The following is a 64,237-nucleotide window of genomic DNA, read 5'->3' as shown; positions in this document are numbered from 1 at the left end:
GAAGAAAGAGAAGGAGGAGAAGAAGGAGAAGGAGGAGGAGGAGAAGGAGGAGAAGAAGGAGAAGGAGGAAGAAGAAGGAGGAGGAGGAGGAGATGAGGAAGGAGAAGAGGCAGGAGGAGAAGAAGGAAGAAGAGGAAGAAGAGGAAGGTGGGAGATGGGGAGGAGGAGGAAGAAGAAAAGGGATAAGACTGTGGGAAGAGCAAGCCAAGCCCAGTAACCAGCCACCTTGAACATGTCCCATTGTCCCTTATTCTGAAGGGACATATACTTCCTGTCCATTTAAGTGAATTCCTGCCTAAGGGTTGTGTTCACAAATGATGTTGTGTCATCATTTGTGCTAACACTATCCCCAAACTTCAGAAACACTCATGAGAGCAGAGCACATCTGGATGGAGAATCAATCTAAACAGCTACTGCAGCCATCTTGGTTGGTTGTAAATGCAACAGCTTTTTCCCCCTGGTTCATAAAACTGTGTTGGTTGAGTACAGACCTAGCCCTCTGGGTATAAATTATGAGACACTCTATTTATTTTTACCTTTGATGGGATAAACACATGACTTATTTGTAACCAGTGAAATAGAATCATAGGTAAGTTGGTTGGGGAATTCTGGAAGCAATTTTTCCTCCAGTCTAGAGTGTAAGACATTCATTTTCCTTTCTTTCTTATCACTTATGCTGGTGTTAGGGAGGGGTGCCAAGGAAGTGACAAGGCCTAGGATGGAGGCTCAATGGAAGACAGCAGAGTGGACAGAATGACAGAAATTCATGGGAGACGACTCTGGTTGGATGGCAGTCCCGTTTACATCTACAGAGACTCACTTGTTTTCAATTATTGCTCAGGCATTCCTGATTGCTCACCTTTTTCTAGGAAACTGCTGGGGCTGAACTTCAGCAGGCCTGCCAGCCCCTTTTAGCCCAGGCATCCAGACTTGTCAGGCTCATTTGGAAACCAGACACCCATTCAGCTTCGTTACTCTCCTCATCTGACCTCCTCTGTTCCTGAATTCCTCTTTATACTCCGGAATCTAACTGCTGTGGACTGGAGACTCCCCTATAACCAACGCCTCTTCATTTCATGGCTGAATTGAACTCCTAGATCTATCTCAAAGTCTCTGGTGCCCCTCCCAGGCAGGTTGGTTGCAGTGCCTGAGAAGTAGGTAGTCGCTTTCCTTGTGCAGTCTCTCTTATTTGTACTAGTTTCTTTTGATTTTTGAGAGTCACAGTTTTCTTTAAGCATGATATAGCCGCCTTAGACTTTACCCCCTATTTCTTTTCCAATCATTCTATTCTATTTTTGTTGTGAATGTTTAAAAATTAATTATTGTGTTAACTAGCAACTCCAATGGCATGCTCCCAGTGAAAGGGCAAACTAGTTAGACAAAGCTACTTGAGCATTCGATTAAGTACATGTGAGAGGGCAAAAGGGCACTTCAAGCTAGAGTGTCTGCTGGATTGTGTGATTAAATCCCCACATAATCCAAGGATGTGGGATCTTTGAGTACATGTAAGTCTCCATTTTCTGTTACACTTCAGAAATTTTCTCCACATTCTTTGATAATGTCAGTCCCTGGCTCATGCTTTCTTCCCTTTGTTCTTTGTTGTGTGATGACCTCAACAAACACATGGATGTTCGTACAACACTTGTGCCGATTTTTCCATCTTCCTAAAATCCAGTCCCCTCGCCTTCCTTCCTATCCAGCTGTAACTGGAGAGGAGATTCCATGGGATCTCCCCATGTGTCTGTTTTGACACCTAAGCCCAGATTTCTTTTGAATTCTACCATGGTATCCCAGTACTCAGTCAGATGTTATTTATGGAGAATTGACTCCAACGTGTCTACATGCAATAGCGGTTGACTAGCAATGGTAACTGGGTAGAAGGTGCTTTTGTTATTGGGTGAAGGGCAAGACATCCTGTGGAAATGCACATTGAAGAAAGATCAATAACAGCCTTTATAAATGTCATTTAAAATGCCATTCAAAACAACCATAAAGGTTAATGGCATTTTGTTTTGATTGTTTCAAAATATATTATCAGATTAAATAGAAGCTACGATGACATGCTTTCCATGAAAGGACAGAATAATTAGCCACAGTTATTTAAGCACCGGTAAATATATGAAAAGCCAAAACAACACACCCTATTAATCAAACCACAATGCCTGTCAGGTTGTGTGCTAAAACTTCCATCTACACAACACAAGGAAGCAGGCCTTTTCACACAGGGAAGCACTCAGTAAAGCCAAGAGTTAACATTGAACAGTTACCAGGGGTCAGGAAAGGCAGAGAGTAGCAGGTAAGAAATGTCTACCAAGCGATACAGTTAGGGACAGTCTTAAGTGTTCTAAAGAGTTACAGACAAACTCAGAAGACAAGTTCAGATATGCCAGGTCATTTTCAGACAAGGACTTAAAACTGTTCTTGGGTGGTTGGTGTCTCTTTGGTTACCATAGCAAAGTTGGAAGAGCTTAAACACTACGTGTTACAAATTGCTTAAGAATGACTCAACCCTGAATCTCTTGCCTTTGGTGAAACTCGTGTGAAACACTTGAGTCAATGTGGAAATCTATGCTTAAAGACCAGACACTGCAGTATGGTCAGGACTTACTAAAAAGAGACAATCTGTAATATCGTGTTTAAAATAAGCAGGAAGCCCCCGCGCCTCACCTGGGCAGCACAGTAGACCTAGCCTGGTGGCTCAGGTACAGGAAAGCTGATGGGTTCAGCAACTCCAACCCAGGCCCAGATCCAGGGCTTTGAGTATGCCCACCCCAACATCTGCTCCATCTATGAACTGCTGGAGCATTAAAGGAGCCAGTCCTGCAGATCCAAAGCTGCAGAGTTTCCATGACACAGGCGACAACAGGATATCTGAGAGAAACCCCAGTGAGATTCCAGTATTGATGGTGTAGCAGAAGCCAGAGGCCTCGAACCAGATTCATTGCAATGAACATTTGGAAGTAAAGAGGTTTGGCCAAAGGGATACCTGTGTGACACATTGTGACACACTGCAGCTTCCACAGTAAGATTTTTGTTGTTGTTTGTTTTTGTTTGTTTTGTTTTAATATTTTTTTTATTTTTTATTTTTATTTTATTTCTATTTTTTGAGGGGAGGTTGCAAGGATGGAGAAGACACCCCAGGACTTGAGGTACAGATGCTGTAAAGGGGTGAAGAGATGAGTGGGATTGGGGGTGCATGGTATGAAATTCATAAACAATAAAAAGTTAAAAACAAAAACAAATTGTTAAAAATGTCCCAAATGTGAAGGCCAACAGGACACCTGAGCAACTGGGATTCCATCAGTGGATATTATATATATATATATATATATGCAAAACATCACTTTCTCAAAATCCTATTTGTATCCAAGATTGTTCTATTTAGAGATAAACAGTGTATGTGCAGCCTCCCTGAAGTAGTTCACAATCAATGAGCATCCAGGGAGGGTATTAAGCATCTCTCATGGACCACTGTGTAGAAGCTGATGCTGAGTCTGCATCTTCCTTTGAATTTCCTGGACCCCAAGTCATTTCCCCCTTCTCCTTCCTCACTGAACCCCCTGCTCTTGAGTTCCCACTGCTGTTTGGGGGACAGGAAAAGCAGAGATCACTGTCATGTCTTTTAATATCCAAGATGGTGGCTTTTGTGGAGAAAGAGGACACCTCTGGTATTGCCTAAGTACCAGCAATTGTTCTACGCTCTCTCTTAGTGAGCCTTTTGCTACTGTGAACTGTAATGATGTGGTTGTCAAATTCATGCCATACCAGACATAAAACACAAACAAAAAAACAAAAAACAAAAAAACCTGTAAGACCTGCCTCTGAGAACTGATCTAGAATGAGGCTCTAATGAGAAAAAGAATATTATTAATCTATCAATACCAGGTAATTAGAATTTAAGAAAATGTTCTACATGGTTCACATTTGGTAAAAGAAACACACAAATCTAGATTTAAAACTTCCATTTTCAACTTCCAGGGAAGGGCTTAGTGTTGGATTTTGTGGTAAGAGAGCTCAGTCAGGGTTCTATTGCCCCCACAGCCTGGGAAGGTCTCTCTGTTGCTTTACTGGTCAGTTTTCTCGTCTAGCATTTGCCTCCTGCTTCTTCAGTAGTGGTCCTCAGCCTTCCTAAGCCTGTGACCTCTTAGTACAGTTCCTCAGGTTGTGGGTAAGCCCCAACCATAGGAGTATTTTCATTGCTACTACAATGAAAACGTAATGTAATTACCTGTTTTCAGATGGCCTTAAGAGACCCCAGTGAAAGGGCTGCAACACACAGGTTGAGAACCAGTGTTGTAGACTCTTGAAAAGAGGTGTGTGTATGAGGCATTTTCTTAATTGCTAATTGATGTAGGCGGGCCCAGCCCACTGTGGGCGGTATCATTCCTAGGCAAATGTGCCTGAGCTGTGTAAGAAAGGCAAAAGGAACAAGTTGGTAGAAACATTTCTCCAAAGCCTGTTTCAGTCTCAGGCTCTAGGATCCTGCCTGAGTTTCCCTGAATAAGGGATTCTAATCTATAAGCCGAATGCCCTCTGAAACTGTTTATGGTAATGGTGTTTATCATAGCAACAGAGGCAAACAAGGGCATCAACTAACAATATGTCCAGGTATCTTGAGCACCTCTTAGACAAGGAGGCCACAATCTTATACTGCAAGGGCGAACTAACTACTGAGGGGAGATCCAGGCCTGGTGGATCTACACCATACCCCCTTTTCATTTGTTCCATGATAGATACATGTAATTATTCTTAGTGAATGACACTTAATGTCACCCTCATTCTGTCTCAGTCAGAGGTATAGGGACAGCCAGGCGGAGGACTTGGGAAGAGTCTATTCGGCTTTAGCCTCACTTTGCCAATGTCTGGGGGTGGGGGGAGCCTTAAACAGTATAGTCAAAAATGGACTGGAAAATATCTCTACTATTTAAGGCAAACCAAGGCAAAGATAAGAGTAAAGTGGTGTGTATTTCACCAGGGCATTGTATGCTGAATTGGATGACAACTTTCAACACCGTTCTGTGTGTTCAAACTCCAAACGGTACTTTTCACCATCAGAGGAGCCAGAATGCAGATGGGATTCAGTGTGCTTGTTAAGTAAGTACTTACAGATCTATTCCATGAGTGTGCTTCTCACACACAGAGCAGCAGTACTCAACAGTAACTGAAAACAAACAAACAAAACACCAAACCAAACACCCTGATCATGGGTCAGAAAAACTAAGATTACTAAGACACAAACATTCAGACTGGGGGCAAGGACAATGTGCAGGCTGTGTGCTCAGCGAGCACAAAACTCTGAATTTGACCAAGAAACAACATAAAACAGGTCCAGGGTACAGTGGTGAAATCACTTGGAGAAAGAGACAAAGATGATCAGAAGTGCAAGGTCATCTTTGTCTATGTAGTGATTCTGAGGCCATCCTAAGATACATGGGACCCTATCTCAAAACAAAACAACCAACCCAGTTTCAAACTGAAGAAAAAACCCACACATACAAAGTCTGCTAGTAATCTAGAATCCAGACCCAAAAGTACTTAGGAAATTTTATAAGATTCTATTTATAGCTAGGCATAATGGGGCACACCACTTGAAATCTTAACATTTGGAAGGCTGACACAGAACTGAGAGTTTGAGGTAGGCTAGTCTGGCTACCTAGTGAGACACCATCTCAAAAAAAAAAAAAAAAAATATCTTCCCAAAACAACTAAAAATGCAACACTTGACTCCTTTTAAAGTTTAACTAAAAGAGTAACAGACTCCTGCATGACTTAAGAATTACCAAAAAGTCCTGGTTTCAGTCTTTATGAAACCCATTCTTTATCTGCAAAGACAAATCCAATCTGCTAGCCCTAGCTGCAGCTGCCTTTACTTTTGTCGGGAATATTTTTACTCTTGGAGACAGTGCCCCCTGCTGTACATGACACTCAACTGCAGAAGGATTTTCCCACTCACAAAAAGGACATAGAAAGACAATTATTAAAGTGAAAGAGACTTTATTTTCAATAACATAAGTCATTCCATTTAATATTTATAGTGCATAGTTATGTATGAAAGCATACAAGGGAAAACATTAAAAACACCCAAGGATGGGAGTGCACAGGCAAAGAAAACAGCCTTTGTGTTTACAGCAAGCTCAGAGGTAGCACAAGAGAGGATCCATCTGGTAACACCGTAAATCATGCAAAATTGAGTCAAGGCATGGCAGAAAGGTGATGTCAGCACAAGTTATACTTCCCTGGGTACCAAAACCTATACATATTCTTTGGGTTTCAGAAAAATTAACTAAATGAATGGCCTACTTTTATGTTCTGGGCAAAAAACAATAACCTCTCAGAGCAAAGTGTACATATTGTTCCAGCCACATACATATAAAATATTCAAGGCCACAGATGGAGGTCACTGATGCAAAAGCGAGCATGGGGAGGTAAGGTAAACAGAGAGAGAGAGATGCAGTGAGAGGCGCCCCTCTGCCTTGCCAGGGGATGCAAAGGCTTAGGCCCATCGTGCACCACGCTGTCTGCCAGAAGGAATTCACCGAGCTGATGCCACCTCATCATCAAACCCATCAACGAGGCAGGCTATGTGCACAGCGTCATGTCAGGCAACATGCAATTTCCTTTACATTTCCCATGTGAAATAAGCATAGAAGTTAAAATGGTCATCTCTCCCAGGAGACTAATTTTAAGTGATTTCATATCTATCACTTTATATAAATTTGGCACTAGGAGTATGCAGTTATAAGGATTGATTAAATTCAAGCTTCCAATTCAAAGATTTAATTAATGTATAGAAATAAAAGCAACAATTCTTTACTGTTTTTTTTTTAAAAACATGAAAAGTCATTTAAAATGAAGACAGACAAAATTCATAAGGTTAAAAAGAAAAAAATATTGGACAAAATATTCTGGTTTGTTATGTAGGGTTTTTTCCTTTTATTTTTTTCAAACTGCAGTTTATCATGAAATGCAGGCCACTGTGGACAGCTATGGCTCCATACGGCTTGGTACACTCCTCTTAGGACATCATCCTCTTACACTCCACGGAACAGAAAACCATCCCTTCTACGGGAATGAACTTCTGCCTGATAAGACACTTGCTGCAGCAAGAGCACAGGAAGCACTCTGTGGACGCGTGCCAGCTGAAGTTGTTGTACGTTACTCGCTGCACTTCCGGGTCGATGGCATTGTGGCATCCTTGACACACCTGCTCAGGAATAAAGCAGAGAGAAGAGGGTTAGAGACGGGCCATGCCAGCTGCACCTGCACCTGAGGGCAGGCTGAACCTGAGTCTGTAGATGGTTAAGTTTTAAGAGGCTATAAAAGATGTACAGGTGACAGTGACATCTTTGTGAAACATTGTAGCCATCAGGGACCTATAGACTGAGTGTGTTGAGAAATAGCAGGTAGGATGTCCCTGGGGTGTTGTAAATAGTAAATTCTGATGGCAAATTCCAAAGCAGTGCATTTTTTTTCCAGTCTAATTGTAGTAGATTTCACCAAAATAATTAGCAGGAAAGTCTATAAGATTATTTTCCCTCACTCATTAATGCTTTGGAGTGGTAACATCCTATCCACGACATGGACGCATCATGCTTACGACACTGATGCACATGGTTATTAACGCCCACTAAACTAAAATCCTGCGCAAAATAATTACGGATTCGATGAAAACTACAAACAGTACTTAAGAAAGAATGACACGTTCACGTCATAGATATGACTTGCAGTTAATGAGCTTCTGCTCTGCCATCAGTTTAGTCATTGCTTATCTCTGATCTCTGCCATGAACTTTCCCTCCCTGCAGCACTCTTTGTCTTGTTTTGTCTTGGAAAAGATATTAGGCTGGACCTCATACTCTTCCCCGCACCTCCCACGTGCTGTGGTGCTGGGTGGTTTGGGTAGCGCTGGGGATCAAATCCAGGGCATCATGGATACTAGGCGAGTACTGTTCTAACGGAGATATATTCCCAGCCCACCAGTCAATCCTGTGTATATTATACTCCAATATACAAGTGAGGTAAACATATGCATAATACCCTTCTTAACTGAACATACACATAGAGAGAACAAGAAACAAGCGTTTGTGTTCTAGCAGAAAACAACCTCGTGGAAAGCTCCAAAGCACTAGAGTCATTTGCATTGCTTATATGTGATCTGAATAAAACTGTGAACCATCTAAACTCTTTGTTTTCTAAGAACTGAGGGCAGACCATATGGCACTGATCTTGTCTCTTGGTTGGGAGTTACTGCAATGAGGACGGCCACTGTTGGGCATTGAGATGATACATAGTACACAGCCCCTCCAGACCTGAAGTATACTTTTTGAATACTTTACAGCTACATAGCTTCTTACTACAGAGACTGTATCTACAGGTCAAACAACTGCCTCCTGGCTGGGAAGTGGACACACTTTCTTTGCATGCTGCAGATAGGAGTCCTGAATGCAGATGATATCCAATGTTAAAGCAGTACGTTCCCCCTGAATCTACAGCCGCACCAGGCAAAACAGTTGCTCTTCGTGGAATTTCTGTAGCGTAACAGCGCATGTAGAGTGTTCTGGTTTTCTGTGCTTCATATTCGTCTTTTAACACTTTAAAACTGTGTGACAGAGGACCCAGCTCACATGGAATATTCTATTTCCTTATGATTTACTTCCTTTTTTCCTTTCTGTTTGGTCACATTAATTGTGGATCATTTCATTATTAGATAAGACATAGCTTTTTCATTTTCAGTATACAAAGGAAGACAAAACTATTCAATTATATGTGAAGTTAAGGGGATTCAAAGAGCATCAAATGGATATACAAACGGCATGCTGAATTTAGGCTTATGGTTCCATACAGCTTAGCTTCTCAAATGCAGTCGATCACCATGCACCTTAGAATCTTAGATACGACTCCAGGTAATACCAGCAGATCCTTGCTTCTCCCAAAAGCTCAAAGCTCTATGTGCATGGAGACCCTGCATGGGGCCTATACCCATTCACCAGGGTGCCTGGCGTGCATTTCCTGTGATGCAATTCTCACGCAGTTCAAAGAGCTATGTCCTTCCATCCCACCTAATGATGTGTCACCATGGGTTCTCTGGCTGGAGAACCCTGGAAGCCCTGCAGATGTGAATCCTGGGTGGCCAGTGAAGTGTGGTGAGCACACGGAGACAAACCAGCTATCTTCCCATCTCACCCCTCCTTCCGGGTAATTATTACCTCAGAAATGCCCTGTTTAGACTGAGGACATTTCTTCAGGTCTAAAAATGTTTTCTCTTCCACTTCTTTTATAAATATCAAAATCTCTGCACAGATTAATACAGTGAGATAAGTAATCTCCAAAGATGTGCAGCTCACTGTTCCTGCCCGGGTGAGAGAAAGACAGCTCGCTTTAATATCAGGCAAAGCCAATGGTTTCCTTTACTGATTACATGATTGAAATGATCACATATTCTTTTTCAAAACTGTTTCTTTTAAAAATAGATTTACTTCTGTCCACTGATTTGACACCACAATATGGCGAGGAGGTTACAAACACTGAATAAAACAGTTTCATTTGTTTATACCTTGACTAAGGAAATATTTATGGGTACCTGGGATTCTGTTTTATGTTGGGAGGAGAGGAAAAAAAATATCTTGGTCCTCATGGATTTATATTTCCTTCTTAAAACTAAGATCATACCTGCTACAAAAACTGTAACTTCTGTAGGTAAGTTACCAGCATTTAGGGTTATACAATATTACTACATATAGCTACTTACTATCATGTTCCTCAGAGGAGGGAAGTCTAAAGTGAACCACAAACAAATGAGAAATAAGAGCAAAACAAGTGAGTTGTTCACGAATTTCCCAAGTGTAGATCCTGAAGATAGAGGGAAAGGCTGCTGCCACACACATACACACACACACACACACACACACACACACACACACACCAAGGAGAGGCCAGCCAGAGAGAACAGGATGCAGTTGAGGGAGTCAGCAAAGCCTTTGTGAAAAGCGAGTCTGGAGCGACAGCACATGGGTCCTTCTATAAAACAAGGCCTAGGTGACAGTGAGTAAAAGGAAAATAAGGCAGGAGCTAGGCCCAGATGGTAACACGCCTGGGAGATGTGCCATCTCAGTTAGGGAGCTGCAGCGGGTGACAGGCAAGTCAGCAAAGGCTTAGGATCATGGCCACATTTTGGGAGGCTCCTCTGCCATGGTCAACAAAGGTGGCTTTTAAAAGCAAGATGACTGTTGGAGCATCTTTGTGCAGGTTTGTGTGGACAGTAACAAAAGTCACAGACATGGAAGTCTGCAGCAGAGCAGTGGTCAGAATCTGAGGTGAACTGATAATGTGAGGCAGTGAGTTAAGACAGCAGACGGGCAGGCATCTAAGCTTGCTTTTTCGTCGAAGCACTGGACTTTCAGAACTACACACAGGTACTTCTTTCCCCTCCCCTAGGAGTTTCCCCTATGTAATAGCTTAGAGGGACTTTAAACTAAGAAAGTGTTGGAGCCTATCCTGCTATTGCTGGCTTATAAGCTGACTAGATATGGTCATCTCTTCATTACCATCTCTTGACCAGCTTGCAGCAGCAGCAGTAGCTGTGTAACACAATGGATGCCATAAACACATGCTCCCACATTAAGCACCTGAATGTCCCCCACAATAACCTAAATACACGGGCCAATTTCTGCTGTACTAGATCAGTTCCACAAACGTCTAGGAAACAGTCGCTGAATAATCTCCCGGTGGCAAGTCAAGGTCCTGGTGGGTGGATTAGGAACATGTACTGAAAGCATTTCTTTCTAGATTTATTTATTTGAGTATCTATGTGTATGGGTGTTTGGCCTGCATATATGTCCATGTAACATGTGTGTACCTGGTGCCTGAAGAGGCCACAGGATCCCGTAGGGCTGGAGGTTCAGGTGATTGTGAGATGCCATGTGGGGGCTTAGAATAACACCCAGGTCCTCAGGAAGTGCAATAAGCTCTCTTAACTGCTGAGCCGACTGTAAGGCTCCCAGATACCATTTTAAATGGAATCTGATCTGTGATCATAAGAATAAATCCAATCCTCCTAAGGACATTTTTTTAAGTTAGGAAATTATTACCAAGCATCATAGATCATCTGTATGGCAAATGCACAGGCAGAATGAGCCATCTTGAAGTAGTCAGGTGGCTTCTGAACTGCCTGGATTCAAATAGCCTATGAAGCAAGCACAGGCTGGCTCTTGGCTTCCCACTCTTAGGTGATGCAAGGAGAGGCCAAGACGGAAGTCAGTGCAGGGGCTGAGGTGAGGATGGCCCCGTGGTCCTTACCACAGCATGGTTCTTCACATAGCAGGGCTTGCACACAGGCTTGTCAGTGACCATCACGTAGATTTTCCCTGCTAGGATGTGGTCACAGTCAAAGCAGCAGAAGTGTTTCAGATGCCAGTTCTGGTTTTCTGCCTGGGTGTATTCATTGCTGAATATCAGCTGGCAAGAGGAGACAAACAAAACAAAACCCATCAGGGTTTTTTTTTTCCTTTTTTTTTTTTTTCTCTTTACACCACAGTGACAAACCCAGGTCCTTTAGATGGACATTTAAATCTACAAGAGCAGATGCCTTCTTGGGGGGGGGCACTTAAGATTTGAAAATGGTAACATTTTGGGTTTGTTATCAAAATCAAGCTCTTGTTTCCGGTCATTTTTCATTGGTTTAATCAGGGCACCCTGAATGAGAAATAACCAAGTTGCTCAACACGATGCTTGTTGTCTCCGGGACAGCGGAGACCTGTGGGGCGCAAGGGAGGGGCTAGAAGTGGGGAGTCCCTGGAGAACAGACCTCATCACAGCCAGCACAGCGGGGCTTCTCACTGTCACAGTAATGTCTGCCACAGTACAGCTTCCCATTCTTCCAGAAGTAAATCATGTCGACCAGGAGTTCACCACAGGTGCTGCAGATAAAACACGCCGGGTGCCAGAGCTTATCGTAGCCAGCCCTTTCAGCATAGATGGCTGGCTCGCCTTCGTTCATGGTGTGTTTGCAGCAGTAACAGGACTACGGGAAAGAAGCCAGACAACAGCTGTCAGAGCACTGGCGTCCTCAGGCCCCGAACTGCGGGACACCAAGCAACCGTTCCTACAGACATGACATTGCACTGTTTCACAAATGGAAGTCGTTCATTGGGAAGAGGTTCATAGTAGCTTTTACCTCAATTTTCAGGTCAGTTCTCTCAAAAACGATTATGGAAGATCTGTGAGTGAGTGTCTGGAGAATCACACCTCGGTAACTGATGTGCTAATTGCCCCTATGAGAAATGTTATAGTCAGCTCAGGCCTGACGCTTTATCTGCATCATGATTCTCCTTTACCTTTAAGGCATGCAACAAAACACTCTCTGAAGGAGACTTTTAAATACCCTTGCCGATACAGCTGTCCAGACAGAAGTCTGGATGGTAGCCATGATCTCTCAAGCAAAACTAGATTACCTTCAGCATATATTATTCCTATGTATATGGAAAAATAAGCTCTCTGATTGAATTTGAAACCTGCTTCCTAAGAGGGAATTCATGCTTACTACTATAAACGCAGTCAGAACCCATGGCTGCGGAGGTCTCGGGTCCTAGGGGGAACTTACTCTTGTTGTTCCGCTGTATTGATAGAGCAACAAACCGCCTTCTAAATGTTCCTGTTTATGCTCATAAACAAAGGCTACCTTCAGCCTTAATCATGCTGAATGCAGACACTCAGACTGCTCAGGGAGTGCCGAGGATAAACGATGGGTGAGCGGTCAGCTCTAAAGAGGACATGTGTACCACTCGGGGGACAGACATCATGGAAGAGAGGGTAGGAAGACTGTAAGAACTGGCAGATAGGGAGTGAAGGACTGTGAGCTGTGGTCTTCTGGTCTTGACTCCACCATTGTAACCAGGATCCCGCAGTGCAAAAGACTGCACTGGGCCTGCACAGACTGGGTCAATCAACAGTTCATCAGGAATTGGGGAGGGCCTCACAGGGCCGTGTCCCTCCTTGCTTAGCTATTGGTTACTGACAGATTCTGGGGGCGGGGCAGTCGTTTTTATCTGTGTGCTCATTGGTGAGCCCAATAAGTTCCAATGCCGAGCTCCAATCTCTTGGCCACAGTCTTAGTTAAACAAAGCAGATCACAATACAACGCTACATGAACCCAAGAAAGGGACCCGGGGAGAGCGGGCGGGTGGGGGTGGGGAGGGGTTAGTGGGAATGAGGGTAAGATAACAGAGTGATGGAGTAATCCGAAGGTACTATATACATGTGTGAAACTGTCAAAGCTCATATTGAACCAAACCTGAAAAACCTAAATCAGCTTCATTAATGTGGAGAGGTTATAAAACGTTCAACAGAAACCGACAGAGGCTTCCTTGTTTCGAGAACAGCTACCACAGTAAGGTGCACAGACTCGGTGCAGTCCTTGCTACAGTGAGTGAAAGGAGATGTTTACTGATGTCATCGCTACTCAGATATTACATCGTGGTATGAGCCAATGATAGTCAATGTAGTTAAAACTAGAGAGGTATTCGATGCATAAAAAAAATAACCAACTAACACAAGGATTATGATTCGAAAAAGATGCTGGGACCAGAGATGTGGCTCAGCAGTTAAGAGGACCTGGCAGCTCTTCCAGAGGACCTGTGTTTGATTCCCAGAACTCCTATGGTAGCTCAAAACTGCGTGTCTCCAATCCTAGGGAATCCAGCGCCCTCTTCTGGCCTCCATGAGCACTGCATGCATAAGGTGCACAGACACAAATGCCAGCAAAAATAAAATCCGTACACAGAAAAATAACAAAGTGTTCAAAAAGCTTTTCAAATAAACAGATGCCAGATTGGTGTGTTATATTCAAGTGAGAAGCTAAAATTCTCAGGCTAACTACTGTGAATACATAAAACTCAAAACTAATCTTTGTAATAATCAGAAAGTTTGGCTGCAGATAGATGCCCCAAACGTTCAAACACAGTAACTCTCTAAGGTAAATCAAACTGAACTCTCATTAAAATTTTTTTTTCTCCTTACCTAATCCTTTTAGAAATAGAGAGATGGCTCCCCTCCAACACACACACACAAAAAGCTCTAAGAAAGGAAAAGATCCACAGAAGACAAAGCAAGTCAACACGGTGACTACTCACATATTGGGTCTTCTTGGATTCTGCGGACTTGTCCTTGGAACCCACTGCTGCTGGGGCGTGTCTGTCCCCGGCAGGATTGTGCACCTTGTCACCCTGAGCATTCATCTCAGAGGGAAACTTCACGTCACCCACTCCCAGGGCCTCACTCTTGTATTTCTTCACAAACTGCTCCATCTCCTTCACCTCTTTGGGGGACAACTCATGGCACTTCGAAGGGTCCTGGTCATGCGCAGGGAGCTGTTTCGCCAGCTGCTTCTTCCGGTACTGTGCCCCCTCTGAACCTGCCACTGGCTGCTTCTCCTTAGGCAGCATCTGCATGTACTGCCTGGCCTGGAGGGCAGGAGGACCAGTGTTGAATGGGATTATTCCATCTTTTACAACACACACAAGAAACAAGTTTACTTAGGAAGAAGGGACTTTCATCCTTTTGCTATAAACATCTAAAGATATTAACACATAACAAAACAGGTTTTAATGAGTATAATGTACACATTTTATTTTTTTGGCCAGGAAATTAGCTCCCTGCATCCAGTTTTAAAGAGTCTTTAGATTACTACAGTTCATGTGCGCTAAGTCAGCAGATCTGTGGCTATATGAAACAGTTTGGGTGCATCACTATGAGTTCAGTGTGGATCAGGGGCTTGTTCATCACATGCGAACATCATTGTCAAGATTTATTGAAATGCCATACATAACTGACCTTCCAATGCTTTGGCTAGTCATAATAATGGAAAGAGCTTGATGCAAATCACACTTTTTGCCTTTTATAGTAAAAGAAATATAATGCTGGAATTTTTTTTTTGTTCAGTTCTAAATGCAGACAAGAAATTCATTATTTATCCTTTGTCATTGTAAGAAAAATCTTAAGAGTCTACAAGAAAACCAGCTAGATGGATATAAAACACCTGATTGGGTTTTTTTTTTCTGATTTTTCACATAACTACTAAAATTTTTAGAACATTCTCTAAAAGATAGGATAAATTAGATACTTAGAAAAAAGTCTGTGGGGCAATGTAGTAGACTCATGCTTTAAAAAGTAGAAATAGGTACCGAAATTCAAAAAAATGAGGATTCAAGAAAATCAACTGATGTGTGGCGGCGGGTGGCCATGTCACAAAAGGAGCTGCCCTAAATAATCTAGTAGCATTAAATAATAATAATAATAATAATAATAATAATAATAATTTAAAAAATAATAATAGGCTCTCTCTCTTCATCCCTCCCAGCACTTACCAGAGCCTGGTTTTGAACCGGGGGAGCCCACTCATAGGTAACTGTGTTGATGGAGACGTTCTTCTTGGCAGCCACTGGATTGGTCAAGATCATAACGTTGCGTTTGTACATGGGAATGCCATCTGACTTCAGCTTGGCGATCAGGGTGGTGTACTTAGTGTCCTCAAAGAGTCTCCCCACTTTCCGGTCCTCCTCATTGCTCAGGAGGACGTCATGCTCTTCTTGACCACATTTGCAGTTACGACAGATTTTCCTATAATTTGGGGGGTGAGCGGGGAGCAGAAAATGACCAAGTGCACCTAACCAGTGATGCATGTACAGTCCTTGGTGGTTCCTGAAACACTTTTAAAGTGTATTACAGAGAACACACATACACACACAAAACCAAGTTGTTTCTTTCCTAGGGAAGGGATGAGAATTCATAAACTTAAGCAAGAGATACACAGGAGAACAACACCCTTACTTTATATGACTTTGAAAAATTAGGTTATAGGTAAGAAGTACATGTCCAAAAGGCCCAGCCAGTGTGACTATAACCCATGTGGTCTTTGTCCCGGACTCCTCAATCTCACACCTAAGTAAATACCACCTCATAGCAGGAAATTTCATGTTTTATTCATCACCCGCTTCATTGTCCTTCCCCAAGTTATTCTTTTAAGTGAGTGGGACATTCATATACATTCCCCCATAAAACATCACAATCCTACATTTTGTCCTATAGCCTGTTTCAATTTCCTTTCCTTTCCCATTTTCATATTTCCTTTCTTGGTTCCTTCCTTCTTTCCTTTCCCTTATTTTTTCAAACTCTTATGCACCTACTATCATATCTTCCATTATGTATCAAAGAAAAATGGGCTGATGTTAGTCTCAGGCCAGTTAGGGCTACATATTGACATCCCGACTCCAAAATAAGACAAATGAATTAATGACCCTCTCATGGTGTTTATTCAAGTTGAACAACACAACCCATTTCCACTAATCTCTCTAGCATCCAACGTTCTCACAAGCAAGCTACACGTATGCCCATGTGTCAAACAGTATGCTCAAGACCGGACCCAATGAAAAGCACTGGTCCAGCCTTTGATCTTCTCAAATCTACTTCCTGGTAAGAAGATGACACAGATACACACAGACATTTTAGTTGCATTTGTGTTAGGAATGTCAAATAGGGCTACCTCCACAGTAGAATTTTAACTTCAACCTGGTAAGGAAAGGATTCCAAAAGAAAGTGATATTTAAGTTGAGAGCTGAAAAGGTGTGTTAAACCATAAGTGTGGGGGTATGCAAGTGTGTGTCTGTGGCTAAGGAAAGGCCCCAAGGCTTGAATAGAAAGAGTATTGCAGTGGCCCTAAATTAGGAAAGAGCTATTTGATAGGTTTCATACCAGAGAAGGCTGGTAGCAAGTGAGTGTGAAGTTGATGAAGCTGGAGAGCGAGGCAGGCATAAGACACCCTCGGGCACATCACGCAGAGTGTGACCTTCATTATAATAGCAATTATGAGGCACTGAATCATTGATAATTAGTAACACGAACAGACCTATTATCTCAAATATTACAGAAACTCCCGTGCAGAGACTGCATTACAGATAAAACATATTTTGAAGCCTACATAGCATGAAATTGTGCATGTTGCCAAGAAGCGCTTGCTGGCAGGAACCGCAATGGCTGATCCCTGAGAGGCTCTACCAGCACCTGACCAATACGGATGCAGATACTCAGAGCCAACCATCGGACTGAGCTCAGGGATCCCAACAGAAGAGCTAGAGGAAGGACTGACGGAGCTGAAGGGGTTTGTGACCCCATAGAAAGAACAACAATGACAACCAACCAGAGCCCCCAGAGCTCCCAGGGACCAAACCACCCACCAAAGAGTACACAAGGAGGGACCCATGGCTCCAGATACATGCGTAGCAGAGGACGGCCTTGTCTGACATCAATGGGAGGGGAAGCCCTTGGTCCTGTGGAGGTTTGATGTTCCAGCATAGGAGGATGCTAGAGTGGTGAGGTGGAAGTGGGTGAGTGGGTGAAGGAGCACCCTCATAGGGGCAAGGGCGGGGGAGAAGATGGGATGGGAAGGGTTGTGGAGGGGTAACCGGGAAAGAGGATATCATTTGAAATGTAAATGAATAAAATGATTAATAAAAATAAAAATAAGAAATGTGCATAGAGTCAGCTGTGCTGTGGTTTTCAACAACAGCAGCACTGTGGCTGCTTCATAATGTAACTTATAGATTACATAATGTAATATGTAAGATTCCCAAAAAGACAACAAGGATCTGGGTGACAAAAAAGATGGTAAAAGGAACGTTTAATTTATCAAGATTAAAAAACCCCAAAGAGAAACAGATGTGAGGTAAGGGATGGGGAAGGCTGAGGGGCTGGATATCTTCAGCACTAAACTACTGTGAGATTCAGACTGCCTGGGATGTGGAGTAATGATATCAAGTAGACTGCAAGACGAAACAGTCTAGTGTATTCTGGTAAAACACAGCAAAACAAAACCAACCCCTCCACTCTGGATATTCAGGAAGCAGTACAAAACACAAATGGTGTCAACACCTTTGTCTCCTGGGAAAAGCACAGCAGGAAAGGCTGAGGAGGACACAGACTGATGTCTGGCAAAAGACCAAATTGCAAAAGATGACAGACAGCGGAGGAAGAACGGCAGGGGAACTCTGAAGCATTAAAGTTTTAAGCTTGGAAGGGAAATACAGGGCCATGGAGCTGAGCAGTTCACCAAGCATTGTATAACTTCAGATTGCTCAGGAGGTCACTACAGATGCAGATTACTGTGAGACACTGTTAAGTGTGTGTGCCAAATTACATAGATCACTAACAAAAGGACGTGAGAGTGTACATGCGCCTACCAGAAAGGACGAAAGGACAATTACTATGGAGTATCAACGCAACTATGAAAAGGGGTCATAGAGCTCTATACCACGAGGGATAAAATTAATAATATTAGGGGACACTAATCATGTGAAAGGTTACTAAAAGCATTTAACATCTCTCAAGATCACAATAGGTTTTTGGATCTCATGATACGAATCGGGAAGCTCACAAAAAAGCCTCTCTGGGAAAAAAAATTAAACACCCATCCCCACACTGAGTAGCCCACCCAACACTGAGCATATATTTACAGTTAGTATATTAATAATAAAATTTGAGACAAGAGACTAATCTGACCTTTAATTTTATTATATGGTCCAGTGTGTACTATTCAGAGCAGTGAGGAAAAAAAAAATCAATGAAATACAAGTGATAAGGATTCATCAGAAAGAAGACAGCAAGAGAGGCAGAAGAAAACGAGAAGGGGCAGGAGAAAGCGGGAAGGGGCGTGAGGTAGAGGGGCAGACACGGGGGATGAACGACCTCATCGCTTTTCTTGTACACCTATTGGTCAGGAAACTTTATTTGGTAAAAATCTGTGGAGAATTAATGCATTTTATTATAGCTATAAAAGATCCTTTCTTGCGTCTGGTTATCGCATACACCCATCTAGCGGAAAGGATCACATCACCCTCTACAGTGTGGTCTTTATTTGCCTGCAGTTACCCAAAACAATGGAATTATCTATAAAACCATCCCAGGGTCGTTAGATCAAGATTGAAACTACACCAGAAGGTATTCTGGAAAGGGAATGAGGGGGGCGAGGAATTCAATTCTCAGAGCAGGAGAACAGAGCTTTAGGAGGCTGTGGACTCTGGTGTGCATTCTACTAATCAGCAAACCGACTGTTTATAGGGATATGAGGTGACTGGGCTTGGATCTGGTGACCCACGTTTCATCAGTAAATATGTGTACCATGAAATAAGGAGCTTGGGGCTTTTTAATGAGCAATAAAAGACAAATGAAACTTGCTGGTGGGTAAACATGCGTTTTAGCAAACTGGAGGTACAGTTGCATTTACTGTGAAGGTACTAAGTAAAAAGGGGGCAACAATCAGTGATACCAGACCCCTCTATTGTTCTATCACATGGCTTGCTTATCCTTCGGAGGCTTCATTTTTGGATGAAGCCTCTTTTTCCTATCTACCCCTTTACCTACTTAACCACACTTTACCAGGCAAATCATCTCAAGTTAAAGAACACGCTAACCGTGAACAATAAACAAACAAACAAACATAAATATATATATATATATATATATATATATATAGTGCCACATTATCCCGGTGCTCAGTTTTCTAAGTAGAGAAAACCCATTATCGATTAATGAACAGTTTTAAAATTGGGACTGCTGTCTAGCTCTTCTGTATTCCCACTCTCACAGCGATAAATGTGGGACTGAACACATGATGACCCAGAAAGGGCAGGCTGTCGCCTTTCTCAGCCAGGCTGCCACCACTGCTACAGCTGGAGTGAGCACATTCTCCCAGCTACCCCGCCGCAGCTCCGCGCCTACAGAGAACCTGCACAAGCCAGCACACCATCAAGACACCTATAAAACCTGGGGCAGGTGCTTCAATCCGGACAGCGTGGAAATCTGTGTTATCTGAGTCAGAAACTGCTCTTAAATCATTTCCTAACAATTCTTCTTAGCCTTCATCATCAGGTACATGGGGGAAGAGCCAACTGAATTCAGAATTAAGCTAGGTTAAAATCATCCTTTTTTTTTTTAACTTTAAAAAGGACAGAAGTAGATTTTGAAGGTCTAAGGTAGGTATGTGAGGGAAGAGGGACTCTTGTTTGAAATAATTTTTTTTTAATTTAGCACCAAGCAATCACACACACACACACACACACACAAACAGAGAGAGAGAGAGAGAGAGAGAGAGAGAGAGAGAGAGAACAAATCCAGATTCTAGCTCTAGACTGTGACAACTTAAGAGTCCTTGAGTTCAATCCAAGGAAGAGAATGGAATTTCTGAAGTCTTTAACAGGAAAACACTGAAATTTACAGTTTCAAGCTGAAGGCAGTCAAGAAACTCCAATTCACCTTAGAGAGACATGATTTTTTTTTTTTTTTTGCAGCAAAGATACATAAAAATTATTATGTTTTCCATTGCAAGTAGCAGGACCTGGAGAGCTCCCACACATTGCCAGCTGTCCCAGTGATCTAAGAACAAGGCTAGGGGCACTGCTACAAACCATAATTTAAAAGGCTGGAAGCTGCCCTTTTGTAACAGGGACATACATATATGGGCAGGAACATGGGCCTCTGTTACAGAATTCAACACAGAGGTTACTCCATGTACGGTCAGGAGTCTTCAGTTTTCTGCCAGGCTAAAATCAATTAGGAATTCTGCAGTAGGTACACTGCAATCGGAGTAATTTTGTCTTTTGTAAAATGCAACTATTTTAACATACAGCAGACAAAATAATAATTTTGTTCCTCATATGATGAACGACCTATGGTTGTAAAGATCTTACTACATAATCAGTATAAAAAACCAAGTTGGCTATAAATGCCTTAAAATCTTGAGACTGTGCTAGACATTTCCTAAGTACCTACATCTGCGTATTGCCTGAAGTCTGTCCCGTAGATAGTTCCTGCTGGATCGATGGCAGCTTCCCTAATCTCTAGTTTTCTTCTAGTGTTGGAATCTCAAGCACAGCGAACGGAAGCCCTCACAGATAAAGGATGCCACTGATCACAAGGATGTCTGTGCCACCAAAATCACACATCAGAGCAGACAGCTGGTGAAGCTCAGAGCTGCCTGGTTATGAGTGAAAATGTGTTCCCCTTTCAAACGTGGCAGGAAGAAGGACACTTAGGAAGGCTTTGCCAAGCTTTGGTTGGGTTCTGGTCCCGCTCTGTCTCCATACAGTACTTATTTACTTTCCTAAGCCTGCTTCCTCACATAAAACAATGCGTGTGAGGAAAGTTAGGAAGAATCGGGAACAGAAAATGCTGTGATAAGCATAATCTAAGTCCCACGCTAAGACTTTCAACTCTGATGTTATTCCCATAAATATGGTTTTTGTTTGATAAATAGGAGGAGGGGTGTCCAGGCAAACCTACTCTAATCTCTGAAGCCCTTAAAAAGGAATAAAAAAAAAAATCAGAGAGATTGAAGACACAGAAAGGGTTCTAACTAGCGTTGACTTAAAGCTGGAAGGGTTCGTGTGTCAAGGTATGTGTGTGGCTTCCAAAGATGACAGCAACTTCATCCGAAAAGCATCTCGGAACCAGGGATCTCAGCTGCCCAACAACAACAAAAATCAGATTCTACAAACAGCAGGAAGGAGCAATTAGGTAAAACACACAGCAACACTGTGATAGTGGCCTTTGGAGATGCCAAGAAGAGAATTGGTCATACTGTCCTTCTCCCTCCCCACCTTGTAAAGTGAAAGAATGGAGGCTCAGGTCATGAACATGTGGTCTTTTCACCCACTGAGTTTGTTGTAAGTGGTTACCCAGAAACAGAAACCCCACCACATGTGCGGCCGATGGAAGTGGTTCATAAATTATACTTAATAGAAATCCACTGGCACAAACAAGTCATTATAACATTTTTCAAGTTTTGCTATTTGAATGAGGTTTGCTGAGCAGAGCTGGGAGTTTCGCTCCAAACCTCGACAAGTGCAAAGATTTATTTTTAGTTTCCCAGAGCTGTTGTGACAAGGTCTGAGCCTCCACATTCACCTCTCTGCATCCATACTCCTCTACCCACAGCAGTCTGGCTGACCATATCTCTCCAAGCATGCACATACTCGGCAAAGCATTCACAGGATTTGGGAGAATTAACATGGAACATGTAGTTGGGAGTAAATGATGCTCAGGGGAGTGAGAAAGGCTGGATAAACAGGCAGAGGCCACATAGTGAGGTCTGCCAACAGAGGCTAAAGAATGTCATGAAAGGAATAGGTCCACGGTGCACACAACAGCACCTATCAAACCACTTCAAAACACCCTCTGTGACTGTGAGGATGGTATGGACTGGGTCCTTAAATGTCCAGGTTCACTGTGAAGATGGAGTGGGGACCCCATGGCTCTGGTTTGCAGATGACATCTGTTTGCACTCGGGGACCACTGATCTAGAATTTGTTTCTATGACTACTACAAAAGGAGGCTAGAGAGACAGTTCAGTGGCTACGCGGTTAAGCGCAGTTGCTGCTCTTCCAAAGGATGAAGGTTCAGTTCCCGGCATCCACATGGATGTTAGCAATTGTTGTAACCTCCGTTCCACGGGACCCTACTCCTCTTCTGACTTCTGAGGGTGCCAGCGACACATGTGGTCTGCAGGCATCCATGCGGGCAACACACACATAAAATAAAAATGAATAAATAAATACTTTTAACGTGTTTTTAAAAAGATTTATTTATTGCACGTACACTGAGGCTGTCTTCAGACACCCCAGAGAAGGGCATCAGATCTCATTACAGATAGTTGTGAGCCATTATATGGTTGCTGGGATTTGAACTCACAACCTTCAGAAGAGCAATCGGTGCTCTTAACCACTGAGCCATCTCTCCAGCCCTAATGTGTTTTAAAAACTCCTGAAAAACTAACTGTATTCAGAGGTCAAAGACACCTGCCTCTGGTCTTCCAGTTATGGAAGTTGGAGAATGACAAGAAACTGTACTGGAGAAATGTGTTTGGACCCCTGCCAGGAAGATTACAACATTTCTAAAAAATATATGGAGAGACCATACAAACCCCAGCTAGGCTGGATGCCAACCTCTAGTATTTATAACTCTTGGACCCTAAGACTATGACCAGTTTATCAAAACAGCCTGTTTGATAAAACTAAGAAAGGGTTTTCAAGCCTTGACAACCGTTCAAAAATTTGAGACGATCAGACGATAGCGGAACAATCTGCAGACCAACAAGTCACTCTAAACTCACCTGGTTCACAGCGAAAGCACCTCTCTTAGGAGTGAGTTTTTAAAAAAATCTCCTGAGCAGTTTGGGAAATTACATAGCTGTAAGGATTATTTTAAGCTTGAAAACACTATGCCCAGCAGGGGGCGGTGTGGCCCTCTGAAAAGTCATCTGGTAGCCACAAAGGAAAAGTGGTGAAGGGAAGAGGTGAAATGGTCACCCTGGTATCTTTGGGTTCCTCATTCATGCACTCAATAAACAGAGAATGTAAAGCAAACCTCTGTCCTCCTTCCCCAAACAATGCAACATACCAACGGGTCACAGAATTTATCATGTATTAGACACTATATACAGTCTGGAGGAGGAGGAGGAGGAGGGAGAGGAGGAGGAAGAGGAAGAAGAGGAGGAAGAAGAGGAGAGGAGGAAGAGGAGGAGAAGAGGAGGAGGAGGAGACAGGGTTTCTCTGTGCAGCCCTGGCTGTCCTGAAACTCACGTTGTAGACCAGGCTGGCCTCGAACTCAGAAATCCACCTGCTTCTGCTTTCCGAGTGCTGGGATTAAAGGCGTGCGCCACCACGCCCGGCCTATTTTTTATTTTAACAATACTATCCTGACTATACCTTCCAGTAGACATGTGGAAGAACGTTTATGTTATTTGAAAGAGTTGGTTTGCTTTTTTAGATTTTTAGGGTTCATTATCTTCTGTCTTTCAGATACATGCATTTCATTCAAAGATTAGCAACAAAGGTCCTCAAAGCTTCTCAGTGATAAAAATCCTTCTGAGATTTTTTTTTAATAATTAAACATCGTATCGTTTCTTGGCACCGAGGATATGGACGCGCAACGGAGCGTGCGTGCTGACTGCACTGCAATACTAGGTGTGAGCCACGAGGAGTGCATTGTTAATAACAAGCTAATTGACAGTGCGGAAGGGTTACCATAAACTCCTCTGCCATTCAGAAAGGCATATTCTGTATTTGGGGCATCCCAGGAAATCTGGAAGACAGCAAAGAAGTCAACCAACTCTGCATATGGTTATCAGTAAACCCACTTCATGATGTGAACACAGAACAGCTCGCTTTTCATTCCCTGGCTAAGGAGCTGTGCCCAAGAACTTGTCAGAGAGGGCGAGGACACTGCCCAGGGGCCCTGCCCGAGCGGGGAAGGCCTCATTAGGTTTCAAGAGCTCACCTCCAGAAGTGTAGTTCAAATCCTTCACAGTTCTCTTTGCATTTTAGACAGGGGGCTCCAAATCCTTGCTCATGACCTAAGCCCATCTGTTAATGGGAAGAACAAAGGGAATCTATTATAAATTTTTTAAATTTTTAAAAATTCAATAAATCACACCTTGAATTCCACTTAACGCTCTTGTTGATGTAACTCTCAAACAAATCTTTTATGAGTTTCACATTGTTTAGCCAACTCTGACCCAGGCATGTAAACAGAAGCTTTGAGAACAAATATAGCATTCTTTATATTCTCATTGCTTTTATCATGAAAGGAAGAGAAGCAAAATACAACTTTATAGAAGACTACAAATACTGAAAGTCACAAAATTCATGGATTCATGGCTTTGCCCCTTATGTGCTGTTAATGCAAGTACAGGGGAGACACAGAGGGCAGAGACTGAGACGCAAACAAATGTATGACAGAGTTTAGGAATGACAGTATTTGTTGAATACCAGGAAAAGTATCATACCATTTAAATCGTACAAAACCTCAGAAAACACTAAGGAAGCGGCGCTCTTTCCCTCTGTTCTTTACGACTTAATGAAACCCAGACAGTTTTCAGAATTTGCTCAGTATAAAAATGTCAGTACATTCTGGAACTTAGCTGGAAGCTTCCTTCCTGAGGGCTAGCTTCATGGTACCCAGATGGGTTATGAGGGCTGACAAGGGAGAAAAGCAATCGGCGGGCTTCTTCAGCTGTAAATCTAGATGTTACACTGACTACCCTGGCAAGATACTCACGATGGTGCAAGATTGGTACTTTTATTTGAGGGGTAACCAACCTCAGTCTACTTGGACTTTAGACCCACCCCATAGAGATTTCAGCCTAGTACTGAAAACCAAACAATTATCTACAGCTAAGAGGTCATAGACACTAAAGGAGAACTTAACTGCTGCCATGTTCCTAAAGCAGTAGACTAAATACATGCAGTCTAAATACATGTTCTTACACCCATCTATAAGAAGAGTGTCTCTTACTCCTCAGCTGAGAAGTGTCTCTTTGCAGTAGATGGAAACTATTATTGGAACCCACATCTGGACAAAATGCATAGAACAGCTGGCTATGGTATACTCAAGCCCAATGACACACCTACAATATGGCAGGGGTGGAATTGTAAAAGCCAGAGGACCAGATGCCTGCTGCTAGATAGTACCTTCTAGATGTAACAGGGAAGCTGCACGCATGAACTCACAACAATGTGGTCACCAACACAAGACAGATCTTCAGACAAACGTGAACATTAAGATACGTGTGCTCACATATCTGGGTTTGTCTGGGTTTGTCCAAACACACATAATTTCATCTTTTCTGGGTGCCCAGACTTAGAGAAGGCAGCAACAATGTCCCTAATGGGAGAGGGAGGTATAAGGGAGAGAGAGGTCACAGCAGTATACACTATGCCCTGAAGAAGTCTTAATCAAAAACAATACCCAGAAAAACAACACCTAGTTTTCAGAATCATTGCTAGCAACCGAAGCCATGAGGCAGATTCCGGCTGGCAATGAATTAGTCTGACTATGACAGAAATGATTTTTATCTACATGTTGGTCTACGATTCTTAAGCATCACTGACACCCAAGTAAGGATTTCTTATCTTATGCCCCATGATTGGGTAAGAATTTGCAACCTCAATTACTACAAACACAAATCTCTAAGAGCTTTGTGATCCACACTCTCATTCCTTGTTCTGCAGATGTACCTGCATCCAGACTGAGTTACAATCTGGAATGCAATTCTAAACTTGATATAATAACATTGTCTAGAAAGGACATAGCTCTACAAGAATAAATCAACTTTCTTCTGATTTGTTCCTCCTGAGGCTTCTGGGAGTGTCAGCCTCCCTCTCAGAAGTTGAATGAAGGATAATTTACCAATTCTATTTTGTAGAGCCCAAACCACCCACCCCTGAGCTGTTTAAGGTCCATTCCAGACTTTTAAAGGCTCAGTGCCAGAGGACGTGGGCTGCCCCAAGTCTTTTGAATTTCAATTCATGAGCCCCATTTGTTCTAATAGTTGCAGCAATGTCTCTCTCCAGTTTATGCCACGTTCAGGAGTCCCTGGAATATATGAGACCCAGAATCCTCTCCACATGTCTTCCCTTTCTTTGCCCTCAGCACAGACAACTGCCAATTGAGCACAGTCTTCTTTTTAACAAAAGAGATGAGTCCTATGTTTGGTCACCCAGGTCTCACAGGCTAGTTTGTGCCCAGCTCTCTGTGAGGAGAACTAGAGATGATGTTAGATAGTGATACTCAGGATGCCTTCCAGGCTATGTAGGATGGGGTGGAAGAGTGAAGAGGGATGCCTAGCTGTTAGGTCCTTGACAGCTAAGGCAACCTGGCTGGTTAGACAATGAAATCCAGACCCTTGGATTCATGACCACTTCCATTTGTGTGCTTATGTGTAATAGCAATGTAAGAAAATGATGAGAATTGTATTGTTATTAAAGAAATAACAAAACTGAGAACTGTGCAAACAAAGAAAGACCATTGAAGAAGAGTCAAGAAAACTGTGGTCTGGACCCACAGTGTCACCAGCCACATCCAATGATTATTGAAGTCATTTTTGTCCTCTGAGTTTTGTCTAGATAAGGAAAGAATTGAATCGGATTGACTCCAACTTTTTTGAAATTCTAAAATTATGATTGCAAATCATATGCTGGGTAACTTTATCTTCAGTTAGCCACTTAGCAACATGTCCAAGCTAAACTGCTAGGCATGAAATGATCATCTGAGAAAGGCAGTGTATGCTCAGCTCCTGCAAGCCACCATCACCTCAGTCTGAAAAGTATGTATAGGACATGAGCAAGTCCAGCTGTGACTGGCACAGCTCAGTTCTGTCATGCATCTCTATCTCACCAGCACTGTGTGATCATATTCTCTGCAGAATCAACAGTGGAGCCTTAAAAACACATGGTTTTCATAAGCTCACAAGCTCTGAAGCTGCCTCCTTTATATAATTTTAGCAACACATTCTGGCCAGTGTCAATAGAAGGATAGGACAGATTGATTTTTTTCTCCTTTATTGTCCAAGAAAACAACAGGTCTCGGGATTGACTATATTCGGAGAAATCATAGCTAGGCTTTGAATACCTATCAAGGTTCTCTGAAAGAATAAAAGCTCCTCCACAATAGTTATCTTGAAATACTAGACACACACAAGACATTAAATAACCATAACTATAGGCTCCAGAAACTTAGCTTACATTTCCATGACCCGAGTCTCCAACCCCCTGCTTCTCTCTATTTATTTTAGAGTTAGAAATGAAAGTGGCACCAATTTCTCCATAATCACGTCAAGAAACCAGATATGTTGGCAACATTTCAGGTGACCCTCTTGATCCAGAGCAGAGAGATTGCGTGTTATACACTTGAAAGAGAAAAGGGGGGAAAGAGGAAGGGGTATAAAACATCTGGTATTTCAAACATGCTCTGGGTTGATCTGGAGACAATTTGGATCTGGAAGATATTATAAAATGTTCAGGGTGAGATCATGCGAGCCTTATAACCAAGTTTCCCTGTGGAGCAAGACTGGTACTCGGTTTCTAAATAAGCAAGTGTTATTCAGACTGTTAATCACCATGGAATGAAGCGTCCTGGGATAGGAGATACAAAATATGCTGTATTCTCTCCTGTATGTGCATATATTTACACACATATTGGATATAAAGGTACATATACAAACAAATATATTGTAGTATATACAGATGTTATATATATGTATGTGTGTATATATACATATACATATTCATATACATATACATATACAAATGAATCACATTCCTAAACAATGCTTCTCAGGGATTAGATCTTGGAGAAACTGAGTACTTTCTGTGAAGCCCCACCCCCTTCCAATCACTAAATCTTGACCCGTCTCGGACACAAGGTCTTAAGGTGCTGCAATCGTTTGGAACACTGCCTGCTTCCAGATCTCTACCAAAATACATATGCTTCCCCCAAACAGGGAGAGGGTAAGTTAAGGCAGATACTGACCTAAAACAGGAAGAGAGACATCCTTCACCTTTTATATACCTTGCCACCTTTCTCAGGTGAGGGAACGAAATAACTAATTGTTATTAGGATTTATGATTAATAAAATCTCTAGTTTGACTTTTTCAGAATATCAAATTTTCCTTTCTCACGCATCAAAATACATGAGAGAAAGACTAACAAGATGGATGGGCCTATTTGCCTAGTTACCTCACTGAGGGCCTGAAGTCTTCTCGATTTGGGTGGTAGTATGCTTACCGTGTGCCAAGTTCTAAACACTCCAGGTTGCTCGCTCATCGGCATCCAGTGTCTTTGCTAAATCTCTCCTCATGGTAACGTAGTAACATTCTGATAGCTCCCTCCATATGTGACCTTGCTATTTCAAAAATTAATTCACCCTCCAGGCAATTGCAGTGTTCCTTGCATCGGATGTTTTCAGTGAGAAAATGAAGTCCTCTTTTCTCCAATGTCAGAGAAGTTACTTTAAAACCTGCCACTGCCTCATTTCTCCCTTTCCTCCTCCTGGAGCTGTGTCCTCCAAGAGCTCTGCCCTTGCCTGAGTCTGCATTCCTTTTCCCCATCTGTCCAAATCTCTCTCTCTCTCCCCAGTCTACAGCCCCAATCCTACTGTCTAATACTTTGATAAGCTTTCTTTATTCCCTAGTTTTTCCATGATTCCCACAAGTCTTGGTAGAAATCTCATTATTTTGTGCTTAACTGCACTGTTGACAGTGACTGTGAGCTGCTGACCTGAAATCCTAGCGGTACTACAAGGATTAACACATTTAACATAAAGATCGAATGATCTTTACCATAGTATCCTGTCCCCCAAAACGTCCACTACTTTCACAGGAATGGGCCTACAAGGGATTGTAGTGGGAACAGCAGCAAGCATCTGTACTGCCAGGCACAGCTCGAAAGGTTTCCCATAAATCACCTCGTTTGGTGTCCATAGTTCCACTGAAATGACAAAATGATTTGTGACGCAGGAGATGTGCTGTAAATATGGGCACAAGCAGGGATTACTGGCACCTTGCTTTCATTTTTCATGTTTTTCTTTTCTATCAAATCTCTTCCCTCAAATCCCACACTTAAGCAGACCTTTGTTCCTTCCCTGTAAATAATTTCCTTCTCAATATGTTGGTTGTTCACTCTCTCAGGACCAGGAAAGTCTTCCCAAACTCAGGATAGAGAATGCCTTCTTTTAAATCCCCCAAACCCCATTCTCTTTCTCAAGAAATAATCGAGCATACCGAATTATACATACATGTACATATACAGTTACAAACCAGTTTACAAAATAGTATATACAATGCCAGGCCTGATTGGCAGAAAATTTCCAGAGATATATTTATCAGAATATCTCTAGAAGTCTATAACAAACCAGGTTTTCATTTACGAAAACACACACAAAGTAGGAAAGGTTTTGTATAAGGGTCCATATAAGCTTTCTTACAGAAATCTACCTGGAGCTGGGATCAAGAATGAAGAAATAGACACAGGACCTCATGTTACTACATGGCTAAAATTAGGGCGTACTAATGACCAAGCACTCTTTGTTTATATTCACATTATATAATATTGTGTGTGTATACACACACTCACACACACACACACACACACACACACACACACACACACACACAGAGTATTAATCCAGGATTCAAAAGCCAATTTAATCACAGATAGTATTAGGGACATAATTGTTGCTGAAATCACGTCTTAGTTAAGGCTAGTTCCACGGAAGGACTCTGCAATGACATGCTTTTAGGCAACACGCCCTGCAAACCCCTCTTTATTAGCTATAAAAGGGATTTTCAGAACCGGAGTCCAAAAGGTATCTGTGGGAGTGCCTGGAAAGAATGTGGATTGCAGCGAACACTCCTAACTTGGTCTTGTGTCTGTCACTTCCTCCACGGCTGGCTACAAGAGGGGTCACTTGGACAGAAGCACACTGAAGAGCTTATGAAGATGCTGTACCCCAGGATTTGAATAGTGCTATTGTTCTTGACATCTGCGAGGTCTGGAGCACCCTTTCCTCAGGAGTGCCCTCGTTATATTGTGTTAGTGAGAGCAGGGGAAGGTTACTGCACAGTGATTGACTGACCCTTGTTGCCCACCTGTCTAATTGGAGCGTGTGTAGGAAGCAGCAAAGTATAGGCATGTTTTCACCAAAAAGAAAAATGAGAGGCTTGCAGTAATGGCTGAGATAGCTGTAGAGGAAACTGAGAAAGAAGCGGGGAAATTTAAGATAACCTGGGGGTAAGGCCCAAAGGAGAAGGTGGGGGAGGGGGACATGCAAAATAAAAATCAGTTCCCAAGGCACAGTCAGAGAACTTAACCAGGAGTGCAGAGTACTGCCAGCTGGGTCCCTGTTTTTGCAAATTTACTAATACCCCGACTTCCCACATCACCCCGAGATCTGGACAACAAAACAAATCAAAACCAAATGCATTTATATGGTGTGCCTTAACGGATTTAGATCTAACTTGCTGGGTTAGAGAAGTCCTTAGGAGCATGGCTCGGTGGTGGGGAGGGAGCCAAGCTGGAGAGGAAAAGGAAGGAGAGGAGGGTTTGGTTCACTGTATTCTGTATTTACAGACTTCCTATTACAGGAGAAGTTCTCCATGAAAGAAGACACAGGGCCAGCATTCACATTTGCTTAATGGTTCAGGAACATCCGGTCACTTTCCAAGCATGCATATACACTCTACTTATAGCTACTATCAAATTTCAGTTGCATGCTAATTCCATCTCTCTTTACCTTGCTGGAACAAAAAAGAAATTAAAGTTAAGTGATTAGAGGGGCCATTTCCACGCCCGGAAGCTATGCTCCACTCTTTTTGACTCTTCCCTGTTCACAGAATATTAGACTGTATACGTAATTCAGAGTTGAAGAAAGTCACCACCATGACTCCTTCCATACCTCTGACTACAGGAGGGAGATAAGACTATCCCAGCCATTATTTGGTGCTTAAAAACCTACAAGTCCACCGGTAAAGACAGTTGTTTATTCTGTCCTTTCATACTTCAACAATGGTATGAACTGGGGTCAGCTAGCTGGACCAGCAGCCAGCCATGCTTCTGTTCACTTCAGGGTGAATGGTTCAGGGGAGCTCCTGCTGAGATCTCTCATCTGTTTCTGTGGCCTCTCTTTCCCTCCAGGCTGGCCTGGCTACTTCCCAAAATAGGATCAGAGCTCCAAGGAAGCAGAGAGAGACAAGCAAGGTCTGTTGAAGCCCAAGCCTGGAGCTGACACTAGCCCATTCAATACCTCAAATTGGACCAAGGAAATAACAGCAGTACAGACAAAGGGGAGGAAAATGGACTGCATTTTTCTTGGGAAGGACTGCAAAGAGTTATGGAATTCTTGTAATTAACCAGTAAAGAGACGTACACCAATCCCCGACCCTGATCCATGACACTCTCTAATCAGTAGTTCATGATGAGAACCTAGCCCAGCTTTGAAAAGGAAAATAATTAAATCCAGGAATGTAGCACATTCTGGGTTACTAGGCTGTAAAGAAGTATTTCTTTGTGTCCAGCAAAGCACCAGCTAGCAATAATTTGCTGAAGTATGTCGTTGCGAAATTCTTGATGATGCCATCAGGTGCTTAGTAAATGGTGTGATGATCTCTGCATCGTTTACTTCCCTGTACACTGATTTTTTGATGATGGTGGTATCGATGATAATTATTTGTTTTCTATGTGGAGGCTACAGACATGGTGCGTTAAAACGTTAGTTTCAATTATACTCTTACTCTCTGTCTACTGGCAGTCTCGGTTGAGGATGGGGATATGGTAACGTTTAGACTCTAAACTTTAAAGGGTTCAGTAACTTTATCAGTTATGCACCTAGAGGAAGTGAGCACCAAGAACAAACTTCAAGATACATTAAAAATCCTGATACAATTCTGGGTCTCTGGACATGTATTTATTAGTGCTAAGAGTCACCTAAGCATCCTTAACAGAGAATTAAAAAAAAAAAAAGTCAGCAATTACAAGAGCACTATCGGCATCTCACAGATTAGTTTATCAAAACCAAAGGGGGGGGGGGGAAACCTGTCCAAATCAACAAGCAAGTATCAAAGCTGGAATTGAAATGTGCATGTGGAAACACTAAGCTCTGTATTGCTTCCCTTAAACCTCTGTGTTACAGAAGAGTATGGCAGTGGTCAATGCCCTCTCACTGAATTCATCTGGTTCTTAGAATCACACGAAATAACAATTCTATTGCCTTGTTTTTGGCATCTAAAGAATGTGGAGTTGGAGTAAATATGTTTTGTCTCCCCTTCCCTTACATTTGAGTTTATTTCTTTTTGGACACTTGTATCCTATTAACACTGACATATTTTAACACTTGCACTATGGCCTGAACACTTCTGTAACAAACTCTGAATTTGTTGTAATATTTAATAGGACACACTTTGTAGCCTACCTTCAAAAAATCTCATGCAGTTCTACATTTCTTCACGCAACATGGAAGGAACATAGACTGGCTGAGAGGAATTTGGAAAGATCTATGTCTCAAAATTAGCAGAACACTGACTGGATTAAAAACGGGACCTCTGAAAAATCAAGAAAGACAGACTGCAAAGGTCACAGCCTTCTAGAAGACCCAAAGACTATCTGATTTGAAGCAGTGCTCAGTACTTGCCTGGGATACTACTGCAGTGTAGATTCTCAACACAGGAAACATTTTCAGAAATGAACTCTCAAGTCTGTACTCCCACTACGGTACACATTAGAATGCCATTCCAATGTTGAATTAAAGATGCGTCACTGCCACCACCTACCACTGCTTGCCTACACCTCTTTCTCCCTTCATTTGGAGCATGAACATGCAGCTGCCTTCGCATAAGGAAGGCTTAACGGTGTTCTTGCTTGGCCTTTATTGTTCCAACCATTTGCTACAGGTACCGGCTGATCTGGGTGGCAGATCAGAAGGTGCCAGCCCTCTTTAAGGAAATTTAGCCAAAAGTTAGAGATTGTTAGATAAAGTTCACTGAAAAAGAAGATTTAATTTTATGTAAGATCTTTGTTAAGTATGCCATGATATTCTTCCTCATTATGAGTAAGGCTGTTGGACTCAGGCAGTTCAGTTGCTTAATGGGCACTTGACTGACAGCTGTCAGACTATTTTCATACCTCTGATCACAGTGATGCTGGGTACAGAAAGGAGGTAACCCAGGAGGGATAGAGGTGAAGGCCACCTTGGGAGGTAGCACTGTGCTTTCCATTGTTCCAGAGCCTGCCTGTACTGTGAGTAAGCTTACTGATGCTGAAGGAAGCCTACAGAGCTATGTAGGGCAACCACAATGGTAGCCCCACCATGTTCAGGCAATAGTTTAGCTACTCAACTCTCATTCAGACCCATGGGAGTTTCCCTGAACTAGTGTCATAACAGGTGTAACTTCTTTAAAAGTTAAACATGGCATGGTAGAGGTAATCTGTGATCCTGATATATGCAAGGAAAAGGCAAGAGAATCATAGGTGTTCAGGGTCATCATTGGTGACATAGAAAAGTCAAGGCCAGCATGGGCTACATAATATCCTATCTTAAAAATATTAAGCAAAGTGGTTCATATGTGAAATCCTAGAACTTAGAAGGCTAAATGTGGACTGCCCTGAATTCAAGGCCAGTTTGTGGTGTGTAGTGAGTTTTAGCCTAGTAGAGGGACACCCTGACTCAAAACACAAACCAAACCAAACCAAACCAAACCAAACAAACCTAGACACATATACAAACACACACTCTCATGGCTTCTCTTTAAGACTGATCTGATGGCACAGAGAAATTAAACCCAGCAATGCAAAGATACCTGTTGTTTCAATTACATGGACTATGGCAACTGTCACGCCTGCTTCTCCAACTGCACCTTCACTTCAGGAGTCTTTGATTCTGTTGTGAAAGCTTCAGATGACCCTGCTCAGAACACATCTTCCATCCATTCTACTGGGAGAAGCAACTAGACCACCCATGACAGTGTGTGTGCAGAATTTGCCCGCCCTTCTTCCTTCCCTTGCAGTGGTCCATGAATGATCCAGGAGAACTCTTGACATTATACACTAATGCTGCAGCCCAGTCCTTAGTAAAACCTCATTGAGAGTGCTTGGTAGTCTACTATGGTCTTCACTACAGGTATAAAGCACTACATGGACAACTGGACAAGCTTTTGGCCCTAGGCATATCCAAGAATTTGAGATCGGCTCGGCTCAAGAGTTAACAATAAGCAGGGGGCAAAAACTGAGAAGAACTTAGCCTAAGAAGAGCTGCAGAGAGCTTTGGCTACAAAGATGAAGGGTTGTGAAAAGCCAAATAGAAGGGCTTCAGGTCTTAGCCACTAGGAAAGTTCTAGAAAGCCACTGGTATGCTCTTTACTGGCTTACTAGCTGTTTGGTGTGTGGCATAGCATGACCCCTGACAGAGCTCTTACAATGAAGATTAAGATTGTAGGTTGTAGATCCTAACAACCCAGCTCAGAGCTGCTGAAATCTAAGTCTACGTTGCCTATCAGCCTTTAAAGAGCAAACGGACCCTTAGTTGACTGGAGATATAATGAAGACAAAAGTTTAGTGGCAGGGTGACCCCAAGCCACAGCTGTAAGCCAAGTCCAGCCAAGACCCATGTGGAGTGCCCTCTTTTTTTTAACCAGCAGATGGAAACAACTTACCAAATGTGAATCAATGTTAGAGCAAAGAGACAAAGAGACCCACAGCAGTGGGCTAGGATGCTGCAGCTCATCCTCACATACCCTCAATTAAAACCTGACCCTGGGAAAATCACAAATTGCTGCAGCTTCCACGCCCTCGAGGTGATGTTTGAAGGGTCAGTGTGCACTCCAAGCAAGGGCGCACTTACTGACTTTTCCTGCCCGGCACCTTTGCTCCATGCTACTTAGTCTTTCCATGAAATGCCTTCTTTACCTAATGAAATTCTGTTTGTCGTCTAGGACTTGTTTCCTCAATAGAATACTCCCAGCCTACCCAGTGGAAGCTAATTACTTTTGTCCAGGGACTCAATTAAGGTTGTTTGCAGTCCCATGATTGCAGGGCTCTTCAAAATGAGGCAGTTGGCACACCATGGCTCACCAGTCCATTCTGACACAAACTACAGGAGCCATTAAGCACGTAAACAATCTTATATCTTTGCCTTTAACAACTTTTTCCCATTAATTAATTTATTTACTTTACATCCTAACCACAGCTGCCCTCCTTCCTCTCCCTCTTACCTCCTGTCCTCCCCCAACCCCTTCTCCCTTTCTCTTCCAGAGCAGGGGAGGCCTCCCATGGATCAATCCACCTTGGCATGTCTTTTGGTAGGACTAGGCAGATCTTCTCCTATTGAGGTTAGACAGTCTTTAACAATGTTGTTTTTAAAACAGCTAAGTGTGTTTTTATTTTAGTAACTCAGTTTTGTTGTTTTTAGAAAGTCAGACCATGATAGACTTTTCTTAAAATATTGTTCCTTACCAGATCAAAGAAATATTATTATATTCATTCCAGCCTAGCCAGCACTGTGGTAAATTTACATGTTTGTCTTGCTTCCCCCCATTCCAGATCCCCTTTTTTTTTTCTTTCCCAGTGCTTACACCTTAGTATTCTAGACTATATAAACTCAACAGGGATGTGGATGAAAACCCAGTCTAGAGTCTATCATCTTAAATGTAAACCACTTTAAATATCCTCTATGTAAAACAGAGCATAACTTTATGAGGAGTCCCAGTTACTTTTACTAGAGGCCAGAACGATATAAAAGAAAAACACACACCCTCTACCACCGTGACTCATTCGAGCAGGCTATCATGATGATGTGTCCATATAAAACCAAAAGTCTACCTTAACATCTGCCTGACCGTTCTGCAATGGAACACACAGTCTCTTTATTCTCAGGGAAATACAATATCACTTTATCATCAGACAAAGAAAAGAGAAAAAACAAAAAAAGTTCCTGTGGCTTTGCCTTATTACTGACTCTCCACCCAAGAAAGCACGTGGGGCTTCCAGCCCAGTATTCCCGGCTCAGCTTGCCACTGTCCAGATAAGAAGCTATGCAATAAACTCCTGGAAACTCCTTTTTATAGTTTTTAAGATAAACACAAAGCTGAATCACTCCTGGCTTGAGGATGAGTCAAGTGCTTCATCCATCCTTTCTGTCACTGAGCAGCCAGGATCCCTCCAGTCCCCCCCTGGGCTGGCTTCCCAGCAAACCCTCCCCACCCTGAAGCCTTGCCCAAGCCTGGTCAAACCTCACTCAGACTGGGGTAGGATCAGAGAAACTTAAGATGGTGAAGTATCTCTTTTACCTTGGGAGCCACATAAAAGCAGCAAGCATTATGATTTCATGTGCCCTTTATTATTCTAGGCAGTTATTTAAACAGGAACTTAAGTGGATTGCACACTCAGAAAATAAAAATTAGAGGTAGCTGTTTTATACGTGAGCCAAAGGCTGTAGTTGGGTTGCTGACAAACTTAATCTTTACATTTCAGTCTCTAGCATACGGTTGGTTTCACTGTTTACTTACACCAAGAACAGTGGCATGGCTTTTCTTTAAAATCTTGGAAAGGCTGATTTGCAACTGGTTTTTCATTTGATTAGTCTTGTTTAGTATTTCTATGGGGTTTTTTTTTTTTAAGTTTCCTTAATCACAATTCATATAATTTCTCTGACTGTTTCACCATCTTATAAAAAAGAAATTGTTTCCTATATGCCTTGCGCATTAATAATCTAATAGACTTTTTAAAAATCGTATTAGCTACCGTGGCAGTAGTTTACAAACAAAACTTCCTGAGCACACCAAACAGGATTCCAAGATTGACTCTCCTCACAGGGCATTTGCCATCAAGAAGACTGAATGTGGCTACTTCAGAAGTGAAAGGATGTAAGGACTACTGCTTCACTTCACTACGGGTATTTCCACACTCCAGGCTAGAAAACTGCTTTACCAAGTTCTCCCCCAGTGGCCAATCGTTAAGATAAAGAAAACAAGAAGTCCAAAGTTGGCAAGATTAGTAGTGATGCCCAAGACTCAACACCCAAACTTCCCACTGTGTTAGAGATCCAGGACACTGCTAACTTTTAAAGGCTGCATAGGAGGTTGTAACCCTAGCCCTACTGGTTGTCATCTGTCATTTAATTTTATTTATTCTTGTTCTATTACATTTCATGAGTATAAAATCTGTGTCTTATTTGTTCAGTCCTATAGTACCACAGTCTGCACCAACCCTTCATATGTATTTAAAAAAAAAACATTTTAAGAGAGAAATCTTATTTGAGACATGATGCTTAAAACAGTGAGTGTTCTTGTTTCTCATTTCTCCATATACCAAATAAAGTAAGGCTTCCCATGTACGCTCATTTGTCCCATGTCAGTTTCCTTGAGGAATTCACTGATATATAGGACAGTTACACACCATACCACTTCCTGTGTGCACGTGCATATGTGATTTTTAACTACCATGGAGTACTCTACTTGGTAGACTGTTGGCAATGACTTTTCATAGCCAGGCCGTGGGCTTTTGAACCTTAGAAATAATAATCTCTTTTACCTATTGAGTTTTTCTGAACTTATCAAATTGAGATCCAAGCATCAAAATTGAGATCCAAGGTGGTCAACATAATTTTAAAAAATAGTAGATTGATTTAGATATACTAATGCCTAGTATGATGTAAAAGATATGCTAATTAAAAATAAAGGAGAAAGTCCCATACATAGTTAATCTTTCCAGACATAGACATGTCCAGCATGTTTATTGACTTTTCCTGCTTTCTAAGCACAGTGTATACTTTGGTTTGTACAAAGAACTTGAATTCAAATTGCATCAGGGAGCCAAGCACTATTCTAATTTTCAGAGAAAGAACATACAGTGTAGCCCCAAGAAAACCCTACTAAGTAACCCTTTTCCATACAGTGGTGGCCCCTAATATTAAATCTACTCTGAGTATTTCCATAACAAACTCAAGAGACAGCTATCATTTTGGTGTTTCTCACTGCTTCTGAACCAAAGCTGTTGTAAGCAGGAGGGAAATGAACTGTAATAGCTTCCTCAACAGAAGGGTCTCTCGTGTTTTCCTTTGTTTTGTTTTCTTCTCTGCGTTAGCTGTCTGGTCTACTATGCCAGTAACACTTGGAGCATCTGCCATTGGAAAATGCTTTTCCTACTCACAAAATGGGAAGACTTCTAGTAAATATGAAGCTCAGAAGGTAGAGAACTTCCCAAGCTCATGGGGACCTCTGCAGATGCTATGGCTGACATCCTAGAGGAGAAAGCCCAACCGTATTGTCCGTATTCACTATTGCTCAGGACCACATTGAATACGGACAAGAGAGAATTATTCTTCGGCTTCCAACACAAACTGAGAAGTTGAAGGAATCCTAGAAGATATGGTGAGGGATGATGCTATTGGAGTTTCTTTGCCTGTAAAAGTCTCCCAGGAATGTCTTGTCATGAGCCTTTTGCTTTTGTAGACTTCTACCTGGCAACTTTAAATGTAGACATACAAAAAGCATACCAAACCCAGCAGGGTAAGATGGGAAATTTACTGGTAGAGAAACCACTTCTTCAAATATAATTTCTTTAAATAATCAAGTACAAATGTGTCATACTTTATTTGCATGACATAGTTACTTCAGCATAATAAATAAGCTGGGTGATAAAAGACTCCAAAGGTAGACTGTGTGATAATAGGAAGATGAATTCTAAGGATGATGGTTCAAGTTCATCGTAAGGCTCTTCAATTTCAGATTAAGTAATCTGAACTGGGGTTTCTTCCTCATCAAAAAACGACACTATGGCCCTCAGAGGACAGTTCTGAACAAGAACCAAAATTATCAAGTATTATAAAATATGAATTTATCTCTCAAGCTTAATATCTGGGTAAAATGGTAAAGCTATAAATGTATCTGTTATCTACAAATTGACTATCTTAAGAGGTAAAGAAACATGCTTTGAGAATTTAGAATCAGTTGTTTTTCTTGTAGGCAGGAACATGGGAGATTTCCTAGAAGAGGGTACATAAGTTACAATAGGACAGACCTTGAAGAATGGGTTTATAAGATTAGTAGTGTAGAGAGTTGTAGGTGATATGATTTAGTAGTGAACTTGAAACACGAACACAACACAATGTTATTTAGGATGGAGTGCATAGTTGTGACTATCCCTGTTCACTGTCAGCTTGACGGGATCTTAAAATCACCTAGGAGATAGGCCTCTGAGCATCTTTATCTGGTTTAATTAAGAAGGGAAGGTAGCACCATCTCCCTATGCTTGTATCCTAGACTGTAGAAATGGAAAAAAGGAGCTGAAGAGCAGTGTATACTCATGGCTGTGCATCATCATCATAGATTTGCCATGAGCAGTTCCACCAAGCTCTGAACATCTCGTCTTCCCCACCATGGTGCACTTTATTCTGGAGCTAGGAGCTTTCTTCTTCAGTTATTTCTGTCAGGGTAGTTTACCACAGCAGCAGGAAAAGAAACTGGGAGTTAGCTATGAGCTACTTTCCTTTCTTCTGAATCAAAGCATCTACCTCAAAAACTAAGCCCCCCTTCCCTCCAGTGTGTATCAGTGACTCTTGAAGAAAATGTGTTTCCAGTGTGTTGTGAACCAAAACTCCTGGAAACAAGCTGTGTTTGCAGAGTGACTGACTGATTGGAATTTTAGTACTATGGGAAGATTGGAAGAGGCAGAATGAAGGCCCAGGAGTTAATTACCTTATATTGGGCTAGTCCTAGCCCTCTGCAACAGCCATTCCCTGCCCATCTGAGTGTGATCTGACACCTTATAGACTGAAGCCTTTTGGAATCTATCAACTTAGAAGACCATTATCTCACAGAGCCTCAAAAGCTAAGAATGTCATCAGATAGCATCTTGCATCTGGGGCCTACAGAAAACTTCCCCCCATCTTGATGCAACTGCATCTCTGATGTATTTTAAGTTTGCCTTGAGTTATGACTTGTTTGTTCTATAAAATTAGAAGATGTCATGAAATTGCCTCCACGTTAGAACGTGGAATGCAAGGTAACTTAAATCTGTGTTCCTGGGTCCTGGTCACTCAAAATGGCTTCAGAATACACCAGCCCTCCCTCCCTCCCTCCCTCCCTCCCTTCCTTCTTCCTTTCTTTTTCTTTTTTTCCAAGATGAGAGTTGTAGTTTTTTTGCATCAACAATTTCTACATCAAGGAAGGATTCATGCCGAGATCCTAACTAGATTTGAGGATCCAGATTTTCATCTACTTGCTTTGTTTTTTTGTTTTGTTTTTTTTTTTTTTTTTTTTTTTTTTTTTTTTTTTTTTTTTNCCAGGCTGGCCTCGAACTCAGAAATCCGCCTGCCTCTGCCTCCCGAGTGCTGGGATTAAAGGCGTGCGCCACCACGCCCGGCTTTGTTTTGTTTTTGTTTCCCCACTTAATTAAGGGACTACCTATAAGAAAAGGCTCTTTCTCTATCTAATGCAATAATCTCTGTAGTTTTGAAGCTTTTCCAAGGCCACTCACTTGGACTTCCTATCCATTCTGGGGTAATAATTTAGGGTTTTTAAACAAATCTGAATGGCAGAGAGGGACCTGTTTAAGATGCATCTCATTCTTCCTAAGTAAAGTTAAAGAAACCAAGAAGTTCAAGAAAAATACGTAAGATGTTAGCATAGATTCTTAAACTAATACATTAAAACGAAAGCCCTGCAGCAATTCGCAGCAGTACAATGGAAGTCACTGGAGTCTTTCTCCCGGTATATTTTGAAGAATAAATTTGATTTTCTCAGAGAGAGCAGCTCTGAGGGAAAACAGCTGTTGATGGGCCATGATTTCCCACTCACCACAAAAATGAGGCTGCTTCTACCTCTCAGTCATTGTTTATTTCTGCAATCAGATGCAGATTTTTTACTTACACAAAGTAAAAGGGGTGCAAGATACAGGGACAGGGTCCATCTGAGTGCTTCAAAGGATCCGGTAGGAACATAAAAGTCAAATTCTTCTCTAAAATATGGTTGAAACAAAACTCTGTGTAGGCAAACTAGCTTCCACATCCTAGCAACAGCTCACTTACCTCAAACAAAACAAAATACAGAAAAACAGCAATTCTGAAACCCAGTGTGCCTGTGATAATGGCGATAATGGCGTGTAACTGCAAATCAACCCAAGGGCAAGTTCATGGAGAAATCTCTCCCTTTATCAACCAAAAACTCTTACAATAGTAAAGCCCACCTAGGCCACTGGAAGGTAAAGACTGCCCTCTTTAATTCTTTTCACAGGACATGTTAATGAAAAATAAATAATATTTTCCATCTGCCTGGGAAAAAGTTCTTCTGAAATCAACAATACAATGTAAGGGCTTTGGAAGGGGGAAATACCACATATCCCAAGCTACAAGTCAAACTGATTTTTATTTAAATGCATCTATATTTCCATCTCCACACTGCCTTTGCTTTCAACTGTACATTCAAATCATGGCTTTGTCCTTAAGAAGATCTGAAACTATTTAGATTCGAAATCCAGGGGAAAAAGCCTTGGAGGTGAGTCAGAAAGTCTTGGAATATTTCTTTAAGTGTGTTAGAAAGCAACTTATAAGTAAAACAATCCCTAAATACGTATTTCTTTTGAGACTATGGTTTAATGTGCTCCCAGAGTCTTCACACTACCTTGTACTAGGGAACTTTGTATACAACTCACTGAAAAAATAGCTTAGGAAGGTAAATGAAGAACATGACTGGTGTCAGATGTGTCGCTGTTGGGTTTCTTAACCATTTACTGATAAAGGACCCTTCTGAGAATCACCAGAAGTGACAGTGTCATAAAATAAGGATTTATTAACAGTATTGCATGTTCTTTAAATTTCTGAAATCTTTTTCTTGAGGTGGGATGGAAAGCTATAAGCTTACAGATACGGTAAAGGCACTTGGTTAAAAAAGATATCCTTTTAAAATAAAGGTGTAATGGAGGAGAATTGCTATGCCACATTTGAAAGGATTTATTCATTATAAACAAGACTTCAGAAAACTGCTTGTAAATATCTGCACATTTTTTAACCCTTGAAAACCACTTAATTCTTTGTTGTTGTTGTTTGTTTTTTTCCGAGACAGGGTTTCTCTGTATAGCCCTGGCTGTCCTGGAACTCACTTTGTAGACCAGGCTGGCCTCGAACTCAGAAATCCGACTGCCTCTGCACCCCCTATCCCCCCCACCCCCGAGTGCCCAATTCTTAAGTTTGGACTTTTCTCTGGAAATTATTGTCTCAAAGATTGTGTTTTATTTTGATTAGAGAACTTTTAAAAAAAAATGGTTCACAGCAAAACTGAGCAGAGGCATGAAGCTCCCCCCATGGTCTTTGACAACACATGCCCAGCCTGCCCCCTCAGGATCTACAACACCATGGTTCGGAGGCGGTCATTTAGGAGACACACCGGCTTATCCCTGTTTCCCAAGTTCAGATTCCACATTACAGTTCACTTTTGTTATCCTACATTCCGTGCCGTTAGACAACCGTACGAGTAAGATACATCCACCAAGATAGTATCCTGCATAATAGCGTCATTATCTTAACAATCCTCTCATTTGCTTATTCATCCCTCCCTCCCTTCAAGGACAGCATTTCCAAGCAAAGACAACCTATCATTTGGGACAAATGCCTAAAAAAGTTCTTATATAAAAACTCAGTAAGTTCAGTGTGTGTTCATCAACAGAAGACTACACAGCACATCAGCTGTTTTCTAAGTGGCAAGCACAGGTAACCAAAAAACATGTTAAAGGAATAAATATCAAACAGGAAGAGACTAGAAAGAATCTTCTATTTCCTGTTCTTCCTTTCCCTTCTGAGTGTTGATTTCAATAAGAAGAGACCAAGGAACTGTTTCCTAGGTTCAAATTTTTATTTGTCAACAGCTTCCTAAACCTCATACCATATATTTGCATACGATTTGAAACCTTCAATTCTGGCACAAAATAGAAATTCCCTTTTAGAAGATGAACGTGCAAGTGCAAAGCCGAGAAGAAAGTTTCCTCAACTTGTCTTTCTGGTTGTGCACAACTTCCTTCCTTATTTGATAAATGACCAACTAACTTAAATTCACTTGAAAGAAAACAGGCGCAATTCCCGAGAACAAGACCTTTAAGGTCGAAAGTTACAATAGAATGTGACGTCAGCATTCTTTTGAGTCATAGTCTGGTCCCCACCTCTTTCTCCCAGGCGACCTGAGAGACCTAATCTCGGAGCTCCTCAGGTAGGGCCTTTATAGCCTGGACACCAGGAGCAGCCATGAGGGTGCTCCGCAGGCGGGGCGGCTGAGCACCTGCAATGACCGCTGTTTGCGGCTGGCTGCCAAATGGCATTTTCTTTCGAGAACTAACTCCGCAAGGAGGAGACAGTGTTTTGGCACTCAAGCCATAAGTGAAACACACACACTCCCCGAAAAGTCATCACTTCAGAAGTTATCAGCAGGCGCGGGTGTGAAGGAAGTGTCACCAGTCAGCAGCCACTTTAGAGCGCCTGGGGCAGCCAGACTGCAGGGGAGGAGGATGTCAAAACCACATCACTGAATCACACAGGCTCCCCAGAGCGCTGCTTCCCCAGGCAGGAAGCAGTGTCAGTCACCACCTCGCCTAAGACTTCACCCGGGGCTTGGGGGAAAGCGTGGCCGAAAGGTTTTCCTAAAAGTTTTAGGCGCGGAGACAGCGAGTCGCAGGGTCCCGCTCCGCAGCGACAGTCACCCAAGGGATCGGGGTCCGGGGAGTCATCCTCCAGCCGCACCCACCGGGCGTGGTCCCAGAACCGGGACCAGCTCCGGCACTCAGGTGAGGCGACCACGCCCGTCGCCCGCCCCACTCACCTTCTTCATTTTGGTTTCCAGGTCCATACTGGGCGTCGGAGGGGCTCAGTCCCGCGTCCGCGATCTCCGCTGCGGGAAGTCCGGCGCCGCTGCCGCTGCTACTCAGCCTGCGCCCTCGAACTTCCGCAGCCCGGTTCGCCAGCGGCTGGGACCTGGAACAAAGAGGCCCTGGCAGCCAATGGCAGCGGGGCAGCGCCGGGTAGCGGCCAATCAGCGCGCGCCGCACGCACCTTCGCAGCCAGAGCGTGCGGCTAGCAAGGTGAGGGGCGGGGCCGCGAGGGGCGGGGCCCTGCGGAGTTCCCTGGGCGCACCGACTTAGTTTCTTCAAAGCCTTGCACCCACTGGACCACTGTGGGGCCAGCCTTTCCTCCAGCTGAAGAGCAGACCCATACCTTTACATTTCGGTGGTTGTCCATGTGTGTCTGAGGACTTTTCAAGCAGGCCAAGAGGAGTGAGTGATCCTCCCAGTACCAACTTCTTGGCTGATTTCGGAGACAAAAAGAAGTCATGGAGCTCCTTGGGCATCCCAGAGATAAGCACGGGCCCTGGTTTTACTACTGAATGGTGGAGATGTCCATTTCTCCCATGCTTTCTCCAGAGTCCTGTGCACTGCCAAGGAAGCTTCTCTCACATCGTTGATGCCCATCAAGACTACCACTACTTTGTTGTGTGAGCACTCAACACTAAAAAACAACGTGAGGCTCACAGCAACTACTGCAGAAGTAAGTGGTGTCCTTGTTTGGTAAACAGGGTTCCCTTTTTGGACCTACTAAGTGGAGAAAAGGCGAGCTGCTCTTGCTTCTCATGAAGTCTAGTTTCAAACTGCGGTCTTACAGAAGCCTGGGCCACCGAGAACCCAATCTATCTTTTCTTTCAATAGCTATTGCAGTAAAGTACCTCATCTTGGATTGTCGGGGCGTGGAGGACCCTAGGGATTAATTTACTTCACACATCTTGCAAGGATCTCTAGGCCCCGAAGTACAGGCACCTCTCAGATACAACATATTGGGAACAGAGCTTGAGTCCCAGTAAATTTTCCGGGATGTGGAACTGAGCATTTTGACTTAGGCACGTAAGCGTGGGGGGGGGGGGGTAATTATGCATCTATGTGTGAGCATGCCTACTTTTGAGAGGAGGTTCACAATCTTCTGAGGTTGGAGTTCCAGGCAGCTGTGAGGCTCCTGCCTTGGGGGATGGGAACTGAAATCAAGTCCTCTGCAAGAGCAGCACGAGCTTTTAACAACGGAACCATCTCTCTAGCCCGAAGTAATTTTCTTCAGTTCCTACTACACAGAAAATGTTAATGGCTAGGTATCTGGTGACCTCCTAGTCCAGCATCTACATATGTATATGTATATATGTTTTTCTCTATATACATGTGATATTAAAAATAAAATCTCCATATAATGCAGATACTTGGGTTGAGATGTTGTTTCATTTTACGCCTGGAAATTTGGTAACTAAATCACTTCAAAATACACTTTAGCCAACACTTTATATACTGTTGTACTTGATAACTTGTTAATACTGCTTAACAGAGCATTGGTTTAACATATGTATGTTTTCAGTATCCAGTTAACAATGATCAAAATAGCTTGTTATAATTTTTGCTTTACATTAAATTGGAATAAAGTATTCTAAGGCATTTTCCCAAATCACCCAACAGACTTGCGTCTACAGAGTCTGCCTGGTGTAGGTGTTAATGCACTCTGATGAGATCTGGTAACATTTCTGCTTTTCCAGAAAGCTTAACAGAAAGATGTCCAGGAAATCTGTCTAAAATAGCCACAAAGCAAATGTTGTGACATGGCCCTTTGTTTGTGAAAGAGAAAAGATGACACCAAGAAAAATGATATGGAAGTGTTAGTGTTTGAGTTTTTGTGTGTTTTGTTTTGTTTTTCCATCAAATTTTGTCTTCCTCCTTTTCTTCCTTGCAAGCCTTCCCAATATTGGAATTCAGTGGTTTCTAACTGGAGTTTCCATCTTGCCAATTATAGATTATTGCCAACCATTTGTGGATAATTTATAGAAATTGAAACAGGGTAGATCAATGTTAGGAGAACTGGACCGAAATCTTTTATCAAGTGGTTAAGTGTTAGACAGCAGAGGTGTCAGGAGCTAGAACGTGCCCGGTTTGATGACTGGAGTCAATGGTAGATGAGTAGACAGATGCAGGCATTTCTGGCGTGATCATCTCTGGTAGATTTAGGGGGAAAAGGAATCTATGGGACAGGGCAGAGTTTTATATAGCTGTGCATTTGTCACTGCAGACATGGACAGGTAAAAGGTATGGTTTTGAATATATTGGACTTGAAACTGGGATGTTGAAACACATTTAGAGGTTAGGCCTATGTTGGAATGGTGACATGGGGAAGTTAGCTTCCCACCTGGAGTAATCAAAAGTCATGAGTGGCATCAAGAACAGCTTAGATGTTAAACTAGAAGATCTGAATGACAACCAGTAAGCCAGGCTGAACAGGACCAGCACAGAAGGGAACTGAAAAGCCAGTCAAAGGAGGAGAGAAGACCAGGGTGAAAGAATCAAAGCCATGTATCAAAGAAAGGAACTTTGGGGAGGAACGGTTAGCCACAGCCTGAAATAAGAGAGAAGGATCGGGTGTGAGGTGCACTTAGCAGAAGTCATTGATACTTTTGGAGAGTGCATGGTTGGTGAATTGTGGGGCACATACTACCTAAGAATTGGAGCTTCTTTTGTGCCTACTGGAGTTCTGTGGTTAATGTTTAACTTGGCTCCACCCCAAAACTCGTGGAAAATCAGCCAAACACATGACCTTCTCTGGCAGAGGAGAAATCAATCAAAGAGAGACGTGTTTTGTTTTGAGTGTCTTTATTCTTAGAAAAATAAGCAAATATACTAGATTTTACACAAACACACTAAAAAGGTCTTTATGTAGACCGATATGTATTACAATAATAATATGTAATTTTTTGCACTTAAAAATAGGCAGTGGGTAATCTAATTACAATCTATGATCAGTGAAGTGATTGAGCCCTCCCTGGACCTCTGGGCTGTCACGGACACTGAGCAATGTAGACAGGCCTAGGGAGTTTTGTTTGCTCTTAAGTTGTGTATAGATGCTGTTTACACAGAGAGAGGTAGACCTGCAGGAACAATGACATTCTAAAGAGAGAGGGAGTAGAAGCAAGGTCAGGGAAGGGGGTAGTATAAGTGTTTCCCAAAACTTCTCAGAAGAATATTCCCTGGGCTGGAGAGATGGCTTAGCGGGTAAGAGCACTGACTGCTCTCCCAAAGGTCCTGAGTTCAAATCCTAGCAACCACATGGTGGCTCACAACCATCCATAATGAGATCTGGCGCCCTCTTCTGGTGTGTCTGAAGACAGCTACAGTGTACTTATATATAATAAATAATTTTTTTTAAAGAAAAAAAAGAATATTCCCTGGCTGAAGATTAATAAGTGCTGTTTAACAATATTTTTGTTAATAGTTCAAAACGCTCATGTAATGTATTAAAAATATTAAATATCCATGCTTCTTTCTTCGACCCTTCCTATTACTGTCACTGCCAGCCCTCTCCATAGAGTCTGATTTGGGCTTTCCAGCTAGTCTCCGGAATCGAGCTCTGGCCTGTGGTAAACCGACCAAGGATCAACATCCTTAAAGAAAATTGAATGCCCCTCTCCCAGAAGCTGTTGGATGCCAGCAGCTCCTCAGCTAGTGGTGGGATGTATACCCACCTACCACCCTCCCATGCTGGGGTTTCGTCTAACTAAACCTGGTGTTGTAATTAAGCCCCTTTTGATTGCAAGTAACAGAAACCTAGGTGGGCTAGTTTGATAAATTAATAACAAGATGTCAATATATGATCAGGAGACAAGTGTTCTGCAAAACTCAACAGCTAAAATGTATCTGGGAGAAGACACAGGCACTACATAACCCCAGAAATCAAAAGCGCTGCTCCTCTCTGGGGACACAGAGACCCTCATTTCACTGCTTTCCCTACACCAGACTTGGTGCTTTTCCTCCTACAACTGCCTTCTACGCCTCCTGACATCTCAGAAGGCACTCCCAGTCCGTATGTTGATATTTTCTCTGTTCAAACAAAAGACCCAGAAATGGGCTTTCAAACCAGGTAATAGAAAGATTCAACTTGGGGGAGTTTGGACCTCTGATCCAATCCACTTGGGCTGATGCCAGCACAAAGGCCTCTGCAGGACACACAAACTGAAGCTCAGAGGGAGTGATAGAGCAGATATCACAAAAAGGAAGGACCGAGAAGCTTCCAAACACCTCCCAAGGCAAACCAGTGGAAGGGAAGGTTGAATAAGTCACCTGAGCTGAATCCACATGAACTATATTGAGGGCCAAATGAGGCAGGGATGGGGTTGGAGTGTTAGAAGGACCTGCCAGTGATGCTAAAGGGAAGGTGATTTGGACTGAGGATCAAAGAAATCTGTTAGAATCTGTTAGGACTCCTACTCGCATTGTTGGACTGTGCTGTACTGCAGCTGTATAGATCTTCTACCTTCCTTCTGTACTAAATGAAAGAGGGTAAGGCAGAGCTTGACATAGGCAGTCGGTTCAGTTTTATTTGTAGTGAATTTGCAAGGCAAATAGAATCTGGGTCTATTAACCAATGGGAAGGGCTGGGGCTGGAGATACAAAAGATATGTACACAGGCCTACATGCACATGAATACATACATATAGGGCTGGAGAGACAGAACAGTGATTCAGAGCCCTTGCTGCTTTTGACCTGGATTTGGATCCAACAGCTGTGCACAACTACTCCGTTCATGTATACATATAATAAACTATGTGTCAAACACACCATAAATATTAAAAGGTATCATTGGAAAGTTTTCTGTATTAGATGAGGTGAGATTTCAAGGTAAATATGACTACATCTTTGTCTTCAATTGTTAATGTGGACTCTGTAAGTCTCCTCAGAGAAGATAATCATTTCTTAACACTTGTCACAGGAATGCTTACGGGGCTATTATGACTCATTAGAAGCCTGGATAACACTACAGACTGTCCTATAGGAGACATTCTCCAATAGAAAACCGGCACCAGTGTATGCATCATGTAGACTGCTTTTTAAACTGCCCAAACACTTGACCTTGACTAGTGAGGGATGAACGAGCCACATCTAGAGTTTAGCACAACTGCAAAACTATGATATTCAGCAATTTTTGTAACAGTTACATCATAGTTAAAGAGAGAACATGGAGCTGTACATCCAGTATTGTCACAATCATGAAAAATAAATCACCCTGCATTGAGAGGGTCCTGAGAGAGCTATGGGAGGTGCCAGCGTGATTTGTCTTTGGCTGGAGCCTCTAAGATGATTCTTTCTTCATTTAAAAACATGGTCCGGGATGTTCATGATATACTCCTTAATGTAAAACCTTGCCTTAATAATATATGATCTAAAGCATTTGAGTAAGACAAGCCAGTAGTGGGGGAAGTGTTAATCCATTTGAAACCTAGTGTCAAAACAGATGAACTAGCTGACAAAAGTCCAGGGCAATCTACAGGAAAAACAGGGAAGAGATTAGTTCATAAACAACAAAACTCCAGAGATGAGGCCAAAGAACCAGGAAGCACAGAACACATGTGAGCATGTCTGCTGTAGGGAAGGGAGGGGCATGGTGGAGCAGTGCTGGTAGCCAGGCTAACCGGAAGGTTCTCTGCTTAATTACTATGAAGAATTTCAAGCCAGTTTGTTTTGGTTTGTTTGTTTTCCAGGCAAATGAAGATTTGAAGGATTGGAGGCATCTAGCCCATACACTGTCTCAAAGCAGATGGCCAGGACCCAGAACTCCTTTTCTTTACTTATTTTTTCTGTTTAAAGATCCATAATAAATTGCTTCCTAAGAGGTCAACGATGAGTACAGAAAGGTGACAAACGAAGAAAACACTGTTTGGTGGCTGCTAACTGCATGTGGCTATTTAACTTTTAATTAAAATATTTTTAAAATGTTAATGAATTTATATCTTACCCTCTTGGTAATACCAATCATACTGCATGTGGGAAATCCCCCAAACACAGCTCAACTTCTCAAGGCTTCATAAAAACTAAAACTAGCTTCTATGAAGTCGGAGAAAGATCTAAACCTTGCCTGATTGCAAGCACAAAATGAGTAATTCATGAAAATGAGTGGCGGTAAATTCAGAAGGCAGAAACCATACAGACGTATCAGCACAGGAAGAGGAAGAAGAGAAGGAAGAAGAAGAGGAAGAAGAGGAAGAGGAGATCAGGAAATTCCTACAGATAATGAGGGAAGATCAAAAAATTGTGTCCATGAGCTAGAACAAGACAGTATGTTTTAATTTAAAAGAGTTTTTACGTTTACTTGCGTATTTAGCTTGTGGTGATAAGATGGATAATGATGCATCGTATAAATGTGGAGTCAGAAGATGACCTCTTGGTGTCAGTCTCCTATGTGCCTGGGACTGAGCTTAGGCCATGAGGCTTGGCAGTAGGTGTCATTTCCTGCCGAGCCATCTTCCCAGCCAGTGACCTGTTGTTGTAAATAAGATCTAAGCAATTAAAAGCTTGATAATTATGATATATATGAATTATGATTATAAAGCCTGAGTGATAAGACTCAGGAAAGAGTTAAAGATAAATAATGCTATATAAGTGAAGGATAATGTGAAAAGATTACAATAATGTAAAAAGCATATCTAAAAACTGTGAAGAGACATTGGAATGCAGAACACTCAGATCTAAAGCAAGCACTGCACTTCTGAGCTGGGGTCGCAGCTCTTTCTCTATTGTTGCGAGGAGACAGGATCTTGCTCAGGGTGTCCTTCAACTTGTTCTGTAGGCTGGAAAATCCTCAGATTTGTTATTCTCCTGCTCCTGTCTCCCAGGAAGCTGACATTGTTGGAGTTACAGATCTGTGGCACCAAGCCCAGGCCAAAAATACGTATGTATATAAAAAAAATAAATTTTTAAAAGGCTAGAGTATTCTAGAGAAAGTAAGAGACACTGAAAAAAGACAAGCTAAAGCGGGTTGGTAGTAATCCGAATCCCAGGAGAGGAAACACAAACCTAAAGAACAAATGCCCCAAACTGCAAATCAAGAAAACCTGACTGAATAATAATAATAATAATAATAATAATAATAATAATAAATAATGTATTTTGAAACTAGATGTTGGACTAATGCAATAAATAACTGAAAATATCAACTCAGAAAAGCCAGCACAAAGATCCATCCAATGGAAATGTATCTTTGAACCGTGGGGAAAATAAATCTTTTGAATATCTGGATCGTTTGAAAAAGCATTTGATTTATAGGCAAATGGAAACTATGATCACTCTATTCTGCAACAACCCTTGAGAGCAGAAGAAAATACAAAGATATTCAAGCAAGATCATGTGGGTTCAGCATGGCTATGAACTTTCTAGCATAAAGAAGCTAGACCTGGGTGGTGAATCAGCCGTAGAGGCAAGTGCCTCATAAGCCTGGTGACCTGAGTTCAATCCGTAGGACAGTGTAAATCCGGAAGGAGATCAACTCTACACACACACGCACATGTATATATATATATATATATATAAAATCTAGATGAACTACCTTAAGAGAAAGCTAGGGAACCCAATAATCATTTAAAGAAACAAGTAAAGACAAGAAGTTCAAGATTTATCCAGTCTTTCTACAAAACTTAAAAAGTGTATCCGAAGCATCTGAGCTAACACATCATCATCTCATAAGATGTAGCTAGTCCAGTGTGTCATCACTGACGGCCATCACCACAAAAGAGAGAAACACATCCCCTAAGGGCTCCCAGAAGGCTAACTCCTAAATCTAAATCTGCTCTAGCCTTCCTTTACAGCTTCCATTTGGTAGTAAATAACTTGTGAACAAGATGATACTGTCCTGAGTAGCAAATCTCAAACCAGCAAAATCTTGATCAGATAACCCAAGGTTACAATGAAAACAATTACAAAGGGAAAAAAAAAAAAAAGAAAGACGAGCGAACCTATAGATTAAAAAACTTAAGACAGAACTTCACTTATTTGTGATGGATTATCCTAAGATGGCTATACTATGTGGGAACACACGTGTGAGCTCTGAAACTCTAAAGAAAATGCATGTTCCCATTGCCATGAAGAGAGGGTCACAGTTGTTTGTGAGAGCAAGAGTTGGTGAGGAATGGGTTCAAGTACAGCAATAGGATTCCTTTGGTACCTGCTGTACTTCCCAGAGAGATGGCGGTGAGCAGGGGGAACCACTGAAACAGAAAATAATAACAAGTGCCAGTTATGTCTATTCACTGATTTACCCTGATATACCCTTTGCTTGATGCATCACACACTTGATGATTCAATGCATACATTTCTAAAGTGTCTCTAGTCTACTTTTTCAAAATGTATCCATCTTATGATCAAGTAAAACTCCTGCATCTAACTCTGAATCCAAGCTGTCTAGGTGATAAAATTCATTTGATCCATGTGTGACTCATTCTTTTGATGTCACATACCTTTAATCCTAGCACTCAGAAGGCAGAGACATGTGGATCACTGAGTATAAGGCCAGCCTGGTCCATAGATTGAGTTGTAGGACAGCCCCAGCTAGACAGAGAAACACCATCTCAAAAAAACAAGAAACAACAGACAACTAACCAAGACAAAACAAAAACATTGTTTTTATTACATGTTTGAGCTTTGGGGTTTTTTTTGGGGGGAGGGGGTGTATGGGTGTGTGTGCCACTGTGTGCTTGTGGAGGCCAAAGGGCAATTTCCAGGAATCTGTTCTCTTTTGGAGGTTAAACTCAGGTCATCTGGTTCGGTGGCAAGCACACGATGAGCAATCTCTCTAGGGCCTAATAATTCACTAAATGATTAAGTATATATGCAAAACTCAAATAATACAGAATGGATTGTGTTCGTTTATACTAAGATTGCCAGAATAAATGACTATAAATCAGGTAGCTTAAAACAACAGAGATGTATTTTTTCTAGTTCTGTAAACCAACTGGCAATGCAAATATCAAAGTGGTAAGGAGAACTGTCCTTTCTCTGATAGCTCCAGGAAGAAGCTGTCCCTTAAGCTTCCTGGTTATGGCTATCTGCTGGGATTCCCTGTCGTTCTCTGGCTTCCCTCCAGTTTGTCCCTCCCCCATCATGTGGTCATCTTCTCCTTGTGTATGCTCATGGTCAAATCTTTTTTTCCTCTCTTTATAAACAGACGAGTCATCAGCCTTAAGGCCCACCCACATGTGTATGACCTCATCATAACTAAGTCTATCTGAGAAGGCTATTTCCAGATAAGGTCACATTCTGAAGTTCTGGCTGGTTAGGAACTTTGGAGATTGTTATTTGACCTACTGCAAATGAACTGGCTGCTATTTGGTAGAACAATATGCAGGCCAGACAAAACAAAGCTCAATATACAAAACAAAAATGATCGGTTTTGCTTTTGTCCTACAGCATAATTACACCCTGGAAGAATTCCCATTTTTTTCCCATCAGAGCTAATTTAAGCTCCAGGAGAGCTGATTTCTTGGTCTTACATTCCAGATACAATGAATTCTCTTTCCCTGAAGTTTTGTGTCAGTGGTTGGTTGGTTGGTTTTTCTGTATGCGTTGTTATCTATAACAATCTTCCTTTGAGGAATCATTTGAGTTTTTCTTTAGGAAAAAGCAATTTATTTGGAGGATGAAATATTTGGGATGCCATAAGGAAATGATTTATTTTTGTCTTTGGCTGGAATCGAAGCCTACATAAGTACCTGTCTTTTTATTAGTAGTATTATTTCAGAGAAAACATTAATCAGTATGCTTTGAAACAGTTGACATTTATTGTAGAGGACTGTCCTTTGTATAGAAGAATGTGTAACAGAATATTTGACGTCAACTTACGAGATGCCAGTAACATCATACCCTAATTATGACAGCTAAATATGTCTTCAGATACTGCCAAATACCTCTGTGACATAAAATAATTTCCTTTTGAGAAACATTGTTTTACAGGAGACCAAAATCTTGTCTCTACTTTTGTGTTACCAATTACCATCAAGCAGCAAATTCCAACAGCCGAAAACATCTGTTTTGTTCACAGACCTTCAGTAAGTGGAAAGAATGGCTTGTCTGTATGCAGCATTAGCTGATGATGGCTCTATTGAGAACCTGCATAAGGACTCTGCTTGTCTGGCAAGGGATGCCTGAATGTCTGTGACTCTCTAGTGAGGTTCCTGAGGGCTGCTGGGGTTTCTTCACATCTTGCTGGCTGGGTTTCAAAATGGACTTCAAGATATACTTATGATCTGCTTCCCCCTCCCCATATTGCCTCATCTCTCATGCTTTATTGTTTGACATGATCATAAAGAACTGCCCACATCTAAAGGGAGAAGACTAAGTCCCCGGCCTCAGTGTGATGACTGGACAAGAGAGAAGACTGTGAGGAATGGGAGAGATGTGACCTTCTACCACCTCAACTGTAAACACAGGAGCTTCCATTGTTCCCGAATGTCCCGAATGTCAAATACAGTGACATTTATGTTCTAAGTTACTTACATTTCCATATCTCAAATTCTAAATATGTAACATCTAAGTCAAGTCTGGATATAGATGATCTTCTCCAGTGTGGCTAATTAGCTGTGGCTATTGGAATATGGTTATTCTTGATCTGATAGGCTCTAGACTAAAAGGGAAAATCATCTCTCTCTCTCTCTCTCTCTCTCTCTCTCTCTCTCTCTCTCTCTCTCTCTCCCTCCCTCCCACACACACGCACACACACACACACACACACACACACACACACACGACACTATTCCATAATTTGCTTGGAAAAGTGTATGCAGCAATCACTGCTCTGCTACAATTCTGAAATCCAGCAAGCAATATGCTTCTTTCTTAATTAGCACCTCTTCTGCAATTTAGATAGTGTTCTTCAGGGTATTGGTTCAACCTACTGGGCATTTTTCTTTAATTGGAAAAATTATATAATATATCTTAAACATGGTTTCACCTTCCCAAACTCCTCCTCAATACTCCCCTCTTCCCCTGCCCAACTCCAGAACTTTTCTCTTTCTCTACAACATAAAACAGGCAAAACCCAAAAGCCACAAGAAAGGCACACATAAAATAAAACCCATAAAACCCAGCATCATAAATCGCAATATACAAGCAAAAGACCAGTTTGACAAACAAAACAATACTAGTGTCCAGACAAAGGAATACGCCAAAAACAACCTCTGCAAAAGTGGCACTGAGCTTACTTTGTGTTGGACATTCACTACTGGGCATGGGTGTCCAGTGGAGATAACTAATCATTCCTTTGCAGGCAGTTGTCAACTGGAGATAGCTCCTTGGTTAGGGATGGGAACTGTTGTCTGCTTCCCATGTCAGCACTGGGTCCAGTCTGGATTAACCCGTTGTAGGCCCAGTGCAGGCTGCCGCAGTTTCTGCGAGCTCTAATGTGCATCAGACCTGCTGTGTCTGGAAGACACTGTTTGCTTGGTGCCGTCCATTCCCTCCGGCTCTTGCAATCTCTCCACCTCCTGTCTGAGTCATTCTTTGTCTATCAAAAGTACTCCAATTGTCATTCCCTTATTTCCTGACCAGGGAATGGTCAGGGGTTCAAAGTCCCCTGTGTTCTCATAGTGACTCAGTCCCTTTCAGTCCTTGCTGTTATAATTACTTCAGAAACCTTGTGAACTTCCTGTGTGTTCCCATATAATTCTACTGCGTCCAAGTCACAGTCACAAGTCTTTTCTAGATTATTCTTTCCTAGCTGTGTGTCCAGCGTGAGGCTTTGGTGAACTAGCACATTTAGTACTCTTAGAAACCCTTTCTTTGCAACACAAATTCTCTGTGAAGCACACTCAGTATCCTTGGGATACCTTCTCTCTGAGTTACATTGTGTCAATATTGGGTTAGTCACTTCTATTTATTTATTCATTTATTTATTTATTTATTTTTATTATATGTGAGTACACTGTAGCTGTCTTCACACACACCAGAAGAGGGCATCAGATCCCATTACAGATGGTTGTGAGCCACCATATGGCTGTTGGGAATTGAACTCAGGACCTCTGAAAGAGCTGCCAGTGCTCTTAACCACTGAGCCATCTCACCAGCCCGGTTTAGTCACTTTTTAATGACGGCCTTCAACTAACATCTTAAATTTATTTTGTTTTTCTCTGAAGTCATTGGTTTTTTTTTTGTTTGTTTGTTTGTTTTAATCTCATTCGTTTATTTACAATTTTATCTAGAGTTCTGGAGTTTAATCCAATCTTCAGATTGCATTTCTTAACCATTGTCCATTCTGCTAAAGGCATGAGCTGAATATCCCCATCTTTAAGTAGATGGTCCCTTACTACAAAAGAAGGCGCAGCAAATCCAGCTCCAAAGCACACTGTCACCACAGCCACTAACTATTACTCATCTTCCCCTGAAAATGGCAAACTCTTCCCTGCTCAGTCCTCACAGTGCCTGCGGGGAAGGAGCACAGAGGGCTCCAACCTCCTCATACTCTGGCTCATCATGGCACTGCTGGAAGCTCTGTGAGGGGCAAAAAGACGGAAGGAGGCAGAAAGGGTCCCACCGCCCTAGTCTCCTCTCCCCTCGGCCTTGCTATTCAGAGCCTGAAGTCATTTGTTTAATTCCACACTTAAAGGCATCTGCCATAAGGAACTACTGAGCATAAGAAACAGTACCAAAGTCTAAAACAACAGCAAACAACAAACAGACAAACAAACAAACAAAAAACTCAGTGTGGTGGCTAATAACTTATTTGTCTTCCAGTGAGATGAGTGGCTTCAAGCCAGATTAGAATATATAAAAGTAGGTTTATTGGGAAGCTGCTCTCAGGCAAGTTCACTAGTCCCAGTGAAGGAGACCAGGGGCATGCTCCTGGGGAGGGAAACAGGGGGAAGGGGAAGAGAAAGAGAACAAGCTCATATATGGGGAGAAGAAACCTCGATGTCTGTATTATACAGGAAGAGTTTCTGACGGGGAGAGGAAGTGCAACTCTCAGGCTGGAAAGTTCAAGGTAGAGGATAGGGAATGCAGGGTAGGGACTGAGGGTACTGGGAGGACCTGGAGACCAGGTCCACTTTTGTATGTAAAATATGCATCTCAGCTGTTTGTCACAGGTCTGAAACCCAACAGTGGCGCTTGCCTTGTTTAATCCCAGCACTCAGGAGGCAGAGGCAGACTGATGTCACAGTTTGAGGCCAGCCTGGTCTACATAGCGAGTTCTAGAGCACACAGGGCTACACAGGGAAAACCTGTCTGGAAAACAAAACAAAACAACAACAACAGCAAACAACTAAACAAAAGAAACAGAAAGCAGTACTCCACTTTAAACAAGTCATTAACTTCTCTCTTTTCTCATCTCATCACAGGTGGTGAGAGTAAACAGGGGACACGTCATGTGGATATGTGGGATAGCCCCATTCCAGGTATATTGTTTACCATGACTGTAGACAACAACCACTGCACATTAAGTGCCACTGTCCTACAGTCTTTTACTTCTCAGATCCTTGTAATGTTTTCCAGACTTTAAACTCCCACTGTCAAGCTTCTTGAGATTTTCTCTGCAGACACCTTTGCTCTAAAAATTGTTTAGCCTTCTCTATAGCATTCTTGAGACACTCTGGGGTTCTGCTCAGTTGCTGCTGTGTTGGTTTTCTTGGCAGGGTACTACTTCTAGTCCCCTAAATGTAGTTAGCCTTCTAATGCAGTGGTTCTCAACATTCCTAGAGCTGTGGCTCTTTAATACAGTTCCCCAGGTTGTCATGACTCCCAACCATAAAACTACTTTGTGGCTACTTCATAAGTGAATTGTAATGTAAATATTGGCTATGCATGATATCTGATATAAAAACTCTCAAAAGAGTCAAGACTCACAGGTGGAGAACTGCTGGTCTAATTCTTTCTGACAAACTGCCCTCAGACCAGTGGTATAAAACAGCCATGTGAGAAGGCTTAGAAATGTGTGGGCCAGGAATTAGGGCAGAGCACAATAGAAAGCAATGTTCTCAGACTCATGGAGCTTCAGCTGGAGGACTTAAGGGCTGAGAATGGCTCAGTCATCTGGCGGCTGGCTAAAATAAGCGAGAGATGGCTTTACATATCTGCTTGATGATGGGTATTGATCAGGACTATTGGCAAGAAACTATGACTATGGTCTCTATACCTGTTGTGATTTTGCGAACGCATTTGGACCTCCTCGCAGTATGGTGTCTGATGATGGTTTAAGAGTACAAATTCTAGAGAGCAGGGTGGAAGTTTGTGGAAGGTTGTTTGCCACAGAAGGTTAATATACAGTCTTTGGGTATTTAAACCCTGTATATCGCAAACAAAACATAACCTCTTGACTGGCTTCTGGAAGGCCTCTAAACTCTCAGGATACTCTCGCTGTCAAGAGCTTTATGCCATACCAGAGTGTATACTGATAGTGTGAAAATAAGATATCTTGGCATCCTGAGTGGGAGGAAGAGCTGAATAAGACTGGTCATAGAGGCTTTCATTCTATGGCTTTATGAATGGGAATCCTGGCCAGCAATGCTCACAGGGGCTTTTCTCATCAGCAACATATTATCAGATTGCCGCACACTGTGACTGAGAGAACTGAATGCTGTGTACATAGCTCTATCAGGGCCGACAGTGGGATGCTCATGCCTGCTCTCTCCTTGACTCCAGTATGGACTTTCCTTTGCTGTTTTTAACCCATGCCCTTCAATATAAAAGCCATAACCAGGACTGTAGAAGCATTTCTGCGAGTTGTTACTCCAACTACTGAATCATCCTTTGGCTCTTGTGGATTTCAAGGGAATCTCATTCCATTGGGAATCTTTGGTTCCATGGCATCGTGAGTTTTAGATGAATGGCTTGAAACCTAACAGAGAAAGGCCACTCATTCGCCAGTTGAGAAAGAATTGTCTGCGGGTGCATGATACTTACTGTGGGTTCTTTCTACCTGAGATGCTTTAAACATTCCGATATCATGGTGCCTCGGTCCCAAGACATTCAACCTTCCAAGAAAGCAAGGAAGAAGGACAGACCATTTTCTGAACTGGCTTCTTAAAGCACCACTTAGAATCAAAGGGAGAACAGACCACAGTATGCAACTGGAGAAGCATCCATATCATAAGGTAAAAGAAATGCAAGATGGGAGAGATTCCGGTAGCTATTTTATTCTACTTTTGTTAAGTAGAATGTTTGCATTACTAAACTCAGATTTACAGGAGCACGTTTGTGATCTTATTCTACCTTCACTTTAAATACTTTCAAAGCTGAAGTCACTGTCACAGACTGAGATAATGAAAGCTTCACCATGTCCCTTGGCTGACCCATCATCGTTTTTTGGAAATAAGGATTTTGGAAAAGGAACTGGGTAGGATTCAATGACTCACATACTGAAGAAGCAATTCAAACCCGCACACCGAGTTAGCACAGTGTTCAGCCTTTGTCATTCACCGGGATGCATGACTCTTCATTCTTTAAACGGCCACAGGTGGAGAACACTTCTCTTAACGAAGCTGTTGATCACCTGAATGACGTTTCTTCCTAATAAGCCTGCTTGGATCATAGCTCTTTTGCTACTGTAACGCGTGCATGGCTGTAAGAAGTCCCCAAGACACTCTAATACCTGGACCCCAGTCATAGAATGCTCGTGAATCACAGCTTTGGACACATGGCCTGTGTCCTAAAAGAACCCTGGAAAGAGATTCAACTCACTATCATAATCTTTTCAACAGGTTATTATCTCAGGGAAGCAGCCCACCTCTTCCCCATGTCACAGTCTCCACTTTAATTTCTGATGATCTCATTATCACCCTGTATGTGGCAAGGACACAGTTTGCACTGACTTAAACTAGCAGAGGTGCTACTGGCTGCACATGAAAGCAGTTGTAGATACCAGGAGACTTGAACTCCATTAGAGTTCACAGTGTCATTCCCTCAATCCCTACCTACTATGTCCTGCACTCCAGCACTCTTCTCTTAGCCCAGAAGCCCCATGTCACTAGAAAAATGGCTACAGACAGCTCTGGGTCATGTCTTCCCTAAGGAGATAGAAGAAGCGTTGTCACACGTTCACATCTGTGTTATGGCCTGAGATCCACCACGGTTTCTCAGCATGCTGAGAGGCCACCAGTGCTGAGTTATTTATGTCCTTTATAAACTTGAGGCAAACGGTGCATAGAGTACCTATTTTCTACTCTAACAACAATTTTTCTGTTTGTTTTGATTGTAAGATGCCATACTACTGCCCGCAAATATGCTAAGATATATTTTTAATATGAACCTAGAGCAAGGAGTAATTCCTTTTGAATTGTTGGGTTAGATTAAAAGTGATATTAAAGAAAAAAGCAAAGGGGAATAAGGTCTATTTTCTCTTGCAAGTTAATATTAAATATTAACAACAATGCTAAGTATGTGCTCATTTTTTTAGTAAACAGTGTGAGAAATACAATTATAAAACAAAATATGAGACATACTTTGGGGCTTTCTGAAGTAATTGGCTAGGAAATCCCTGTGTGTCCTTAAGTTCTCATTATTTTTAAAACAAATATTTCCTTGTGGGCAAGTGGGGTGCGTGCCTAGTAACATTTGTGAAATTACTGTCGACAGCATCATGCTCCCTGGGTGGAATGATGTCTTTTATAAATAAGGAATGAGGGCTTCTGAAAGTTTTATTCAGTAATCAAAGTAGCTGTGGAAATATTCTGAATAAAAAAGTATGCAAATTTAAACAAATGTCACCAAGTCTTACATTCTCTTAACTACTCTAAAAACTTATTTTCTGGATAATGTAATTATAATTCTTCCTGTAGGAAAACATTAAGTACAGGGAGTCAACATAGAAAAATAAAATCTGGCTTGAATGTAGTACATCCGTGCTGGATTGTGCTACTTCAAGACTCAAAACTCATGAATATTTCAATACTATATTAATTGTAACACAAAACCTTTCCTTAACTGTGTGTACAACTTATACAAAAATAGTAATTTTATTTTGTGACAGAATATTCTCCCATCTATGCAATTATTATGTAATAAATTGTCTTACTTTAAAAAGATGTCGGCCTTTCCATGAGTATACCACTTCCTGAGAGCACAGTATGTTATGGTTAACAGAAATATACTTTTAGGATGGCCTCTTAACGCTAATATAAATATGAGTCTCTGGGAAGCCTCAGTGTGAGCAAAAGTTGCCGATTTATTTTTCTTGAGTTTCATCATCCCTAAAGAAGGACTTCTCTAGCCTGCTGGTGACTATTTTAGTGTAGTTCTTAATGTTATAGTTGGAAAAGAGGGAAAATTAATTATAGTTCAGAAAGAGATATGCACACCATCCACTTACAGCTCAGGCTTTTAATCTTTGGATAAAAGTATTGATGAGAATGCACTTTGGAAGGTACAACAGTTGCCTCTACCATACAAGGATGTAGCCACTTGTATGGCTCTGTTATTTAAACATATGGATTAGTCAAAATAGTGATGTGAAAGATAAGTTGAATAAGGCCCACAAATTTCTCATCATATGGCATGTTTTGATTTATTACAGAAGTGTATCACTGTTTGTACATACCTGACACTCCAAAATATCAAAGGCAAGTGAGTTTAATTGATTTGGCTGATTTTTGTGGGGAGAGGTGGTGGTTAAGGTTTAGGTGTCTCTGTGATCTTAAAAACAAAAAAAACTTGGCAGATAATAAAAAATATGTCTTCAGTTTATTTTATTTTCTTGGTTCTACTTTTGCTGGATTAATAAAAAATACATCATTAATTTCATATTATATTTGTTGGCCCATAGCAATATGCCAATCACTTTAAAATTAACTTTTATGTACATCATGTCATTTTCTACTGCGAGGTTATTCCTTTGCAAGTCAATATGTCATAAGATCCAAAGATGCCACATTGTCTTCTTTCTCTGATGACTTAGAACACTGGTTCTATGACCCAAAGGGTCATAATCTATTTGTAAACACGGGCTGTATATCAGATATTCTGAATAGCAGAAAGTTACATTATAATTCATAACTGTAGCATAGTTACAGTTATAAAGTAGCAATGAAAATAATTTTATGGCTGGGAGTCACCACACCATAGGAAATTGTATTAAAGGGTTACAGTGTTAGAAAGGTTGAGACCACTGACTTACAGGGAACAGAATAAGTAAGAAGGAGGAAATAGTTAAATAGTAATTAGGTTACTCAATTAAGTGGTAAACAGCAGGTGCCACGGCCATTAAAATAAAGTATGTGAAGGCATATGGATACCAGTTCTACTTGTTATAAGAGGATAAATACATAGTTGATTCTTACATTAGAATTCATTTAAAATGATTGGCTACATCCTTGTGTAGAAATCTTTGAGAAAGGCCTCCATCAGAGCGGCCCATAGTAAAGTCTCGGGGCAAGGCATTTTCTTAATTATTGATGTGGAAAGGACCAGGCTCTGAGGGTGGTCCCATCTGGGCAGGGCCACGAAGAGCAAGCCAGTAAGCAGTGATTCTCCATGATCTCTGCTTCAGATCCTGCTCCCAGGAGCCTGCCTAAGACTCCCGCTCTGGCTTCCCTCGAAGATGCTTGGTGACTTGGAAATGTAGATGACATAAAGCCTTTTCTCTCCCAGTTCCTTTTGTTTATGGTGTTTATCTCAACAACAAAAAGCAAAGTAGCACACATACATACTGTAGAGTAGCCAGATAGCTCCATTTAGAAAATGATGCAATTCAATCTTCTTCTTCAACCATACACCGATTTAAACTCATCAATTTAAATGAAATCCTTTAAGTACCGGGTGAAGAAAAAATAAGAGCATCTCCTTTTAAAATTAGATTGGGAAACTTCTAACTTCCTTCAAAAATGCAGGAGTCATTCCCAAGCTGACGAAATTGATCACATTTAAAATCCTTGTGATGAAACTAGCATGAGGAAAGTCAGAAGACAAGCAAATTACATCGGAGGCCATCTTTAAAAGTATTATTAATCCAAGAAAAACAATGCACAAAGACATGAAAAGCTGGTTTGTAGTACAGCCATGGTATCCTTTACAACAAAAGATTTACAAATTAAGCTACGGTGATTTTCACATTTTTTTCTTCAACTATAGCCATCAGATTAGAAAATAGTAGATTCTTTTTGAAAAACAATTTGGACGTGCCTTGGAGGCAGGAACCACTATGGAGGCGTGCTGCACACTGGCTTGCTCTCCATGGCTTGCTAAATTTGCTTTCTTGAATACCTCAGGACCACCTTCCCAGGAATGGCTGTGGTCATGGTGAGCTGGGTCCTCCCATATCAATCATCAACCAAGAAAATCTTCCACAGGCTTGACTTTAATCTGATCTTATGGAGGCAGTTTCTCAGTTCAGGTTCACTTTTTCCAGACAACGCTAGCCTGCATCAAGTTGACAAGGAAAACAGCCTGCACACAAGGATAGATTTTAAAGTACCTGAGACTTTAGCACAACAGCTCTTCCTAGATTGTGGTCAGTATTGGTTCTAGGAGTCAAGCTCACCTAAGTGCTCTAAAAGATCAGCTAGCTTGACTCTAGGCAGGTAAATCCTTTAGGGACTCAAATGCATGGTTTAATTTCAAATGGTTTGTCTCCGTTCGATTCCTGAGACAAAAGTTTGTCTTTTCATTGTTGTGTGGTAGATTAGAGGTGAGGATCCATGTAAGGGGCTGTACTGGTTGGTTTTGTATGTCAACTTGACACAAGCTGGAGTTATCACAGAGAAAGGAGCTTCAGATGGGGAAGTGCCTCCATGAGATATAGCTGTGGGGCATTTTCTCAATTAGTGATCAAAGGGGAAGGACCCCTTGTGGGTGGTGCCATCCCTGGGCTGGTAGTCTTAGGTTCTATAAGAGAGTAAGCTGAGCAAACAAGGGGAATCAAGCCAGTAAAGAACATCCCTCCATGGCCTCTGCATCAGCTTCTGTTTCCTTACCTGCTTGAATTCCAGTCCTGACTTCCTTTGGTGATGAACAGCAGTGTGGAAGAGTAAGCTGAATAAACCCTTTCCTCCCCAACTTGCTCTTTGGTCATGATGTTTGTGCAGGAATAGAAACCCTGACTAAGACAGGGCTTTGCTTAACATGAGAAAGTC

At 41.9% G+C, this 64,237-nt stretch overlaps 1 protein-coding gene across 1 annotated transcript; it reads right to left on the bottom strand.

Moving 5' to 3' along the window:
• Positions 1-5,977: 5,977 nt before the first annotated feature.
• Positions 5,978-44,332, bottom strand: Tes (testin LIM domain protein). The gene is made up of 7 exons (XM_021164774.1): positions 44,168-44,332; positions 24,318-24,403; positions 15,359-15,611; positions 14,126-14,455; positions 11,803-12,018; positions 11,295-11,453; positions 5,978-7,204 (listed from the first exon to the last, which is right to left on the bottom strand). Exons 1-7 carry the CDS (start codon positions 44,192-44,194, stop codon positions 7,016-7,018), a joined length of 1,260 nt encoding a protein of 419 aa, XP_021020433.1. The 5' UTR covers positions 44,195-44,332; the 3' UTR covers positions 5,978-7,015.
• Between the last annotated feature and the right edge of the window lie 19,905 nt (positions 44,333-64,237).

The sequence above is a fragment of the Mus caroli genome, chromosome 6, assembly GCF_900094665.2.
Source record: "Mus caroli chromosome 6, CAROLI_EIJ_v1.1, whole genome shotgun sequence".
NCBI classification, from domain to species: domain Eukaryota; kingdom Metazoa; phylum Chordata; class Mammalia; order Rodentia; family Muridae; genus Mus; species Mus caroli.
This window is presented reverse-complemented; position numbering and strand designations above follow the sequence as displayed.

Excerpts from the sequence above, each read along its gene's own strand:
- Tes (XM_021164774.1), bottom strand. The coding sequence starts at position 44,194 with ATGGACCTGGAAACCAAAATGAAGAAG. Across the intron at positions 24,404-44,167 it reads TGGAAACCAAAATGAAGAAG|ATGGGCTTAGGTCATGAGCA; the intron begins GTGAGTGGGGCG and ends TCCCATTAACAG. Across the intron at positions 7,205-11,294 it reads ATGTGAAGAACCATGCTGTG|GTGTGTCAAGGATGCCACAA; the intron begins GTAAGGACCACG and ends ATTCCTGAGCAG.